Here is a 72,089-nt window from a genome sequence, read left to right as displayed (position 1 = left end):
TAACCTTCCAGTCTTCTTTTGCTTGAGACACAACTAAGTTCGCGTCCCTAATTACGTCCAACATTTTTGCCCCTAGTTCCAGGACGGCTTCCAAACTAGCGATACACGCCTTGTATTCTACTTCATTATTAGATACCTTGAACCGGAGTTTGAAGGCTTAGGGTATATGGGAATTGTCGGGTGCTATCAGCAATACCTCTATCCCATAACCGTACTGATTAGACGCTCCGTCAAAGTACATTGTCCAAATCTCTTCCTTAACTTGCAGAATTGTTTCATCTAGGAACATGTATTCTACCGCTTTATCCCTCTCCACTGGGTGATACACCAGGAACTCCGTTACTGCTCTCCCCTTGACCGACTTGCGAGTGACATACTTCGGATCAAATTCGAAAAGGAGGAACAACCAACGAGCTAGCCTACCCGTAAGCGCTGGTTTCTCAAAGAGATATTTGATGGGATCTAATCTTGAAACTAGGATTATGGAATGAGCTAACAAGTAGTGCCTCAACTTCCTGGTAGCCCATACCAAGGCTAGACAAGCTTTCTCCAGCAAGGTGTAACGTGTCTTATAATCCAGCATTTTCTTGCTTAGGTAATAGATGGCTCTCTCCACCCTATCCTCAGATTCCTGAGCAAGCATGCATCCCATCGTTGTGTCCATTACTAACAGATCCAAAATCAAAGCCTTTCCCAGCTCCGGCAGTAACAACACAGGCGAATTTTGAAGGTACCGCTTGATTTGCTCAAAAGTGAATTGGCGTTGATCATCCCATCAGAATATATTTCCTTTCTTCAGGAGACCAAATAGTGGTTCACAAGTCAAGGTTAATTTTGAAATAAATCGTCTTATGAATTGCACTTTACCCAGAAAGCCTCGCACTTCCTTCTCAGTCCTTGGTGGTGGCATTTCTAGGATGGCCTTGATTTTGGAAGGATCTATCTCGATGCCCCTCTGTGTGATCAAGAAACCCAGCATTTTCCCTGCTATTATGTCGAAAGTACACTTTTATGGATTCAGCCTCAATCTGTATTCTCTGATCCGTTGAAAGAATTTCTTCAAGGCAGTGTAATGGCCCTCTCTTTCCTTGGATTTGAAAATCATGTCGTCCACGTATACCTCGACCTCTTTTTGGATCATATCATGCAAAATTGTGGTTGCAGCCCGTTGATAAGTAGCCTCGGCATTCTTCAGCTCAAACAGTATCACATTATATCAGTCTATATTCTCTGATCTGTTGAAAGAATTTCTACAAGGCGGTGTAATAGCCCTCTCTTTCTTTAGATTTGACAATCATGTCGTCCACGTACACATCAACCTCTTTATGGATCATATCATGCAGAATTGTGGTTGCAGCCCGTTGATAAGTAGCCCCGACATTCTTCAGCCCAAACAGCATCACCCGATAGTAGTAGGTTCTCCACGGCATAGTGAAAGTAGTTTTCTCTCTGTTTTCGGGTGCCATCAGAATCTGGTTATACCCGAAAAATCCATCCATGAAGGAGAGCAGCGAATGTCCTGCGATGAAGTCCACCAATTCATTGATGTGCAGCAGAGGAAAGTCGTCATTCGGACTAGCTCTGTTTAGATCTCTGAAATCCACACACACCCGAATTTTGCCGCTTTTCTTCGTCACTGGAACAATATTGGCCAACTAAGTCGGATACCCATATAGTAGCAAGAATCCTGCGTCTATCTGCTTAGTGACCTTCTCTTTAATCTTCAAAGCCTAATCCGGGCGTATTCTCCGCAACTTCTATTTGATGGGTCAGGCCTTGGGGTCAAAAGGGATCCGATGTTATACAATCTCAAGATCGATTCCAAGCATGTCTTCATAGGACCACGCGAAAACATCTTTGAAATCTTTAATTAAGCGACTAAGCACTCGCGCTCCTCCAAAGACAACGTAGACCCAATCTGGACCAGACGCGTATCCTTCTCAATACCCACATTAACAGCAATGATTTCATCAGCGAGAGGTTTTGCAAATCTCTCATCCTCTCGATTAATCAAATTTTTCAAAACCAGAGGAATTCCTTCCTCATTATTTTCATCAAAGTTTTAAAAGTCATGATCAATGCAATAAATAAGCGGCATAGAGAAATACTCAGAATCTATAGTGGCATTTTCATTTACAAGGTCAAGCTAATCCAGTTCCTCAGTTACAACCGACTCAAAGGAAAAAGAGAATGATGACCTGGACAAAACCTCGGCATCTGAGTTATCAACCCCAGGAATACCGGACATAGACTTAGAAGAACCAGAATCTGATTCCGATTCCACAGACTCCATGGAATCAGATTCTGGTTCACTACCCGACTCAAAACTGCTAGACAGATAGCCCTCCTCCTATTTCCAAATGAGAGATGGTGCGTCAAATCCATCCAAGATACTGCTAGAAGGGTTCATACCCGGTTGGTTCCCGATCATGGAAACGGTCAGGTTATCTCCCAAGCTTTCTGAGTCGATCGGAGGATCCGAAAGGAGACATGCCAGTGCTACCCCTACTTTAAACTCATTGCTGTTGGAATCACTTTCTGTGCTCTTCACAGCTTCTGCAGTTAGTTCAGTTTGTGCCTCTGTATCACTATCTTGCAGTTGCAAGTCAAAGAAAATCTCAAAGCCAGGAACCCGCTGCCTCTTAGAGTTGAACCAGGGTTTGAAGAATCCATAGAATGGGAAGTCTTCACCCTCTCGAACAAAATGACCATTCAGGGTTCCCTGGATGGGTCGGCGCACAAGCTCATAGCGCTTCCCGGTCTGCTTAGCTTTGGCTCTTCCCGCCATCTCTTTTCCTTTCCTAACCCAATCCTCTTTGGTAGGCGTATAGCCAAAGCCCAAGGTATGCAGGTTATGTAGCACATCGGCCAATGCAGTAACACCCTTTTGGCCACTTCTTCCTAATCCCATTCTGGGCATGTGCTGTAGCTTGTTCATGAGGTATACAGATTGGGCGCTGACATACAAGCCCTCATTAACTGCCAGGATATTCTGCACTACCCGGGGCTCAGCCAAAGTAAACCCCGAAAGGAAGACATCCTCTTCGCCATACACAATCTCCAGCACAGGTGTAGTGATCTCTGGCGGAGGATGTATAGATGAATTCTCGAAGACTATGGCCACCCCTTTCCCATGGGGGTACTTTAGCGTCTGGTGGACGGTAGAAGAGACAGCCTTTACTTGGTGCAACCAAGGTCTCCCCAATAATAGATTGAAAGTGGCTGGCACATCGAGGACATGGAACTCAATATCTTGTTGAGCCGGACCCACTTGAACTCTGATCTGTACTATTTCAATCACCTCTCTGCTTGTATTGTCATACGCCCGGATCACCTAGGCTGTAGGTACAAAATCGGCCGATTTTAGGCCAATAGCATAAGCCGTACGACAAGGAAAGATGTTGATTGCTAACCTGGTGTCGACCTACACCACTAGTATCTACTTTTCTCAACACTCCACTAATATGTACAGAGGTTTGTTATGTGCAGAACCTTTTGGTGGCAGTTCCTTGTCCGAGAAGGTTAGAGTTGGCGCAACGCCTCCTGGGAAGACTAATCCCACTAGTTGTTCTGGGGTGGTGTCAATGGACAATTTGGTTTTATCCATCGCCGACAGTATAGCTTGCTTGTGCACTCGTAAAGCCATAAGCAGACCCAGATAGATATATCAGCTTGAATCTTCTTCAACTATTTCAACACAGCCTCTTCCTCTAACTGTTTTTCCTTCTATTTCTCAACTTCTTTATCTTTCCCGGATGCCTCGAGTTGGTCCAGATGCGGTGGTTTGAAATATCGGCCACTTCTTGTCATATGGTCGACTTCTTCTACATACCAAGTGTTGTTAGGAAGGTCCTCTCCCCAATCCTCATCGGTATGGGCCAAGTGTAGGTCGTCGTCATCCCACCAGACTCCTTCTGCAGCTGACAAGCACTTGTCCGGCTCCGTTCGGATTACCTTCTCATTACAAATCTCCCCCACAAGGTCTTGGGCTTTTCCAGCTTTCTGGTTGTTTTCACCCATTTCTTGCTCAAAATGCTTCAGTGCGTGTTCTTGCTCTGTATGTACAGTACTAACAATGCCCAGTTCCTAAGCCAATTGTTCTACATCGGTGTTTTTCGGCAGTTTACCCTTCCCATCTGCCATTCTGGCCATTACAGCAGTTCTCGATTTCTATTCTTCCAGCTTTAATTCAGTCCCCTCATCTCTATCGGGTTCATCACTTAGCCACCTAGAATTGTCTGTTGACCCGCTTAGATTAAACCAATCAATATGCACGTCCCCTTAATCTTGCTCATCAAAGAACTGCAAAGTGTCTATGTCCTCCTCCAGGTCAGCCAGATCATCTAATCCCTGACTTGGGCCATCCACTCAAACAACACTAACCTCCATCCCAGTTGGCAACACCAATTCATGCTTAGCTTGATCGATTGGCACAATATAGCAGTATGGGTTGTACATCCCTTTAGATAAGTCCTCAGAGCCCTTGGGCAACAAACTGACATTTTCCACCAAGGCCAACCTCCTTTTATCTTCCACTGTCACCACCACTGGTTCAGGTTGGAGTGAATACATGTTCATCATGCCCGAGTTCGTGCTCGTAGCGATGAACAACGCCAGCTTAGGTAGGTGGGAAGGGGTGATGTATATACTGGGGTCATAAGGGACAACCAGTGTGTGGATAAGGTTTATATGTCGGGGTGGAGGAACTTGGTTATGTGGTAGGAGAGGATTTGTAGTGATGCTTGGCTTTTGGGGAGACGCTATCACCTTATTGTCAATGAGATATTGAATCTCATGATGTAGCCTATAGCATTGATCAGTGTCATGACCGGCTACGGGTGAAAAGCACAATATTTGGCCGGGTTGTGTTTTGAAGGGAGAGGATCGAGTAGTGGGCGTTGTTCTAATGGGTTAAGATGTCCCTTTCTGATAAGAACCCCTAAGGCTTTGGACAAAGGCATATAGAGCAGGGTAAAGACCGTTTGAGATCAGGCCTGGCTGGTTAAGGTTTATGGAGTTGTGTTGGATGTGTACGCGAACGAGTTGACAGTTTTAGGTGTGGTGGTGACCATACTCACATCCGGCCGTGCATAGGTGCCACCACTCGTGGTTGCATTGGAGCTGTGTGTAAAGGGCCTCTTGGGCTGTTCTTTCTCATTGTCTATCAGCCCCTGTTTCATCGCATCCTCAATTTGAACCCTTATCTCAAGGAGCTTAGCAAATGTAAACAAAGGCAAGACTATCATCTTCCGTAATAATCTCCCTTGCAAGTTATGGACCACCATTTTGATTTGGTCTTTTTCAGACGGCCTAAGAGTCATCGTAGAGGCCTTGGCCCTCCATTGAGTCACAAAGTCCGAGAAGCCCTCCTTTGGCTCTTGACGGGTTGTTTCAAGATCACAGGTTATGACCTCGATCTGGGTGTTGTAGGTGTACTGCGTGATGAAGGCCTTAGCCATCTCCTCCTAGCTTTGTTTCACAGAGTCTTCCAACTTTGCATACCAGATGGCCGCTATACCCGACAGGGTCCGGTTAAAAAATGACAGCTTCTGAAGTCTAGTGAGACCCATTGGTCGTAGGATATCAGAGAATAAACGTAGGTGGACCGTAGGATCCCCGAAGCCGTCGAACCAGTCTACGTACGGCATCTTGAATCTATCCGGTAGAGCCATTACAGAGTCCGTGTATCCATCCTCAATGTCAGGGATTGAATTCACGCCCTGTGCCTGCTTGAAGAACTTTTCTAGCTTGTTGACCTTCAGTGCAGTGGGGTCAACCTTGAATTCAAATGGTGCCTCCATTTGGTACATTGGTGCCTTAGAGGTCTGAGGTGGGATTGGATCTGCTAGAATGCCCAAATTCTCTTGCACATTAACAGTGACTCCAAGTGCTGGAATACCCACTGGGGGCGCATAGGATGCAGAGGCTACTGCCGGTTGTGGTTGTTATTGCTGAAGCCTATTTATCACTTCTGCTTGGGGGGCTGTGAGCTCAGCTTGCCGAGCAACATCTAGCTGTATAGTCTTTATGGTCTGCTGGAGTTGACGAAGCATATCTTCTATGCTAATTGAGGGATGTTGAGCTATTAGAACTAGTGAATACTCTTTTTCTAGAGTAGAAGTAGACGATTGAGCCTAACTGGGGATAGGTGAAATAAAGTGTGACTGCTGGACTGGTGAATTATGCCTAATCCTTCTTTGTCTCGTAACTGATGGGAGTGAAACAAACACTGGCTGTCCCCTGACAAGATCCACAGATCTACAAATCCTTCTAACACGAGTCCAGAGTGCTTAGGGGGTAACAGAATCGTCCGAAGCAATTGTGCTAAACTACCTTCCAAAAAGAAATAAAGCAAAAAGAAAGCGAAAATAAAAAACCGCACAACAACTCAACTCAAATACTAACAACACACAATTGCAATCATAAGCTGTAGAACTGTACTCAACACTGAATTTCTGCCCCTCTCCAAACTAATACCCAAACTTGAAACTGATACATACATTCCTAAAGAGTTTCACTCTAAAAGCACATACCAGTTAAGTAAGAGCCAAAACACCCCTATGATGGGATAGGGTTCTAGTTTCGTCAGGAACTAAGGTTTGCTACTTAAGCAATGCAGTTTCAAGCAATCTTGCATTCAGGTAAGCAACCTGTCCTAGTTTAGAATAGTCTCTATGGCTTTCGATATGCAACTAGGCTGATTGGTCAAAAAGGGTACTTCAGTAAGACTACCCAATATACCTCTCACACCTAACACCGAGAAGTGAAAGGAGGATCAAACGGTACAACAGTAGTCCAGATCCAAGGGTTGTGTTCCCATCGTGGTAGAGCCCATAACCGGTTAGCCTTTTGACAAGCTTTTCCAAGCAGGCGTCTGGCAAACCATTCAGGAATAGTAGATGGGAAACACAGTGACTTAGGCACACCAATGCAAATGCAAATGTAAAGAAATACATAAGTGTAGATAAAAAGTCATATCATGAGTTCAAGTCAAGTTCTCTAAATCCCTAGCAGAGTAGCCAAAACTGTAGCTCGACTTTTTTGGCCCCCCTTTCGGAAGATTGAAAAAAAAGCCCTACAGTTCGGACTCCCGCAGTTCTAAATCTAATCTCACAAGTGCAATGTGAAATTGATAAACACCAAAGAGTCCAAATCCAAGCAAGTATAGACTAGTTTTCTCAAGTTGGAACAATTCAACTCATGTTTGTTTTTGCGAAAATGGTTTGAATTTGCCACCTCAAATGGGCTTAAAGTTTGCAGATTTGCCACCAAACGTAGTGGGCTTAAAATTGATTTTCCACTTAACAAAGTGGGCTTAAAAAAACATGCATTCGTTGAATCGTTCCAATTCAAGCAACAAGCCTTCATCCACAAGCTTTCAAGCAGTTTATCAAATAAGCATTTAGCCTCATGGCAAGCATGCCAGACATGGCAACATTCACAATCATGCAAATATGCTAAAGCGTTAAAAAGTCACCTAGTACTCCAAGCTAAGAAGATATGAGTTAGAAAACTATGCACGATTCCTAACTATACAAGATGCCTAATGCAACACATGCAATATGCAATTTAATAGGCTCGGCTACTAATATGGCATATGAAGCAATTTAAATAACATGTGATTAAACACGTATTCAAAGAATTATTGAAACGGCAACGCAGCTTGAATGATGCGCCGAGTCTCGGTGCATGCAATACGAATGAATGGATGCAAGCATAAGGTATGCTAATCGAAACGTGACCCTAATCTAACCATCAAAAGCGGGTAAATAAATGGAAGAAAGACGTGGGGTTGGAAGACGTGCACGTTATTACATCATTTGCTCTCATGAAAGAGAGTCCGAACGAAATAAGCTAACTAACTGACTAACTAACAAAACTAAGCTAATTAAACTAATTATTCCAACACAAATGAAATTAGCTAACTACTTAACTAATTATTACAACACCTGAAATGAATTAACTAACTATTCTAAGCTAATTAATTATTACAACACAAACTAATTAGCTACAACTAATTAATTCACAACAAATGAATGATTGATTGCTAATCAAACTAAGTAACTAGCTAACTAGTCCTGGGAAGCGAGGGAGGCCCATGCATGCTCGGTTTCTACCCGAAAAACATCCTTTGTTTGCCTTTGAAAGCCTCTGTTTGTACAACCGCTACTATGTTTCCTTCTCCAGATTAACTCTGCCATACTTCACAAGCACACTGCCCAAAAATCATTGGTGGTGGCCGACAGGCCACCACTGAGGAGTTGCCGTCCAACACTAGGGGGTTGCCGGCCAATAATAGTGGCCGACAGGCCACTGATAAGACACTATTTTTGCTGCAACAGAGAGAGCAAACAGGGCAAAGAGGGAGTATTCTCACAAGTTGTTTGTACTCTGTATCCCTCCTTATCATCAAGATAATCTCAAAGGAGTGATACATTTGGCCCTCAAACCATCAACCAAGCAATTTACATGCATGATGGCTAAGGGACCAATTTGTACAAGTTCAATGAATACAAAACAAGACTCAAATGCCATCACCCCATTATGCATGATCAAGGGCAACAGAAACCTAGGAAAATGGCACATTTCATCACTTTTGCGTATGGAATGTCTCATTTTCTTGTGTTCAAATTAACGTCCAATTTGAACACATGCAATGCAACACAAATGCCATTTTTACTTGACAATTTTGTTTACACATTTTAGTTACCAAATCATTCTTTAATCGATTTGCCCATTGGTGAGTGTCCTCTAAGATGAAAGAAGTGTCAACCGAGGGATAATGTAAGGCAAAAGAGAGATCATGTCGTTGATAATGAACCCTCAAAGAGGATTAAACCATTAAGCATGACCTCAGTCTCAAGCTTAATGGATCCCAAGCTTTAAACAACCCTCAAAAGCAAATGAAAGAGTGAAGCAAAGAGGGAGGTTGCAGAGTTTATAGTGCTGAAATGGAGTAAAAAAACAACACCAAAAGATGCTATCAACTCAAACAAGAGGTGTCTAAGACCCTAAAACACCAACTTGTGAAGACTATTACACTACAACCATGCAAAACAAGACTCAAATGATCTAACCAGCCCAAAACAAAGCTAAAGCAGGTTATTTCAGAGGCTAAAACATGATGGATTTTACCTAAGTTATGCTAGAAAAACATGCTAACACATAAACCTAACTAAGCATGCAACAAAGACACAAGGAGAGGAGGCTAACCCTTCCAAATTTGGACTTCAAAATCAGTTTTTTGCCTCTGAAAAACCTCTGAAATTCAGTGGTTGAAATGCCAAAAAAGTTGGTTTGAAAGTGGTGAACAAAGGTACAAAATCTTTATAAACAAATAAGTAAGAAGGGTGAACCACCCCCTAACTGAAAATGGCCTCAAACCACCACCTTTAGGCCACAAAAATAGAGTTTTTACAGTTCAAAATCAGCCCCAAAACAGCCCAAAAATAGTAGAAGAAAATGGCAAAGCAAGTATGTAAAACAAGCTAACAAAGTAAGTGTTATACCTCTTGAAGCCAAGGCACAAATTAGGCAACAAAGCAAGCCACAACCTTCTAAACCTCAAAGAGGGTCTCAAGTAACCTCAGCCCAAAGAGAAGCAACTTTGGTCAAGGGTTGACAGACAAAAGTGTAGAGACACTAAGCAACTAAGCACAAAATTTCAAGAGAGAGAGAATTTTTTTCCGAAATTTTCTAACTCTTACAATGGGAGAGAAGGTCCCATATTTATAAAAAAAAAACAAGCATTTAGCTAAGTTATATCCATCCATACACGTGTATGGAGATAGAGTGAGTAGTGGTAACAGCTTTCACCAAAATATCTGAAAATATGCACTGATGGCCGGCAGACCACACTAGTGGCCGGCAGGCCACTTAGATGGCCGACCAAGGAGCACTGGTGGCCGGCAGCCTCAAATGGTGGCCAGTTGGCCACCAGAGGTTGCAACCTTGAAGGCCAAGTGCTGGTGCAAAAGAAGGCTCAGAAAGGAAAAGGACTGAAGGCTCAAAGTTAGGGCGTTCTGCCAAGAACTTCTGGCACAAAACAAGCACACATGCATAATCATCGGGTGCATAAACGATGACATCCAAGTCTTGAGGGCGGTCAAAAATGGGGTGTCTACAATGGGCAAATCAGTATGTGGCTCTTGAACATTCCCATAACATCCCAGCTAGTGTTGTCATAAGCTCGGACAGCTTGGGTTGTGGGTGTGAAGTCAGCCGGCCTCAAACCTATGGCATAGGCAGTCCGTGCCGAAGATAAATTAATCGTTGTTCCAGTATCTACTAACACCACCAGAATCCACTTTTTTCGACTTTCCAGGGTCACATACAAGGGTCGGTTGTGGTTGGCACCTTTAGATGGCAACTCTTTATCCGTAAAGGATATCATTGGCGTAACGTCCCCGGATGTGACCAACGACACCAATTGGTCAATAGTTGTGTCGATGGGTAGCTTTGTTCTATTCATGGCCTCTAGCAGCGCCTGCCTTTGATCCCAAGAAGCCATCAGTAGCCCCCAGATTGATATGTCTACCTAAATCTTCTTAAGCTATTTCAAGACCAGGTCTTCTTCAACATCTTTCTCTTTTAATTTCTTAGCCTCTTTACTGGAGGATTCTGGCTGATCTAGAGTTAGAGGTTTGAAATACCCACCACTACGGGTCATGTGATTGATCTCGTCAGTATACCACGTATCATTAGGGGTATTAGCTTTCCACCCTTCGTCAATGTATACATGACTTAGGTTGCTTTCTTCCCACAACTCCCCTACAGTCATGGCTGGGCTTTTATCAGGTTCTATTTAGAGCATGTTCATATCATGCCCCCCGTCATCATACTACTCCTCCTCCACAACAGTTTTGGTTTCTGCATTCCAGTACTTCCTGAGCTTTCTTGCCATTTTCTTTCTGTCACTAGGCTCCCACTCGGGCTTTCCCATACTTTGAACATTTACTGATATTGGCTCGGTCTCTGCTTGTCCTTTCCCTTTTCCCTGCTCCAGGGTGTAGACCGCCTGAACTCGCTCCACGTGCGAGGGCGCAAATTATGTTCTTAGCTACTACAGTTCGAACTCTTGTCATGGTTCTGAATCTAATCTCACAAAGTTCAATGTAAGACTGATAAATCACCAAAGAGTCCAAATCCAACAAATCGTTTTGAAAAATCGATTTTAATCAAAAAGCGCCAAACATGGACTGCTTTGCCAGATTTCAGAGTCGCCACCTAAATATTTTATTTTGGAAAATTTAGGAAACCCTGACTCGTGCCTAAGGCCACGCGTCCGTCATCACCAAAGTTGCCTCGGCTCGGGAACTTGGGTACAAGAGGGGAAGGTCCTGAAATGAGCACCCCCGCTCGCCCGATCAAAGGATCAACCTCTACTAACATGATATGTTGTTTTTGAAAACACATGTGTTCTTTTTCCGGTTATTAGCTAGCTTACTATGTGATTCGCACAGCACACAAGTATAGACTCAATCACTCAATTTGGAACAAAACATCTCATGTTTGTTTTTCGACAAGTGGTTTGAAGTTGCTACCCTCAAGTAGGCTAAAGTGCGGATTTGCCACCCTCGAGTAGGCTTAAAACATGATTTGCCACAAACAAGTGGGCTTAAAACGCACATTTTGACGAATTGTTCCAATTCAAGCAGTGAAGCCTTCATCCATAGGCATTCATGCAGTTTAGCATTTAAGCAAATAGCCTCATGGCAAGCATACTATCAAGGCAATCATTTACACACATGCAAGGATGCTAAAGCATGAACACTTACAATGTATTTCGAGCCAAAACAGAAAACTAGTTAGAAATCAATGCATGATCCTAGTTATGTTAAGATGCCTAATGCAACACATGCAATAATGCAACTAAATAGGCTCGACTATCTAAGATGGCATATGAATGCAACTTGATAAAATGTATTCAAATAGGTATTGAAATACATTGCAGTTTGAATGATGCGCCGAGCCCGGTGCATGCAAGACAAATGGATGATACACGCATGCAAGCATAAGGATGCTAATCGAAATATGCCCTAAACTAACCATCGAAAGCTGATAAGTAAAAGGGAGAATGAAATGGGGTTGGAAGACATGTACACACACATGCACCCTTATTACAACATTTTCCCTCTCGACGGAGGGTCCGAATGTTAAGCTAACTAGCTACGTTAATTAAACTAATTATTACAAACCAAAACTAATTAACTATTCCTAGTTAACTAATTATTACAAAGAAAATCGATTAATTAAGCACATTAACTAATTAAGTACAAAATCGACGAATTAGCTAAGTAAAGCAGCTAAAGCAGTTAAAAAAGATCCTCGGGGCGAGGGGTGCATGCATGCCCGAGAGCCTTACCTCAAGATGCCTTTGTTTGGACACTTCTGTACTTTGAAAATTATGCCAACTTCTAGAATGCTTCTGACCCACCTTAGGAAGATGCTGAGCGATGGTCGGCCAAGAGGGATGGCCATCGGCCAAAGTTAGTGGCCATCGGCCACTTCTGATAGCCGATCAGCAGCATTGGTGGCCAGTCAACAGCTTTGATGGCCGGTCGGCCACTACTTCCTGCAATTTCTCCTTTTGCTGCAACAGAGCACAAATTGAGGCATGGCAGTGTATTTGCAAGGAAATGTGTGTGCAACTACACTCCTTTTCATGTCTCAAGCTCAAAGGAGTGTAATGCTCGGCTCTCAAGCCATCAATCACGTATCTCAATGTATGATGGCCAAAGAGTCAAGCTTGCACAATGTTGATGAATGCACAAATAACACATAGGACTCGATGAAGCTCCACCTTATCATACATGATCAAAGGTGCCGGTGACCTAAGGAATGAGGCACGTTTCATCATTTTGAGTATGAAACGTCCCTCGTTCCTCGTGTTTGGATTAACGTCTGATCCAAACACAATGCAATGCAACACACATGCAAACAACATGCTCATCTACCAACATGCTAATCTCGACATGTTAAGGTGGTATGCACAAGATTCTAATATGCAAACACTCATGCATAACATACTAGAACACTTAAGCATTAAACACTAGTGAAGGATATAACACTAGGATCATGCAACACAATGCTCAATGGACTAAACCAACACCAAACAGACCTCATGCATGCCAAAACAGTGGCCAAAATGATATGAAATGATAGCATGAATGGCAAGAGAATGATGCTCATGCATTAGCTCACAAACAAGGCATAAAGGTGCAACTCTGAAGAGCACCTAAAGAATGAAAAACATGGAAGTGTGGAAACACTATATGCTCTAAAATAACATGCCAAATGATGCCAAAACATGCAAATACCTCAAGCCAAGCATGCAAGACACCTCAAAACTCAAAGCTATTGAGCAAGATTGCACTACAAGCATGCATAACAAGCATCATACGACCAAGAAGCCTCAAAAAAAAGCTAAAGTATGTTAAAACATGAGTAAAAACTTGCTGGAGTGAAGCCAAAACATGCTAGAATAATGGGCCAAAACACCAAGTATACTAGGCTAGTGAGCAAGGTTTACACTACAAGTGTAAGAAGCATGCAAGAGGTGGCTCTACCAACCAAAATCAGAGTTACAACATGCCAAAATAACGCAAAAAACATGCTGAGATAGAACCAAAATAGGCTAGCATGATGGATCAAAGTATTGAGCACACAAGGCTAAATGGCAAGATTACACTACAAGTGTAAAAAGCATGCATGAGGTGACTCAACCAAGCCAAAATAGAGTTATACCATGCTAAAATAAGGCCAAGAATAGGCTGAGAACAAGCCAACACAAGCTAGAAACACATGCTCAATAATTAGGCCAACAAGGCAAACAAACAAGACAAGAGGAGAGGGGACCACCCCCTCTCATTTGGGACCTCAAAACAAGTTTTCTACCACTGAAATTCCTCTGGAATTCAGTGGTTTTAAGGCCAAAAAGAAGTTGTTTGGAAAGCTTGAAAGTTAGCTCAAAAGGCCTTACAAGCCAAGGAGCAAAATGGGAGAAACACCCCCTAGTCAAACAAGGCTTAAACCACCATTTTAGAACCTCAAAATCAGAGTTTTTTATGGTTCAAAACCAGCCCCAAAATAGTCCAAAACAATGGGAAAATGGGGATAAAGCAAGTGTGCAAAAACAAGCTTGAAATGGGGAAGTGCTTACCCTTGAAGCACAACAGCAAAATGGCCAAAATTCTGAGCTTAAACCAGCTTTGAGAGCTCAAAATAGGCTCCAAGGGACCTCAGCCCAAAGATATACAACTTTGATGAAGGATGCCTAGGCAAAGGAGAGGTGTATCTCCAAGTGTATCTCTTGTATGCACACAAGGGCAAGAAAGAGGGCAAACTAAAGAGAAAGGCTGAAATTTAGCTCTGAAATTTCTAGAGAGAGAGGCTCCCAAAATTGCTTCTTTTATTCCTCACCAAAATTATAGATATTGCCTTCATATATAGCAATTCAAGAGCTTTTGGTCGAAAATATCTGAATTGGGACAGCTGGAGCTTGTGTGGAACAGCTGGAGGGAAAAGATCTTCAAAAAATCTGAGTTTGGGTCATTTCTAGCCGACCAGCCATCTTTTTGGCCGACCTGCTACTTTGTTGGCCGATCGGCCACTTCCAGTGGCCGACTGTAAATTCTGCTCTGCAGGTCCGACTTCAAATGAGCAAAACTCCTTCGTATAGACTCCTTTACAGGTCATTCTTATGTCTAAAATGAAGCCCCGGAACTAAGATTTCCAATGGTGGCAGCCTCACCTCAAAATTCCAAGTGTTCTAAGAGATATCCCTCTTTTAGTGAAGACTGCTCAGTTTCGGTCCAACCGGATTGATGCCCAACTTCAACCAACCATATCTCCCTCATCCGGACTCGGCTTTAGGAGATTCTTGAGTGCAAAATGAAGCACCGGAAGTCTTATTTCCAACGGTGGTGGCCTCATAGCTGAAATCCAAGTGTACAAATGGATGGGCTTGATTTAGCAAGGACCATTCAACTCTCTCTTAGCGATTCATGCCCATCTTCTTCCTCAACTAGGTTTCTTCCCTCCACTCCTCTTTTCTTCAACTCCAAACCCCTAACCAAGATGTTTTGAAAGAATTTTCGAATATTTCACCTCTCTTTCATTCATTTCCACTTTGTCCTTGCCCGGTTTACCGAAAAGCGCAACATTTAACAAAATGCGAGCGTTGGAACATCGTAGGAACTTTATTTCAAAAATATTTTTGAAAGAGAGGGTTTTAAGGTCTAAAAACCATTCAAAATAGCTTTGGTCCAAAATGGGGTGTGAGGTTAGGATTTGACTCTCCTCTTGTCAAAGAAATCGAACCTTTACATTGCACACCTTTCATCACCAAGTACACAATCAGTAAAGCCCAAGTCTTAAGGGCGATAAAAAATAAGGTGTCTACACAGGGCTATCTTTCTTTGGATTTCTTCTATCCTTTCCCATTGGAATGCTCCAACGCTTGTTCCTTTTTATTCAAAGGTGTGGCCTCAGCCTTGTTGCTATCACCAACTTCTTCTTCTTTCACAGTCTCTTTTGCCTCATCCTCTACATTTGATTCTTCCTCACTCAACCACCCATTGCTGGTCTCGAGTTGACTTGGATCCCAACACCCAATTTGTACACTGCCCACATCTTTTTCTTCAAAAAAGTAAAGGTTTTCCAGATCTTCCTTCAGATCAGCTAGATCCTTTTCTAATTTTGCCCAGTCATTTAGGCCTTGTTCAGGCCAATCGTTCAAATTTTTCCCTAGTTCATCTTCCCCAATGGCGTTAATACTGAGGAAGTTCGGCAGTATAACTACTAGTTTTGGCTAATCAACGGCCACAATGTACAAGCTGGGGTCATACTCCTCTGCAAGGGAGGCCCCCTTCTCTATGACCTGGCGTCAGACAACCTCTTTCCAGTGCATTGTCCTTCTTCTCCGCCTTTGCCATCACAGACCTTGGTTGGGTTTGTGGTGTTATGTCCATCATGCACGGGAAGTGGGTCAGTGGTTACATTTGGTTTGGTGGGTGGAGCGATGATTTTATTGTCAATGAGATCCTAGATCTCATGACGCAAGTAGTAGCAACAGTCTGTGGGGTGATCATGCTGTTGGTGAAAGATGCAGTACTGGGTAGGGTCATGTCTAGGTGGCAGTGGGTTAGGGAGAGGGTGAGGATCGAGGGGCTTGAGATGTCCCTTTTCCATTAACAGTTTGAGGGCGCGGGCTGGGCTCATATGGAGAGGGGTAAAGGCTCTTTGGTTGTGACTTGGACTGGTGGGTTGTGAGGGTTGTAAGGTTGCTGCGGCAAAGGGATCGGCCATTTTGGCCACTGTGACGACAGTACTAACATCTGCTAGCCGTGGAATAGTGTTATTGCTAGCATTAGTATTCCGGGTGAATGGCCATCTTATAGGCTCACTAGTTCTCTGGATGATGCCTTTCTTAAATGCACTATTTATTTGGGCCCCCAACTCGTGTAGAGAAGCAAACATGGAGAGTGGTGCCACTATCATTCTCTACAGTATATCTAGCTCAAGATTCTGGACCACCAGCCAGACTTGCTCTCTTTCAGATGGCCTATTTGTCATTCTCGCTGCTTTCGCACTCCATCTGGTGACAAAGTTGATAAAAGGTTCTTTGGGGTTTTGGGTAGTTGCTTCCAGCTCACTGATGGTTACCTCTATCTGAGTGTTATATGAATACTGGTTGACAAACCTCTCAGACAGCCCCTCCCAGCTCTGCTTCATAGAATCTTCCAATTTTGCATACCAGATGGCCACCACATCGGACAAAGTTCTCCCAAACAATGATAATTTTTGAGCTCGAGACAAACCCGTCGGTCTTAGTACATCCAAAAATAAGACATGCACTATCAGATCCTTACTCCCATCGAATCTGTCGATGTAGGGCATCTTAAACTTCTCTAGTAATCTGATCGAAGCCTTAGTGTACCCGTCTTTAATATCCGAAATGGAGTTGAAGCCTTGGAACTTTTTTAGCGCTTTCTCTAACTTGGCAATCTTGATCAAGATCGAATTAATCTCATTGATGTCAAAATGAAGGATTCCCGTAGGGGGCTGTGCCAGAGGCCTGTAGGTTGGACCTGGTGGAAACATTTCTTGAGGATTTGGAATTTGGAGATTGTCCATTAGTGGAGGTGGATCAAGATTCGGCTGAGCAGCCGGAATTGGATGGCTAGTGAATGCAGATGCCCCAGATGGGCATCGCAGATCAGCGATGATTTCATCCTGTGCAGCCATCCTTTGATTCACGGTATCCATGGTTCTCTGAAAGGTTGCCATCATGGCAGCAACTTCTTCTACCTTTTGTGCCATTGCGGATCCAAGTGAGTTAGGTACTGGTGAACTGAGTGGGTGGGAACGAACAGGTGTTTGTTGAGTGCTTTGTACTAGTGCTTACTGACTATCTGCTCCTTCTTTGTCGAGTAACTGGTGGAAGTGAGACTAACACTGGCTGACCACCAACAAGGTCTTGAGTTTTGCAAAGCCTTCCAAAATGAGTCCACACAACTTAGGAGATATTGGGTCTTTCTGAAGCTATGATGGGAAACTATCTACCAAAAGAAAGAAAAGAAAAACAACAATCAAAATTAGACAGTGCTTCGGCCCAATCCACAACAGTCATGATCACAACTAAAGAACATTCACTAAACTCTGCCCCTAAAACTGATACTTGTACCACTGATATGAACATTCCTACACAGTTTCACTGTAAAAGCATATACCAGGTAAAAGAGAACCAAAACACCCCTATGAGGGGATAAGGTTACCCTGCCCTAGATTTTGACACGATCTAGGCTGCACTATCTCAAACAAAGAGTTTCACAACATCCTGTACATGGGTTGCATTTTGTCCTAATTGGAATAGTCATTATGGCTCTATTATATGCAGCTAGACTAAATGGTCAAAAGGGGTACCTTAGCAAGACTACCTAATATACCTCTCGTACTGACACCGATAAGTGAAAGGTGGGTCAAATGGTACAGCGGTAATCCAGATCTAAGGGTTGTGTTTCCAACATGGTAGAGCCCACGATTGGTTAGCCTTTTGGCAAGCTTTTCAGGCAAGCCTCCGAAAAACCGTTCAGGAATAACAGATGGAAAACACAGTGACTTAGAGTAACAATGCAAATACAATGCAAAGAACATATAAGTGTAAATAAAATTTCACATCACGAATTTCAAGTCAAGTTTTCTAAATCCCCAGCAGAGTCGCCAAAAACTATAACTTGCTTTTCATGCTCCTTTCGGATACGATTAGCGCTACTGTTCGGACTTCTGTGGTTCTAAATCTGATTTCACAAGTGCAATGTGAAATGGATAAACACAGAAGAGTCCAAATGCGACAAACCTTTGTAGAAAATCGACTTTGAAAAAATGCCAAAAATGGACTGCTTTGCCAGATTACAGACTCGCCACCTAAATATTTTTGAGAAATTTAGGAAACCTGAGACTCATGCCAAAGGCCACTTATCCGTCATCACCACCAGTGAGCCTTTTGGCAAGATTTTTGGGCAAGCCTCTGGCAAACCGTCCAGAAACAACAAATGGAAAACACAGTGACTTAAAGTAACAATGCAAATGCAATGCAAAGAACATATAAGTGCAAATAAAATTTCACATCATGAATTTCAAGCCAAGTTTTCTAAATCCCCAGCAAAGTCGCCAGAAACTATAGCTTGCTTTTCGTGCTCATTTCGGATACGATTAGCCCTACAGTTCGAACTCCCGTGGTTCTGAATCTAATTTCACAAGTGCAATGTAAAACAGATAAACACAGAAGAGTCCAAATGCGGCAAACCTTTGTAGAAAATTGAGTTTGAAAAAATGCCAAAAATGGACTGCTTTACCAGATTACAGAATCGCCACCTAAATGCCAAAGGCCACTTATCGATCATCACCAAAGTGTCTCGTCTAGGGAACTTAGGTATGAGAGGGGAAGGTCATGAATTGAGCACCCCACTCACCCAATCAAAGATCGGCCTCTACTAATCATGATGTGATTCTTATTTTACATTATATGATCTTGTTCCGATTATTAGGCTAATTTTTACTAGGTGATGCACACAAGTATAGACCAATTCAAAAAATTTATGTTTGTTTTGAAAAAAGGTTTTGAATACATGTCACTTGAAAAAACGAGCTTGTATTTACATTATCAAATTATTCCAACTTAAGTAAAAGGCCTTTATCCACCAGCATTCAAACAAGTATATTACTTAAGCACTTAGCCTCATGAAAAGCATGCTCAATATGGCAACACGAACACACAATGCAATATGCTAAAGTAAGAAATGCTCAACGAGTACTCCAAGGTAAGCAAAACAAAGAAAAAAAAATAATTAGAAAACATGCATGCTTCTAGACAATGCAATATGACTAATGCATTGCATACAATATGCAAGTAAGCTCGGCTAAAAAAAATTTAGGGGATGTTTGTCCACCCTGCCTCTTCTTATCATCAAATAGATCAAATGAGGGGTAGGCTTGATCCGCAACTATCAATCGACATGAATTCATTGTGTGATGATTTATGAATCAATGGATACAATCTCAATAAATGACAATGAAAAACCAATAAAACCCTCTCCTATCATGATATTGATCGAGGGAAGTGGTTGGCATTGAACCTTCAACCATTTTCATCACTAATAAGTATGAAATAACTCAAGATTCGAGGGGTTCAATTAACTTCCGATTGAACCCAAATTGATTTTAGCATCTTGGTCCATTTTAGTCCAATTTTACTGCCTCTTTTACTTACATTTCCATTCATTAGTCATTTTAGTCCAAAAATGATAGTTAAGTCCACTAAATGGAGAAGAGTGTCAGACAAGAAGTTGTTTTGGGCATGAGAAAGAGGTAATGTCCTGGTAATGAACCTCCGAAGAGATTAAACCATTTAGCATTGAAGGGTCTCTTTCTCAAGCTTAAACAACACTCGATTGAAACAACTCTCAAAAGCCAAGAGAGGAGGGAGAGTGCAGAGGTGATTAGAGGTGAACACAAGTATGAAAAGCATGAAATAAATTCTATCAACTCAAATAAGTTGGTGGCTAAGGCCTAAACCACCAAACCTATGAGGACTATTACACTACAAGCCTACTATACAAAGCATGAATGAAATAAACACATAAAAATAGTCATAAAATAAGCTAAAACAGTGTTAGAATTGAGTTGAAAAGGCTAAAAAAAGGTAAGCTAAAATAGGAGAGATATAAAGATAGTAAGCAAGCTAAAGGAGAAATGGCTAACCCCTCCATTTTTGGGACTTCAAAACCACATTTTAGCCTCTGAAAAACTCTAAAAAATAGTGGTAAGAAGTTGAAAAAAAATTGAGAAAGAAATGAGAAACACAAGGGAAAAAGCTTAGAGAACAAGGTTCAAGGAATGGTAGTTAACCCCTTCACCTTTAATAGCTTTAAGCCATAAGTTTCAGCCCATAAAAATAGTTCAAAAATAGCAAGAAAAGATAGGAGAGAAGTAGTGTAGAGATGCTTAAAATTATACCTCTTGAAGCAAAGTAACTCTTTTGTTAACAAACCCACAAGGTCTCACCACTACAACAAAAAGCATTTTTGGCGACACTTTTTAGCAACCAAACAAAAATTTAGTTGCCAAAGATACATAATTGGTGACAGAATATTTGTGGTCACTAAAAAATAAACATTTGGCGACGAATTTATAATTTTGGTCGCTATTGATTTTGGCGCCAAGTGAATTTCTTGAGCGGGAGCGCGAAAAACTTTTCAGCGACCAAATTAATTTATAGCGACTGAAATTTTAGTCGCCAATTATATTTGTTTGGCGACAGGCATTACTTGGTCGCTAAAAATCTGAATAACATTTATGGCAACCAAATTAATTTGGTTGCCAATAAATTATTTGGCTTTACCCTAATTTTTTATTGCCAAAAAATTGTTGACAAGTGAATAAACAAACAATTGACCTAACTTCTTCTCATTTTCTCATCCATCTGAAACGGCACAGCACAGAATGGCACATCACAGACCAGGTATGTTCTTCTTCTCTTCTTCTTCTCATCTTCTTCTCATCTTCTTCTCTCTCTCCCTCTCCCTCTTACTCTCTCGCGCCGCTGAATGCGAAAGGCACAGCAGTGCCCGGCGGTAGCAACACTGGCCGACAGCAGATCGCGACCCTCTTTTTGGGTCGCTGCTCTGTTCTCTTCTCTATCTCTGATATTCTGAATGTAGTCCCTCTCCCTCTCCCTCTTGCTTTCTTGCGCCAATTATGTATCTCATGTTTTATTATTATTTATTTGAATGTGGATATATTTAGCTAATGTGACCCTAATCCTCCATGGATCGTGTTTTGGCATAGTTTTAATCTCTATGGTTAGAACATGATTTTTTATTGAGGTTCAAATTACAAGTTTGAAATGAAAGGATTTGGGGGCTTCAAGTTTATAAATGTGTAACAAGACTGACTTTTTAAGCTATATTGGGGGAGATGAGAGCATAGGGATACAACTAATCAAAAGACATAATGGAAGTAGCCTCTTTAATACCACAAATATAAAATTCCTCCCTTTCAAGGCCTTAAATTCACCAAGAAAACACAAAAAGTTGGAATAGATTCAGTGCAACTAAATTCATTTGAATTAAATAAAAAAACATGGACTGAATAACTAAATTTGGTTTCGAAGGGTTGTGTTCCAAAAGCTATATGTATCTCCACTGTTCACTTTCTATTTGGGTTTATCTTGATTTTTAATTTTGTATTCCTGTTGCACTATGATTTGATCTCATTGAGCTTTTCTAGTTGGACTGGAAGGTTGTAAAGTGTGAATCTAAGGACATTGTGGGGGAAGTTTCTAAGACTCATCATGCTATACAGTAAGTTCTTCTTGTGCTTGTTTACATAAGTAGATTATGTGTGTATACTTCCATCTGATTTTTGGGTACCTTGGAGTGGACCTTATGATGTACTATATTGAATGTAGAACACTGGATAAAACCATTTCAAATTTAGAGACGGAATTAGCTATTGCAAGGGCCGCGCAGGAATCTATTCTCAGTGGCTCTCCTCTATCAGAAGACTCAAAGAAGACTGACTCATCTTCCAATAGAAAATATTTTATGGTTGTTGGAATTAATACTGCTTTTAGCAGCCGGAAAAGAAGAGATTTAATTCGGACTACATGGATGCTACAAGGTTGGTGGATTGATTCCTTTCTTTAGTTTCCTACTAACTTCCTTTTTGAACAAGGATTCCTCCTAACTTCTTGATTTTATTTTTTAATGCTATTTTGGTTGATTTTTTTTTTTTTTTTGGAGGTGATATGTGATGACTCTTATTTTGTAAAACTTGAAAATAGGTGAAAAAAGAAAGAAGCTGGAGGAAGAGAAGGGTGTCATTATTCGCTTTGTCATTGGTCATAGGTAGTGTATAAGTTTCGTTTTGATTTTATTGTTAACTAGACTCTCATTTTATGCCTGAAGATCTTTATCAATGCTTCTCCCAATACTAAACTATTTTTAAGAATGTAGCTTTTCCCCAGTCCTTGACAGTCTGGTCCCAGTTCATGGGCCCTACATTTTTGATGATCCTATCTGTTAAGATTTTAGGCTCCCATATGCGAATCATTAAAATAAAAATTAGAATGATCCGATATATGTAGCCACATGATTTAATCACATTTGCTTCAAAAATGAAAAAAGAAAAAAGAATGGTAGCCTACTGGCCATATTATAGTTATTTTGTAGGCAACCATATCAACAGCCAATGGGTTGCAATTAATAGACCATATCCCAATTTTATTACAGCTGAAAGGTTTGTGGGTTCTTTAGCATACTTCTGTAACTTATATTCATGAAGCAAAGCCGAACTCTTTCCCTACTTGGTCTGTGTTACTCAGTTGTAAATTGTATGTATAAAACAGTCCTTAATGTACCTTAGTGATCCATTTGGTGAAGATAAAAGGTTTTTATCTGCAATTTTTTTTCCTAGTTTAGTTTGAAATTGCAAATATAACTTGACAATCATGATACTGTAATCTTACTTTATTCACTGAACACTAGGGCTGTAAACGAGCCGAGTCAAGTCGAGTTCTGCGAAGATCGAGCTCGGCTCGATAGAATTTGATAATGTTCGGGCTCGGCTCGAGCTCGAGTCGAGTTATGAAAGTTGCGCTCAAGCTCGGCTCGCTAGATATTTATAAAGCTCGAGCTCGAGCTCGAGCTCGAACACACAAACAAATTAAACTATGAACAGAGCCAAAATCAAATCCGCCAATCTTGAAAATAAAATAAAACATCCTCACATGGTAGAATGGTGGGATCAGACTTGGGCTATTCCAGGTTCTATAGAAGGTCTGGTGCAGTGGTGGAATGGGGGACGACATAATCTCAAGTCTTGGGTACTCAAAGTTTGGAAGATTATTCCCTCTGTAGTTTTATGGTCAGTTTGGAGATTGAGAAACCAATGCTTATTTAAGGATGCTATTCCTGATATACAAGTTCTTTGCGAACAAGTGAAGGTGCAGGCAGCTTTGTGGTCCAAATGGCACTTGAAGGTGGAGTATTCAGTCCATGATTTAGTGTCCAGCCTCTACCAGATCAGATGGCAGTAAGGTTCAGAGCAGTAGAAGTTTGCTGTCTAGTTGCTGGTTGTATATCTGGTTGTAGAAGTTCACAGCAGTAAGGTTCAGATCAATAGTGGTTTGTGTGCAGCTGGGTGTAAATCTGGTGCGTGGTAGGTCTAAGTTGGTTTGGCTCTAGCCTGATGTATGCCTGGTTGTCTGCTGTATATGGAGGATGGGTGGGGCGCTGTTCTTAGTGTGTGAAGTTCTTAGATAATCTGCAGTTAGTGTTGCCCTTTACCCAGAGATCCCCTGTTGTGCTGTTTGATTGGAGGCTTGGGCTGTAGTCTGCTCTAGATCTATGCTGCCTTGGTTTCTCTCTTGCTGCAGTTTTTTGGTTTTGTTTTGCTGCAGATCTGTCTAGACCCAAGAAATTAAATATCCTCATAGTGCAGGTAGTAGAAGGGAGTTGTAATGCTATTGCTAGCAGTGTTATGGCTGGGGTAGTGGTGGCTGATGCATAGGTAGTGTTGGTCTGGTATAATTGTTGATGCATTGGTACTGTTTTGGCTGCTACATTGATAGTGTCTTGGCTGTTTGGACTATAGTTTTTATTCTGTTCTGGTAGAGTTGGTCTGGTAGTGTTTTGGCTGCTGAATTGGTTGGTTTACTGGAGATCTGCGTGGTTTTGTGGATGAAGCTGAACTGGTTGGAGTTTGATTCTGGTTTGTGTGGCTGAAGTTGAACTGGTTTAGATTTAGAGACTAATATAAAAATCCCAACAAACCATACATATATCAAGACTAGACTAAATGATACACAGTTGCATCGCTACATACCACCCTTGGTCATGCCAATACCACTGTCAATAATGGTCAATGTGTTGTTGGTCTTGTCAGGAATAAGAAGAGAATAACAATTGATACAAAATAAACAATTCAACATTATACACCAACTTAGCCAAACCACATACAAATTCACCAAATAAACAAGACAAGACAAGACAAAGAAGACCAATTTATCCAAACCACAATTGAATCTTTCAGACTTGTTCTTATTTAGGCATTGCAAATATTGGCATGGAGGTTCCCAAATTTACAACTAGATACGATAAGCAGGTCCATACCTGCTGTTGAACATGCCAGGGTGCAAGAGCAACAAATACAGCAGCTGACTCAATATTGATGTCACGATAAGTGCTTCCAATGTTTGCTGCAATTCGGGCATGTCATTAATTACCATCATTTATATATAGAAAGAGATTACAAAACATGCAGGTAATATGTTAATATCTCATTACCAATCTTTTTCAAAATGAGGATGCAGGTAATATGTTTATTTATGCAAAAAATAAATAAATAAATAAGTTATGAGTCTTACAACTTTGACAGTAGCAGGGGTGATGTTTCCAACCGAGATTGGCTGTCGGTTCATAATAGATCCATTTGATAGGTCCATTTACTGAGATTACAAAGGAAATGGTAAGAATTCCACCAAGAAAATTATTGACAAGTTTTCATCAGTGGCAATGTTGCTAGCTTACCACTAATTTTACCAATGCCTAAACAATATAACTTATAAGCAAAGCCTCTTATTTTTATGGCCTTTCTACAGATGTTCCATGGGGGTAGTATATATATATATCAGACTTTAAAGAATTTTCCAGGATACTCTTATTGGCAATAAAGGAAAATTAATTACAATAGAAGGAAAAGAGAGATATCACACACAGCTGTCCAATCTCTACTAATAAAAGAAAATTACATATCACACACAGCTATCCAAACTCTACTAATAAAAAATAAGAGTATGCCCTTGAAATTAGAAGACACTAACCTAGGAGCAAAGAAGCCCAAAGGGAAGTCAAATAACAGATTCTATCCTACAAAGCCTTGACATTATCTGATTTTCTCTCAAACATTGTAGAATTCCTTTCCAACCAAATCTCCATAGCACCAAACAAACTACACATTTTCAAAGAACCCAAGCCATCATATTAGAACCAAAGTGCCTAAAATCATTACAAAGCGAGAGAACACATGAAGAGGAATTCTATGAATGTTCTACCATTTATGAATGTTCTTTTCCATATTCCAAATAATTCTTTTCTTCTACTACCCATGTATAAAATAATAGCTTTGTGCCAAAAGATTACAAGATCAAGCACTAAAAAAAATCTGAGAGAAAGAAATTCAAAAAGTGGACATCAATAACAGAAAATAAATGTATGTACATACACACACACACAGAGAAAGAGAAAAGTCGATTCACAGTTTTTCGCTATATGCAGTGAAGACCAATAATTGCACCAGTATGAAGGCTTGTCAAGGGCAAAGGATGACTAAAAAAGACAGGTGAGGGAATGAGAGAACATCATGTTGTGTTGTGTGATTTAACAATAAGTGTGGGCCCTGATAAGAAACAGGATTTGTGCAGCCAACCTAACTAGCAGCATGCATCCCTTGTTAGCATATAATATAAGAAAGGGATTATCGATTTAAAAAAAGAAATGAGGCTAGTTAGTAAATGGTTAAAAATTTGAAGTTAAAGGGGTTATCTTTTTACACAGAATCTAGAAACCTAAAAGATGTTGATGTTGCAAATTATTAACCAACCCTGGACCTGGTTATCAATAAAAAAAAAAGGGTAAGTAGACCTCGTGTACAGTGATAGGATCAAATAGATATAGATGTAAACAAGTGAGTTCACAAACCTGGAGGAACTGAAGAAGCTATGTCCAGCTTTACAGGACTCTGACTGGGTGCTAAGTAGGGACACATTTCAACTGGGTAGTCAATTCAACAAAAAAATCAAACACAGAGTAATGATCTTAAAATTAATAATTAACTAGAAAAACATATTCACAGTGTACAGCTATCCATAAAAACAAGTTCAGCAATTTCAATCATGCGAAATCTAATCACTGCAACGCATTTTCAAAATTTCAACTACAAATAAATTCAACAAACAAATAAGCACCTAAAATAATTCAAAATTAATAATTACCTAGAAAAATATGTTCACACTATTATAGAAAGATATTCAGCAATTTCAATCTGCTTGTAATAAGTCAGTCCAAAGTCGGAAAAATACCCATTAAGTAAATTTAAAAAATAAAATATTTTCCTGCCACAAATCTCAGTCAGCAAACCTTGACACGAACTGTTTTTTGGGGAGTGATTGTAGATGCATGTGATAGATTAAAACTAACTTTATGAATAGTTTGATTCAAGAAATATGCATCAACAGTTAATCATAAAAAATGCGTCGGCCAATACTTAGTGTGCTTCCCTCAGTAACTTTATATAGGCTGAAGTGTGCTGCATGCACTGTGACAGAGCACGAGTATTGATCTTTAGGTTGAAAAAAAGAACTCGGAATATGTACAAATTTATAGAGATATTGCTTGTAATTAGTTCATATATGCCAAGTTTAACTAGTGAATCATGTGTTACTTTTTGATTTTGGTATATTGAAATTTTGTAATTCACCGTAGGAAAGTTTGCTCTCAATTTGTTCATCTATAATGTGAAACCAATGTTTTTAGAACCAAGACCTTTATTATTAACATTTTAACATTATAATTTTTTTTTTCCATATGTTTGACAGATTGGCAATGGATGGAATATAGTTCGGGGAGCATCAAAGGATTACATTTTGAATTTTTGGATATATTTTGTCATAGGTTTTTGTTATGAATTTGCAAGCTTGGAAGGTTTTTTGGAATTACATGTTTGAAGTTTTTTTCACATGTTTGACAGATTGGCAATGGATGAAATAAAGTTCGGGGAGCATCAAAGGATTACATTTTGAATTTTTGGATATATTTTGTCATAGGTTTTTGTTATGAATTTGCAAGCTTAGAAGGTTTTTGGGCATTACATGTTTCAAGTTTGGGATTGTAAGAGATTTGTACTTAAATTGGATGTTTTGGATTTGATATGTTGTTTATATTTAATATGGTACTACTTTTGAATTAAGTTTATAGTTTGATGCTTTGCACAAGTGTGTTAATTTGAATTATATTTTGCTTATGTTTATAGGTTTATGAATTATGTATTGAACAGGGAAATTGTTATAAAAAATTATAAATAATGAATTTTTGGTGATAGGTTTTTTTAGTTGTAAATTTACTTTTGGTGACATTTTATTTATGTTGTTGAAAGTATGTGTCAATTTTTTTAGCGACCCAAAACTTGATTGGTCACCAAAAGTTGTAACATTCAACAACCAATTCTTTTAGTCATTGAAAGATATTTTTAGCGACGCATTTATATGTCGCTGAAACTTAACATGTCATCAGCTGAAGGCTACTTTTAGTGACCAAATGTTAATTTATGGCGACGAAATTTTAGTCTTTTGGCGACAGAAATATTTGGTCGCCAATTTATTTATAAAGGCAACCAAAATTGATTTGGTCGCCGAAGCACTTAGTGACAGGGCTTCAGCAACCAATTTTGTCCATGTCGCGGATACTTTCAGCAACCAAAATTACACTTTTGGTGACTAAAAAACAGGTCGCTAAAAGTGTTTTTTGTTGTAGTGCACTCTCAAGGGCTAAGATTTGAGCTCAAGAACCTCAGCAAGAAGAGCTAAATTTTTGGTTTGGGAAGTATAGAAAGAGAGTGTGTAAGTTGCAACATAGAGAGAGAGAGAGTGTGTGTGTTCTACAAGTTTTTGGCCTTTTGGAATTTTTCTAACCTATTTTTCAAGAGATGTGGTCATGTATATACAGAAAAACATGAGCCTCTGTCGAACATAGCTGTATAGAGACAGTTGGTGTAGTGCATGCACCTGGAGGGATAGTTGGCAGCAAAATATCTACCAGCAGAAAAACATGGTCGGCCGATCATAAAGTGGACGGCCAACCACTAAATTCTGGCCTGCTAGCCACTTGTTGGCCTGCAGGCCTCTGGGTGGTCAAGTATGAAACAAACAGGTTTTTGGAAACCAAGACAGGTTTGGTGCAAAGATGACGCACAATTATAGGCTCTGGAGTTGGAAAACTGAAGCTCTTGTTGAAAAACTTGAGTGTACACACAGCGTAACATTTTATCATTGAGTAATCAACCTGAGGCGCCCAAGTCTTAAAGGCGGTCAAAAATGAGATGTCTACAGTTGGTATCCACTAGGCATTCTAAGAATGTCTATTCTATTTGTGTTAGGCTTGGAATACATGAAAGCATTTTACAGGGGCCCAATGTATTGTGCTCGGATGATATTTGCAATTATGTCTTGGAGTTGTTGAACAGACAAAGAAGCAGTGGATGTTGGTTCACTACTTTTGCCAATTGTTTGCCTCGCAGTAGATGTATAGCAATTTCCTCACCAACAACTTGCTTGGACTTAGATGTAGGGTTCACCTTCTAAACAAACGTGTCTTGTGGTGTAAAGCCAGGTGGATGAGAATGGCCTTGACTTGTTATGGACTCGTCTTTTTCCGCGCCCCCGCCTTTCGAGAAGGGTTTGAAAAGAATGCCTCACAATTCGGACTCCCGCGGTTCTGAATCTAGTTTCACAAGTGTAATGTGAAATTGATAAACACCAAAGAGTCCAAATCCAGCAAATCATTTTGGAAAATCGATTTTCAATCAAATAATGTCAAAATTGGACTGTTTTTCCAGACACAGAGTCACCACCTAAATATATTTTTTTTTGTGGAAATTTAAGAAACCCTGACTCGTGCCGAAGGCCACGTGTCCGTCATCACTAAAGTTGCATCGGCTCGGGAACTTGGGTACGAGAGGGAAAGATCCTGAAATGAGCACCCCCACTCGCCCGATCAAAAGATCGGCCTCTACTAACCTTGATATGTGTTTTTATAAACATTATGTGTTCTTGTTCCAGTTATTAGCTAGCTTTACTATGTGACGCACACAAGCAAGTATAGACTAGGTCGCAAGACTTAGAACAATTCAACTAATGTTTTTTTTAGGAAATGGTTTGAATTTGCCACCTTTAAGTGGGCTTTAAGAGATGCGGATTTGCCACCAAACATAGTGGGCTTAAAACATGATTTGCCACTCAACAAAGTGAGCTTAAAATGCACATTTGTTGAATTGTTCCAATTTAAACAACGAGCCTTCATCCACAAGCATTCATGCTGTTTAGCATTTAAGCACATAGCCTCATGGCAAGCATGTGAAACATGGCAATGTGGCAATCACACTCATGCAAGTATGCTAAAGCATAAAACTCATCGAGTACTCCGAGCCAAAACAAAAACTAGTTAGAACGATGCATGATCCCTAACTATGTTAAATGACTAATGCAACACATGCAATGATGTAACTAAATAGGCTCGGCTACTTAATCATGATATTTGCAATACTTTGATAGCATGCTTTGAAACACATATTTAAAGAAGTATTGAAATGATAATGCAGTTTGAATGATGCGCCGAGCCTTGGTGCATGCAAGACAAATGAATGAATGCAAGCATGCGAGCATAAGGTATGCTAATTGAAAATGCCCCTAATCTAACCATCGAAAGCGATTAAATAGAAAGGAGAAAGACGTGGGGTTGGAAGACATGCGCACATGCACGCACACTTATTACAACATCATGCCCTCACGAAGGAGGGTCCGAATGAATAAGCTAACTAGCTATGCTAATTAAGCTAACTAATTACAAAACAAAACTACTTAGCTAACTTATTCTTAGCTAATTAAATATTACAAAACGAATTAATTAGCTAAACACTTTAACTAACTAATTACAAAGTGAGTAAATTAATATCACTAATTAACTAAACAAAGCAGTTAAATGGCCTCGAGGGGCGAGGGATGCATGCATGCTCGACTTCTTTGCCTGAAAATGCCACTGCCTTGCCATTGCAGCCTCTGTTTGCACATGCTTGAACACCAACAGTGTTGTCGACTTCCAGAATGCCTATGATCCTCTTCAGGAGCACACTTGTGCAATTTTTCATTGATGGTCAGTCGGCTACCATTGGTGGCCTGTCGGCTGATATTGGTGGCCGTCGGCCACTACTGGTGGCCGGTCGGCCACCCTGCTCCAAACTTCCCTTTTTGCTACAACAAAGAGCAAACAGAGGCAAAGCCGTGTATTCTCAAGGTTTGTGTGTACTGTTACTCTTCTTATCATCACACAAGCTCAAAGGAGTGCAACTCTTGGCCCTCAAACCATCAACCAAGGATTTCTATGCATGATGGCGAAGGAACCAAGTTTGTACAAGCTTAATGAGTGCAAAACAAGACTCAACAAAACCACCACCCTATCATACATGATCAAGGGTGATGGTGACTAAGGAAAGTGGCACGTTTCATCACTTTATATATGAAACGTCCCATTTGCCTCGTGTTTGAATTAATGTCCGATCCGAACGCATGCAATGCAACACAAAAGATGCTTTATCTTGCCTCTTTGACTTGTCCAATTTTATTTACTCATTTTACATTATCGATTAATTTTTTAATCGATTAAGTCCAAGGTGAGTGTCCTCTAATGAGAGAGGTGTCAACCAAGGGATAACTTAAGGCAAGAGAGAGGTCATGCCTTTGGTTAGTAGAAACCTCCAAAAGCGGATTAAAACCATTAAGCACGAACCTCGATCTCAAGCTTAAACACAACCCGAAGGTTAACCAACCCTCAAAGCAAATAAAAAAGTGTAGAAATGAAGGAGGTTGTAGAGATTTAGGTGCTGGAACTAGGCATGAAAAAGCATTAAAACATGTAACCAAGACACACAAATGATGCTCAAAGCCTAGAAACATTAAGCTACTGAAGGAAATTACACCACAACCATACAATACAAAGCTTAAATGACATAACCAGCTCAGAACAAAGCTAAAATCAGGCAAAACAGTGGCAAAAACATGCTGAGACTAAGCTAGAAAATGCTAGAAAAACATGCTCACATGTAAGGCAGTTGGCATGCAATCAAGACAACAAGGAAGGGAGGCTAACCCCTCCAATTTTGGACTTCAAAAAAAATTTATTGTCACTGAAATAACTCTGATTTTTAGTGGTTAAAAGGCCCAAAAAGTTTGATTTGAATGTGAGAAAAGATGTGACAATAAGCTTCACAAGCTAAGGAACAAAAAAGATGGACAACCCCCTAACTCACAAAGACTCAAACTACCATTCTTATGCCTCAAAAATAGAGTTTTTTATACCTCAAAAATAGCCTTAAAATAGTTGAAAAGGATGGCAAATCAAGTATGCACAACAAGCTTAAATGAGGTAAGTTCAGTACCTTTAAAGCACAATGCAATTCAACCACAAATTTAAGCTCAAATCCCCTTTCAAGGCTCAAACATAGCTCTAAGAGACCTCAGCTCAAAGGTGAGAGTGTTTGGTTAAGAGTTGATGTGCAAAAGTGTGGAGAAAACTAACTACAAGGCACAAAATAAGAAGAGAGAGAAAGAGAGAAAATTTTAGAGAGAGAGAGATAAAATTTTGTTCTTGTGGAGAAGTGGTTTGGAAATACTCTTCTGATCCTGGAGAACGCTTGTAATCCTCTTCTGGTCACCTGAAAAGGAATAAACACTCCGGTTGCGGGTGCCGGAATTAGCACTCCGACGGACAAGTCAGAACGCACACTCAAGAATGCTTGTATTTTAAGTTAAGCACCATAATTCTCACATACCTCTTTCTGGCTGATGTTCTTCTGTTTATATCTTTCCTTCCATGGGCCTCGGGATTCGGTCCATTTCCAACTCCTATTCGGCGCATTTTATATAGATCGACCTTCACTCGGCCCTTGCCTAATCGGTCATTTGGCCGAATAGGGTTGGATTTGAGCTTGCGAGCCAATTGCCGAGTGCTTCGAATCTCGACTCTCCGAGATTCAGCTATCTAGTATCTCTACGACTCCCTCTTCTCAGCCCCCACAATTGCCCCCTAAGCACTTCACTAACGACAGTTGGTTAGAATGTTTGGCTTCGAACTCGAAGAGTCAAAGCCGAAATTCGGTAGCTGACTGTATTCCAACACAAATGTCTGTACACGTTTCCCAGTTGTCACTTCAACTTCCCGCCTCTTCATACATTTCTATTTATTGTGATTTCAAATTTTGACGTCTTTTCAAATGCATACATGCTTTTAGACGCCCGTCACTGGATTGCCTTCCGAACTACCTCTGCAATTTCCTACTCTTCTCTATCTCCCTCACCTCTTGTAAGTTATCTCTTTCTCTGCTTTGTTTTTTGGCTTAGCATAATCCTATTGGCTGGGGGAATGGCGAAACATTTAAAAGATCTCCTCTCACCGGATCGAATGTCTGGCTTCCAACGCCATTTTTCCATTCCTGATGATGTCCGTCTGTCATTTGTGGCAGACGGTACCCTCAATATGGAGAGGGTTGATGAAACCATGATCGTCTTCCCTCTTCTGTCAATCGCAGAGGGTGGGGTCCGCTTTCCCCTTCACCCATTCCTTAGGGCCGTGCTTTGCATTGGGGGTTAATCCCTTCCCAACCCAACGTCAACTTCTATAGGATCGTGATTGTAATTATCGCACTAAACCGCCACTTTAGGCTTAACCTTGGCATTCCCATTATTCGGCATTGCTGCGCCTTGGTGAAGTCTTCTGGTCGGCACGGGCGTTATTTCCTTAGGGCCAAAGACACCAACCATCAACTAGTGACTACGCTTTCCAGCTCTAGGAAGCGAGTCGATGATGTTATGGTCATCGTCCAGGGAAACTGGGAATTCGGCGAAGGCGAGGATCGCCTTGATCATATTCCTAGACGAAGGGGCGAACCAGGTGGCTGAGCATCTTCTTTTAATTATTTACTTGTTATATTTATAAAACTTTATTTTTCGGGACCTCATGGTTTTTCTTTTGCAGGAAACGATTTGAAAAAAGTCTTAATCTCGACCGATGAGGCCGTCCTTTCAGAAATCAGGACTGCGCTCAAGTATTTCGGCCGACCGAGTCTTCAGAAGCAGGGGAGGGCGGCCCACGTTCTGCTCTGCTACGAGCTGACTTATATGACTTTTTCGGCGGTGGAAAACAACCCAATTCCAAAGAGTGAGGAGTCTCTTATCGCCCTTATCTTGACTGATTTCTGAAATTTGAGGCAAGTCAATTGCGAGGGATCAGATTCGGAGCGACCGGAAGTAGCTGAGGCCGCCGAGTCAGGCCAACCGAAACTGAGGTTGACGAGGCTTTGACATTAGCATTTGAAGAAGCCGGCCTCAATTCGGTTGTTCCTCCGTCCACTTCGAGTCGAGAGGATCATCCGCTCGATGATATTTTTCACGGTCTGGAGGACCTTCTCGGCGCGTTCCCAAAAGATATGGCTGGGTTGAGCCTCACTAACCTTGCCAAGAAGGCAAACGCGGAAAGGATGGCCGCGCGGCGAAGGGCAGAGGAGATTCGGGCTGCCGAATCTCAATCCCAGACCTCCTTGCCTGTTATTGAAGGGACGGCAAAGAATGAAAGTTTTGAGGCAGAACCTTTTGTGCAGGCAAGTGTAGAAGTTGAGCAAAGGGCGGAGAAACGCCCAGCCGACGTTGAGGCCGGCTCAGAAGAAGACCGTGCCAACAAACGACCTCGTGTGGAGGAGTCAGATGTGATTGTACCTTTTGTTATTCAGCCCAAGATAAAAAATATGTCGATCTCCTCCGATGCTTCGATAATCAAAGATCTAGCGGTTGCACTCAGCTTAGCGACATCCGTTTCACTACCTGCTGACAAGGCAGCTTTTCGAGCAGAGCCTGATCTGGTTACAATTGGGTTAGCCGCGCAATCGGCTCTTTGGTATATATCTGGACTCTGTCTTTTCTCTTTACACAAATATTATTTTGTTCTTGACTTCCTGTTTTGCAGGCTGTCGAGAGGATAGCCGACATGGGCCGTCGCTATCACGATGTCGTCGAGCTAATTGACAGTTTACAAGCCGAGGTTGAGGGCCAAAGGACTGGGGCACAAACGGAGGGTGCCCGTGCCGAGGCCGAGATGGAGAGAGCCCGCAGTGCTGAAGAATTGAGATCAATCGCCGAGAAGAGGGCGAATGCGAGCGACGACGCGCTTAAGTTGACCCAGGAGGCAATCTCTAAATTGGAGGCTGGGTTGGAAGAAATGAAGGCGGCGAACGAAACAGCCGACCTGAAGGCTGCTAGTGCATTCGATGCGGGGAAGAAGTCTGCTTTTGATGAATATGTAGACGAAGTCCCCAAATTTGAAAATCTGGGATTTAAACACGGCTAGCTCAAAGCCTTTGCTGCTGCTGATGTGACATTGGCTACACCAATTCCATACAAGCAAGTGGATGTTGAGCCGCTGGAGTCTGACTCCGAGGGCTAATTTGGGCGGCTCTTGTTTTTGTTTTAGGATTTGCATGTAATTTTCAGCTTTGTACATCTTTTTGTCTAGCAATTTTCATATGTAAAATGGTTACAATTTGTGCCCAATTTATTTAATGAAAATTCATTTTGAACTTTGCTGTTACTAATGAATGGAATTGTTTGGTTGTCGTTTTCGATAAAACGTTTTGTATACTTGCCGACTAGATGATTAGGCCGTTTAGATAGTTAGGCCGTTTAAAAAGCCAAAAATCAGTACATGAAATGGCTGTGGGACATATCAATCGGCATGTGGCTAAGATGCTCGGCCGGTTAGATTAATAAATCTGCTCTTGCCCCAGCCAGTGCATGCACTTCAAGGCATTCTGTCGTAATTGCCGTTTAGAAAATTAGGTCGTTTTAACAAGCCAAAAATCAGTACATGAAGTGGCTATGGCACATATCAATCGGCATGTGGCCAAGATGCTCGGCCAGTTAGATTAATAAATCTGCCCTTGCCCCAGCCAGTGCATACACTTCAAGGCATTCTCTCGTAATTGCCGTTTAGAAAATTAGGCTGTTATAACAAGCCAAAAATCAGTACATGAAGTGGCAGTGGCACATATCAATCGACATGTGGCCAAGATGCTCGGCCGGTTAGATTAATAAATCTGCCCTTGCCCCAGCCAGTGCATGGACTTCAAGGCATTCTCTCATAATTTCCGTTTAGATAATTAGGCCGTTTTAACAAGCCAAAAATCAGTACATGAAGTGGCTGGGGCACATATCAATTGGCATGTGGCCAAGATGCTCGGCCGGTTAGATTAATAAATCTGCCTTTGCCTCAACCAGTGCATGGACTTCAAGGCATTCTCCCATAATTACCGTTTAGAAAATTAGGCCGTTTTAACAAGCCAAAAATCAGTACATGAAGTGGCTGTGGCACATATCAATCAGCATGTGGCCAAGATGCTCGGCCAGTTAGATTAATAAATCTGCCCTTGCCACAGCCAGTGCATGGACTTCAAGGCATTTTCCCATAATTGCCGTTTAGATAATTAGACCGTTTTAACAAGCCAAAAATTAGTACGTGAAGTGGTTGTGGCACATATTAATCAGCATTCGTTGTTTGGAGACTGCCAAAAGCGTTAATGAAATTGCCTCGGGGTCATTGCATGCCTACGAATAAATGGGGTGAGTTCGCGCCAGTGGGTCCACTTATTCTTATTCAGACTTGATTTGAACTACTAGCTTGGGGCGAGGGCGAATGTCAAACAGACTATTTTTCAACAGCAGAGGAGAGGGACGAACGCTGGCTGAGCTAGATACTGTGATGAATCGCAGCAATGAGCCTGCGCATACGAGAGGAAGGATGTCCAAGACAAGCGAAAAATGTCAACCTTCAAGCCGTCGAAGCAAGTCACCCTGAAGAGAGAAGCATCAACAGGGAAACTCCCTGCGACCACGACTGAGGAATGAGTCAGACGCAACGCCGCGACCATTGAGTTTTGCGGTGTTCGTGGGGAATAAACCGATGACTGAGGCAGATTCCATCGTCAATGATCCGGGTGTAGTGGTGGAGTTCGCTCGACAGATCTTTCCACCGGAAGTCCAACAATCGATGGTTGAACGACAAGATTTCGAAGTGTTTCGAGAAGGTATTCATGGGGCGGTGAAGGGGCTGTACACCGCCTACGAAGTCGGCATGCGTCTGTGCACCGCACGGCGGGAGATGGAGAAAATGGGCGAACGGGTCCGCAGTTTGGAGGTTCGTGTGGAAAAGACAGAGGGCGAGCTTAGAGAGCTTAGGAAGGTTAAAGTCGCCGATCCGCATACGGCGGGTCAGTCTAACCCAATTGTGGATGAAAGGGTGACCCAATGGCTATTGAGTCATGCCATCGCCGACCGAGATACGACAGGCGTGTTTGCCGTAGCAAATGCGAGGGCCAAGGGTTATGAGTAGGGTTTCCATGATGGCTGGAAGGTTGGGATCGATAAAACGAAAGAGAGACTTGCTGAAGAGGTCTATCGATGCGAGAATCGCGGTTTTAAGCATGGTTGGATAGCGGCTCTTCAGGCCGCGGAGGCTCTCTGAGCGAAGGGTGTCGATTTCAACTTATGTGGCCTGGATCATCGTGATCATTTGCCCATTTCCGCCTTTGAAGTTGAAAAGAGCGATGATGAGGGAGTCACCGAATAAAAATACTCGTTATAAATGTTCGAACGCGGATTGCGTCTAAGATTATGTAATTATTGGTTGGTCAAATGAAAAGCATCTTATTTTCAATGTTTTGTTATAAGTTGTGTTCGGCACACACATGATTTCATGTGTTTTATTATATAAATGTTTGAATAAACGTATTTCAGACGATTGTATGGACATTGTCCGGCCTAATATAATCGACTTACGCATGACCCGAAGGGTTCACCGGCCCAAAGACGTCGATCGTGATACCCAAAGACGTCATTCGCCGATGAGGCTCCGAAACCAAAGATTTTAATTGGCCAATCGTGATATCCACAAAGGGCGCTCCGAATCCGGAGGCTTGATCGGCCCAAAGACGTCATTCGCCGATAGGGCTCCGAATTCGGAGACTTTAATTGGCCAATCATGATATCCACGAAGGGCGCTCCGAATCTGGAGGCTTGATCGGCCCAAAGACGTCATTCGCCGATGGGGCTCCGAATCCGGAGACTTTAAATTGGCCAATCGTGATATCCACGAAGGGCGCTCCGAATCCGGAGGCTTTAAATTGGCTAATCGTGATATCCACGAAGGGCACTCTGAATTCGGAGACTTTAAATTGGCCAATCGTGATATCCACGAAGGGCGCTCTGAATCCGGAGGCTTGATCGGCGCAAAGACGTCATTTGCCGATGGGGCTCCGAATCCGGAGACTTTAATTGGAACATCTTTGAACTAGATTCTGTAGTAGGTGAATGGGAATCTTTGTATTACAGAAAAAGAGATGTACATAACGAACAGGTCAGAGCAAGCATCATGTCCCACAAGTCGGGTTAATGATAAAATTTACATAAATGCATGGAATTCTAGGGCCGTGGCAGACTCCTTCCTGACATGTCTTTGAGCCGATATGCCCCTACTCCGACGATCGAATCAATCTGGTATGGGCTGTCCTAGTTAGGACCCAATTTTTCATCGATCGGTTTCCTGTCAGCTGGAAGCACCTTCTTCAGGACCAATTCTCCTGGTGTGTAGCGGCGTAGCTGAACCCGTTGATTATACGACTTTGCCAGCTGCTGCTGGTATCGCGCCATTGACGCAAGGGCTCGGTCTCTTCGTTCTTCGATTAGGATCAGATCCAAAGCCAACATCATGTCGTTTCGGCCCGTATCAAAGACTTGCGACTTGAGTGTCGGGTGGCCAATCTCCAGGGGTAAGATTGCCTAGGTTCCAAAGCATAGGACAAATGGCGTTTCTCTGGTCGATTTTCTCGGTGTAGTTCGATAAGCCCATAGTACACTCGGCAATTCCTCGACCCATCTGCCTTTGGCTTTCTCTAGCCTCTTCTTGATGCCGTCCAAGATGGATTTATTAGAGGCTTCGGCTTGGCCATTGCTTTGGGGATAAGCCGACGTAGAAAAGTAAGGCTGAATACCGTATTTGCTACACAGCTCTCGGTACACGCCAAAATCGAACTGGGTGCCGTTGTCTGAGATTAAAGCTCTAGGAATGCCGAATCATGTTATGATGTTCCTCCACACAAAGCGCTTAATGTCAGCATCTCGGATGTGTGTTAATGCCTCGGCTTCGACCCATTTCGTGAAGTAATCTGTTGCGACGATCAGGTATCACTTGTTCCTTGGGGCCCTCGGCAGTGGTCCTACGATATCAAGCCCCCACTGGGCGAACGGCCAAGGGCTGGTGATTGAGTTCAACTCTTCAGCAGGCAGATGGTTTAACGGGGAGAATTTTTGGCATTGTTTACACTTTTTTGCATAACATTCGGCATCCACTCTCATTGTCGGCCAATAATACCCCTGCGTTGTAGCTCGATGGGCCAAAGAGTGTCCGCCAGAATGGGCTCCGCAACTGCCTTCGTGTATCTCAGCCAGAAGCTCCCCGACTTTATTCGGGTGCACACATTCCAAATATGGGCTAGAGAGTGACTTTTTATAAAGTCTTCTTTGCGGGTCCAAGTAGTATCTCATGGCTTTGTTTCGCAGCTTATGTGCTTCTTTCTTGTTTTCTGGGAGTTGTTCGGAAGATAGGAATGCAACAATGCGATCCATCCAACTTGGTGCAGATTCTATAACGTTGATTTGGACTTCCTTCGAAGGGCCAATGCTTGGCTCTGGGATGAATCCTACTTCAATGGTTCGTTTAATCTCTGAGTTGATTGCGGAGGCTAGGCAAGCCAAGGCATCTACATGGGTGTTCTGATCACGTGTTATCTGGTTCAACTCATGATGGTCAAATTTTGCCAACAGGGAGTTAGCCGTTTTCATGTAGGTCGCCATACGGTCGTTTCTTGCCGCGTACTCCCCCTTTAGCTGATTGATCACCAGCTTTGAGTCACAAAACATAAGCAGACGTCGGGCACCCAAAATATGCGTATTCTGCAAACCGGCTAAAAGGGCTTTGTATTCGGCGTCGTTATTCGATGCTTCGAAGCTGAGCTTGACAGCTTGCTCAATTATTGCGCTGTTGGGGGTCATGATTACAACTCCAGCTCCACTGCCCCGCTGATTGGACAATCCATCATAATACAACTGCCAGATGTCCCTAACATAAATCCTCCAATTCGGCTTCGGTCAAACTTCATCTGACTTGAAGTCGGCGACATCAGGTTTGAAGTAGGAAAGGCCCCTTGTGAATTCGGTGATAAAGTCGGCAAGCACCTGTTCCTTGATTGAGGTTTTGGGTAGAAATTGAATATCGTATTGGCCAAGTTCCAGGGCCCACTTTGAAACATGTCCAGATGCTTTCGTACTGCGTAGTACTGATCGGAGTGGATAATCTATTAGCACCCAAATGCTATGCCCCTGGAAGTAATGCATGAGCTTCCTTGCCGCCATAACTAGGGCTAGGATGAGCTTTTCCAGCGGAAGGTAGCGTGTTTCGGCGTCAACCATCACCTTGCTCACATAATACACTGGCTGCTACTCCCCCATCTCTTTCTTTATCAATACGGTGCTAACGGCTCAGTCAGAAACTGCCAGGTACAAAATGAGCGGGTCGCCAGTAGAGGGTGTTGTCAGGAGTGGTACTGAGCGGAGGTAGGTCTTCAGGCAGTTGAAAGCGGCTTCGCACTCGGCGGACCATTGAAAGGCCTTGCCCTGCCGTATCGTATAAAAGAATTGTCGGCAGCGATCTGTGGACAGGCTGATAAACCTGTTGAGTGCGGCAGCCATCCCCATCAACTTTTGAACCTCCTTTACTGAACGAGGGGATCCGAGCTCCAGGATTGCTGTGATTTGCCTTGGGTTGACTTCGATTCCTCTGTGGTTGACAATGTAGCCCAAGAATTTTCCAGAGCCGATACCAAACGCACATTTGGAAGCGTTCAACTTCATTCCATATTTGCGTAGGATGCCGAATGTCTCTTCAAGATCGGCTATATGATTCTGCTCTTCTTTGGATTTAACCACCATATCAGCAATGTACACTTCCATAGTTTTGCCGAGTTTCTCTTTGAACATGGTTGTGACCAGTCTCTGGTAGGTTGCCCCTGCATTCTTCAACCCAAAAGGCATTACCTTATAGTAATAGGTTCCTCTTGGGGTGACAAATGTAGTTTTCTCTTGATCCTCCGGATGCATAGTGATTTGATGATAACCTCTATAGGCATCAAGGAAGCTCATACGCTGATGGCGCGCCGTAGCATCTACAAGCTGGTCTATTCTGGGAAGAGGAAAACAATCCTTTGGGCAGGCTTTGTTTAGGTCCGTGAAGTCAACGCGCACTCGCCAAGTCCCATTTTTCTTCTTCACAACCACTATATTAGAGAGCCATGTAGGGTAGGTCACCTCCCTAATTGCCCCGACGTCAAGCAGCCTATCAACCTCCTCAACAACGGTGGCAGTGTGCTCTGCGGCTGACCGCCAGCTTTTCTAGATGATCGGCTTGCACTGAGGATCAACATTCAAATGGTGCTGTGAAATTGACGGATCTATACCCGGCATCTCGTGCGGAGTCCATGCAAAGACATCGAGGTTACTGAGTAGGAAAGATTCTAACTGCTGTCTGTCAGCCTGATTCAAGGAGGCGCCGACCATGAAGAACTTGTCTGGGTTTCCATCGATTTGAACTCGTTCCAAGTCTTTCGTTGCCTTTTCATTTAGGAGCCGCCCGACATCGTCGAGGCTTTCTCGATCCGACGACTCAATGGAATTCACCTTTAGTTCCTTTGGCATTTTCTTAGCGAGGAGATAACATGCTTGTGCCGATTTCTGGGAGCCACGGATTTGCTCAATACCGCATTCTGTAGGGAAGCGGAGGAACTGATGATAGGTGCTGGGCACGGCTTGCATAGTATGCAACCAGGATCGCCCCATGATGAGATTATACGGCGACGGTAGCTTGACGACCAAGAATTCCACATCCACTATTCGGGACCTGCTCGAACGGGAAGTCTGATTTTTCCCAACGGGTACTCTGGATTGGCATTGAAGCCGAATAGTGGATAAAGGGCCGGAGAGAGATCCGATTCGGAGAAGCCAAGTTTGATGAATGTCTTGTAGTACATAATCTCTGATGTGCTCCCCGAATTAATGAGTACGCGCTGAACTGTGAATCGGTTAACGCGTAACTCAATTACCAAGGGATCAATGTAGGGCAGTGTTACTCTGGCCAAATCCGAATCATCAAAAGTGACAACCTCGGCTTCATGGGGCCGTTTAGTCAGAGTAAGTTGCTCTTGAGGGTTAGACCTCGACTGAATCGCGTGCACCGCCGATGACATTGGGAGGCTGTATATCATGTGGATCACGCGGGGCACATGTGAATCCTATGTCAAGGCTATTGCTTTGTTTGGGTTGTCTTTGCGGTCATACCATTGTAGCCGGCCATCTTGTGCCAATTTACCGTCGTACAAGGTGAATGACGGTGCTTTGAATTTCTTGGGTAGCACTGCCTTTGCAATCTGTCATACAAAAGGATCGTGTTGATCATCATCCGAGCTGTTCCTTCTTCGCTTATGCCTTGTACGGGGACTCTCTTCAGAAGAACTAGAAATTTCAAATTGTCCCTTTTTCTTAGGCTCCGAGGATAATGAGTCGGAGTTGCTATCAGTATCTTGTTGTCGGGCTTGAGAACGTCGAGCAGCTGCCCTCACGGGTCATCCCGGGCCTTGGTATGCAGATTGTTTGGACTTCGCCACTGCCAAGGCCAAATCCTGTCGGAGATGTTCATTCTTTGCGATCATGTTCGCCAATCTTCCGTCACGCTCGCCATGGATGTGCTTGAGTCTTCTCACAGACGGCGCCAATTGTGGAGAAGTGGTTTGGAAATACTCTTCTGATCCTGGAGAACGCTCGTGATCCTCTTCTGGTCATCTGAAAAGGAATAAACACTCCGGTTGGGGGTATCGGAATTAGCACTCTGACGGACAAGTCAAAATGCACACTCAAGAATGCTTGTATTCTAAGTTAAGCACCCTAATTCTCACATACCTCTTTCTAGCTGATGTTCTTCTATTTATATCTTTTCTTCCATGGGCCTCGGGATTCGGTCCATTTCCAACTCATATTCGGCGCATTTTATAATAGATCGACCTTCACGCGGCCCCTTGCCTAATCGGTCATTTGGCCGAATAGGGTTGGATTTGAGTTTGCGAGCCAATTGCCAAGTGCTTCGAATCTCGACTCCCCGAGATTCAGCTATCCGGTATCTCTATGACTCCCTCTTCTCAACCCTCACAGTTCTAAAATGTCTAACCCCTCCAAATGGGGGAGGACACCCCCTATATATAGAAAATCAAGGTTTGAGCTTGTATTCATCCCTCCATACACGTGTATGTAGATGCACTTCAATGAGCAACAGTTGACACAGCTGGCAAACAAATATCTGAAAAAATGGACAAATGGTCGTCGGCCACCAATGTAGCTAACCTACCACCAACATCGCCGACCGGCCACCACTGATGCCCGACAGGCACAAGTCATGGCCGATAGGCTGTGGGGCTGGCCAACAGGCCACCCTCTCCTCCAGACTTGAAACAACAAGCTCTTGGTCCACAACCAAGCACAAAGCAAATAAGGTTCAAAGGCTCGAAAGACAAGGTGCTCGACCAAGAACTTCGGACACTCAAGACAAACACGAGCATAAAAAATCATCGAGTGTTCAAATGATGATGTCCAAGTCTTGAGGACAGTCAAAAATGGGGTGTCTACACTTGCCTCATCAGCATTTCATGCTTCTAACTTGTTCATCAATGTGGCGATCTGAAGATCCTTCTCTTCTACAATTTTGGTGAGCTTGTCAATGGCACAAACCATGGTCGCCAATTGTTCTTCCACTGAACTGGTGCCAGTGGTCATGACTTGTACAGCCACCGAGCGAGACAAATCTAAGTGATTTGATGAAATTGAACGTTGAGGACTACTAGGAGATGATCCTGAGTGTGAGACTGTACTTGAGTTTGTATCAAAAGTTACGGGTGTTAGGTGTGGGGAGAAACCTTTTGGCAGAGAATCCTTTGAGAGAGAAATGGACTTCTTCCATTCCCTCACTTCCTTTTGCTTAGCCCCAGGTGTGGATACCGTGATAGATTTGTAAGACTCGCCTTGCACTTGCTTTGTTGCATTGGCGGTTGGCATGACCCCGTGAGTGGCGAGAGCAATGGTAGCCTTGGTCTGGCTACGGGTGATTGGACTAGTAGAAGTGTTGTTGTTACTGGTCATGACAGTGGCATTCTTGCAGGCATTCTTATTGATCAGAGCAATTTTAACTTTCTTTGAAGCCATTATGCTTGATCAAACAAGGCTCCGGGAAGATGCTATAGAAGAAAGAGATGAGAGGTCCCACTAGGCATGCCAAATTTGTAAACACAAATTTTGTATCCTGCAATTAAGACACGGAATAAATGCACAAATAATTAATTTTTTTCATCACAATAAATGGGTACAATTCTCTGTGGTTTGCTCTATTGCAAAAGAGCAAATCCTCTGATTTGATCTCCGAAATTGGCACAATTCAACAGCTATAAAAGCTTGTTGTTGAACTAGACAAGTTACTGAATTTCTTCAAGTCTTCGAATGGATGAACTTGGAGAAGAAAGGCTTGATTGAGGGCTTGAACGGCTTAATCTCGAATAAGTTTTGAAATGATCTCTTGAATAAAGAGACCAAATTTGTATTTGTAACTTAAAAGGATTGGCATAAGTTTGGAGTGCTTGATAATTCTTTCTTCTAAGTTTGAGGAACTTTAGAGAGAATTTTATGAAGAGAATTTGGCAGGGTCTCGAGATTGCTTAGGAGCATGCAAAACCATTACCCAAAGAATGTGTCCTTTTTCCCCCTAATGAGAGCCGCTTATTTACAGGCTTAGGAGGGGAAGGTTAATTTTGGAAAGTCCAAAATTGACTCTAATTTCCAAGAAACAAGAAATGTACTTCTTCTCTTATGGACATGATTTGCATTCAAATTTAAATTTAAATTTAAATTATTCTACTAAATTTTGATAAAATATTTTCATGGGCCCCACACATTTGGGTTGACTCAATTGTCAAATATTTATTTTGATGTGACCCATAATTTAAAATGAGTTAAGATCTATAATTTTAGTAGGACCCACATCTATTTGAAAAATTTTACCATATTAAATTTGATTAATCAAGAAAATTTATTCATCTTGATTAATTAGACGGTGATCAAGACATACAAAAATTTAAGTGTCTACAGACCTCATCTGCAAGCATTAGAAAATCCCATAAGAATCTTAGAATGGTCCATTATGCAAAAAAATATTTTCTTTAATATATTTTTTGCACTCGACATCATTTTTAGGAAAATTTGTGCACCCCGTTAGGGGTGCATGTATACCATATGCACCCTACTATAAATTGACGTAATTTTATTATAAAATTTCATAACACTAATTACAAAATGCGTAATCTCGACACAAATTAAGATAACAAAAAATGTCGTAATCAAGCCATAAATTTTTGTAACATGAACTACAAAATTTTAAACATTTTGTTACACTAATTTATGGCGAGATTAGGCATTTTATAATTGATATTACGTAATTTTATTATAAAATTACACCAATTTATAATAAAATACATATAGTATGCACCTCTTAGGGGTGCACATCATAGGCTTTCCTTTGTTTTAGTTATTGGTAGAAAATAATATATGCATGAAAGAGAATATAGAATTTCATGTCCTTATCCAAATTAGAGTAATGTTATACAAATAAAATTAAGGAAAATGACTTGGACCCCCACAAGGGGCACCCCCTTGACCCCCTCTCTCTATCTGATTGGCCAATTTTTCTTTTTTATCTTTTTTTTTCCTCTCCTCCAATCACCAACCGCCACGTGTGTGTGAGGGGTGGTAGGAGTGATGATTGGAGGGGGTCTCAATTACTTCCCTAAAATTAATTTTTTTATCATATTTTTTGTAACTATATAGGGATTCACACTTATAAACAATTTTTTGATTTATTTATTTATTTATTTTTGTAATTTTCCCTTATAGTTAATATTATTTCAAATGAAAAAGAAGAAAAGATAAATAAAATAAAATAAAATAAAAAGATTAAAAATACCAGAGATGAAGCTAGTGCACAGGAAATTTGCACAATCAAATGTACAATCAAGGAGTGCGCAAAGGATGAGATTATTCAAACAATTGATGAGATTTTATTTTATTATTTTTATGGAGACAACATTAATAAATTTGGCATTGATACATGTCAATCATTCCCTCTCCTAATCCAGCAATTGATTACTTAGTAGCTCATACATTACAAACACTTGAGAACTACTGCTACTACTTGTTATTGCATTTCTTGCAACAGCCACTTGCACAGTTTTTCAGTTTAGGCGAACCTGCAACATTTAAAATATCATATTGGGAATTTCATATGCATATTTATAGAAACATCATTTTCAGTTTTTTTTTTTTTTTTTTTTTTTATGGGATACAAAATATGCACCAAAGCTTGTAAATGTATAGATCTAGATTTGTGGGCATAAACTCAACCTTAAGATACCATTTCGTACTTCTCATTAGCAATTGTAAAACAAAAACATCTTAGGTAATAGAAATTGTGATATATAAATGACATAGGCGGTGTTTGGCAACCCGTTGGTCACGTTTACGAAAAAAGTCATGTAACCTAATTGTAGCTAAGGTGCCAAGCTTTTGTCCAGTTGGCTGTCATTATGTGGGTAAAAAGACATTTTTGCCCTGTGTAGCTCATATCCAAAAAACAAAAAGTGACAACTGATGAAGGGACTTTCATCTCTCTCATCTCCATCATCCATCATTTGGGGAATAGTAACAATTTTCATGCAGTCGGTCTGAAAATAATAGTACATTTTGAGAAATTTAACTTTTTCTGATAGCACAATTAGTTCATTTTAAAAATATTAATTTCTCAAATTCACCATTTCCCCTTCATTATTATTATTATTTTTTTGAAAATATTAATTGTCATAATTGTATTTTTTGTATTAGTATTGAATTTGCAAGAAGGGAAAAATAGAAAATTCATACTATTTTTTTTATTAATTTTTAAAAAGAGACTAATATTTTGGGATAATAAAAAATCGAATAAGAAACTAATATTTTGGAACAGAAGGAATAACAAGTTTTGTGTATTTATAATTTCTATAATGAGATTTGTTGGTATGTTAATTAATATTTCTTTGTATACTAATTAATAGACAATTTTTTTTATAAATATGTGCATTGTTTTTGTCAAACTAACATCAACTGAATTCATTTATTCAAAAAATAAATTTGTGAACCCAAGTCAACAAAGGCTGACGGTGGCAGTGTCGTCACTGTCACTGTCACGTGTAATGCTACCTTTTGTATTTTATTGTTTTTTCTATGGATGATTTGGTCATTTTACATTTCACCATCATTTCAAACACATTTTTTAATATAATAACTCAAATAAAAATACTTTTCATCTTATCAAATACAAAAATTAAAATAACTTATTAAAATAATTAAATAGTCAAAAAAAACTTAAAAAATGGTTACTTTCCAAACCATATAGAAAACAACTACTAGGATGGGCAATGCACACATCTAGTCCTGTGAAACTGTGTTTAGCTTAAAGATTTGAAAAAAGAATTTGCGAAGGAAAAACAAGTGAAAGAAAAATTCATTCAATAAAAATTAATTGATGATGCAGTTCATCCTGGGCGGATGGGTCAGGTTGGTCCAAACTCCTCAAGTTCCGATCCAGGCTGATGATTCCGCCAGATGACCTGCAAGCAAGTCCAAAGGGGAACGGGGTAGTCCCCCAGTGAACCCTCCGGCGAGCAAATCAGTAAAGGAAGAAGGAAATATATAGAGAGAGAGAGAGATAGAAAAGCTTAACCTTCCTCTTGTCTTCGATTCTTGCTTATATCCTTTGGTAATCATTTCACTGTCCCTTGCGACGTGTCCCCTTCCGCCGAAAGCCTGCGCCGTAGCTTACCTTGTTCAGGGTGAGGGGGCTCTGTTCCGACGGGGAGGTGTTGTCGTAATAAATGCTGTGATGGGCTGCATTAATGGTGATGTGTTGTGGCAATAACTCTGCAGATCTTTATCTGCTGATATGGCCTGTGTTTCACCTGCCATGTGCCCGAATGTCATTGGCCCTCCATGCCCAGATGGCCTCCAACTGTCCTGGGCTTTGCCAACCGGGTTATGCTATGGGTCCCAAGCGATGGGTTTGGGGTTGTTTGCTGTGGGCTGTAAGCCTTATGGGCCTATCCATGTCAGTAGTCCCCCATTTTCGAGTGCAGCTTTAGTCCAACGAAGGGAATAGTAATAAGGAAGAGAAGCTTGAACCGAGTGGAGAGGCTGACCGTTAGGCGTGCCGATCGCGAGGCGTGCCGATCGCAAGGGTAGCCGAGTGGGAGGGGTCGACCGTTAGACGTGCCGACCGCAAGGGTGGCCGAGCGGGGGGAGCTGACCGTGAGGGTGGCCGAGCGGGAGGGGTCGACCGTTAAGTGTGCTGACCGCAAGGGTGGCCGAGCGGGAGGGGTCGACCGTTAGGTGTGCCGACCGCAAGGGTGGCCGAGCGGGAGGGGTCGACCGTGAGGCGTGCCGACCAGGACGGCGCGGGGCTAAAAAAAAAAGGGGGGTGTGCCATGTGATGATGTGAAATGGAAAGGACAGGGTAAGGGGAGGGGACAGTGCATCGTGGCCATACACGTGGCAATATCGTGGGGGAAGTGAAGCCTTGGAGCAGAAATGAAACGATAGGTCACGAGGGGGGGTTTTGAAAAGGCGGTTTTGGCGGTTGATTCGAAAGGTTTTGAAACGGGCGAAAATTATTTTGGATCCATGGAATACGGGTAAACCGTGGGTTTTTGGTATAATTCGTTTCATCTACCTTTTTACAAAAACTCAAAATACCCAAGTGTTAATTCCTTCATTGCGCACGACACACCTTTGCAACATTTTCTCAACTTCCTTGCTCCTGCGTCAGAAGTGATTCGTAAGCAAACCCTAGAAATGGCACGAGAAGAAGTGGGGAATGTGAGGGTGGATCCTCTGGGAGACGATGATGCAGAGGAGCTAACAGCGCGATATATGACGGAGACACGAATGGTGGGGGTGGGGGAATCGATGGGACAATCGCAGGCGTCGGCCCTGATAGTGGCTCCAAAGCCAATAAGCCAGGTAGAGTCGGATCATTGGCACACTAAGGCTGACAAATCCACAATTATTGCGGCGGATTTGGAGGCTATCAGGGAAAAATACCAGATTCCGGCAGAGGTGGAGTTATTGCTGCCAATGTCAAGGGAAAGGCTGTCTGATGCCAGGCCAGGGGAGTTTTCCCTTTACGAGGAGACGCTAAAAGGTGGGATGAGGTTGCCACTGCCCCAAGTGGTGGTTGACATACTGAACCGTCTTGAAGTAGCACCGGGGCAATTGATGCCCAATGCATGGAAGATTCTGCTGGTCTGTGCTAGCGCGTGGCCCAAGGCGAACGGAGGGGAAGCCATGGCGGTAGACGAGTTCTTTTCCTGTTATAAGGCTTCGGGGCAGCAAGAGACGTGGGTCACCCTACAGGCAGTGATGGGGAGGGGATTGGTGGCGGGGCTGCCGACATTGATCAAGGGGTGGCGGCCACGGTGGTTCTACGTGTCTGGCAATGGGGGACGGGGAGTACGCACCATCTGGAAGGTGCCCATTAGGTCGATGGAGCCAAGACTGGGGGCAGCAGCGGAAAAGAGGGTGAAGAGGGTCAAGGAGTGGAGGGAGAGAGAGAAGGCCAAACGGGACGAGCTTGTTCAGCTGTCTGCATTGTTTGAGGCAGGGTTGGGACCGCAGCCGAGGGGTGGAGACCTCGACCGAGCAGAATTGGAGGCGAGAAGAGAAGTTCAGGAAGTAGAGGATTAGGCCATACTTGCCAAAGCCACGAAGTTGAAGGAAGCGCGAGGAGACCGACCGCTTCAACCGATCGCGCGGGAGAGGATCCGACCGCGCCCAAGGCCGCTGGAGAGGAAGGACTTAAGCAGTTTTGAGCCACGACCGCCCCCAGTAGATCCTGTAAAAGAACAGGCCAGAAAGGAGGGGGAGGCTCTGAAAAAGAAGAAGAGGAAGAGGAGTGCCCCAGAGGGAGCCGTAGATGAGCCTGGGGCCAAGAGGGCTAAGGTGGCCCCAGCTGAGGTGGAGGTCCCTGTGGCCAAGGATACCCCAGAGGTGGTGGAGGTCACCCCAACATTGGAGGTTGTGGAGACTGCCCCAACAGTGCAAGTAGGAGTTGGGTTGACTGAGGTTGCGCCGAGCGGGAGGGAGCAGACCCAAAAGGGCCCTGCCCCCCAGGAAGGAGGGGTCCGTCTGGCCACGGCAATCTATCACGCTCGCGCGGTAGCTGGAAGGTTGGAGGGAGAAGAAGGCCCAGCCAGGGCGGGGGCAGACCACTTGGTGAAGATTGTGGAGGAGACAGCCCTGTGCTCGGCATCAGGATTCAATGAGGCTGACCTGCTGAGGGGGTTATGCTCCACCCAAATGGAGGTAACCACCTTGGCAGGGGCCCTTCTAAGGAAAGCAGGGGCTGCCAAGCTAAAGTCTGAAGAGGCCAAAGCCCAGTTGGCCAAGTTGAAAAAGGAGAGTGCCGACTGGAAGACTGCCCATGCTGAGCTGCAAGCAGTCAAGTTGGAGCTGGAGGACACACGCTGTAAGGTCGTGTTGCTCGAGTTCCAACTCGCTGGCGAACAGAAAAAGTTGGAGGAGTCTGAAAGAGCCTGCGCCGTTGCGATCGAGCGGCATGAAGAGGCCATGAGCAGCAATGAAGAGCTGGTCAGGCAAAAAGATGAGGCAGATGCCAGAATTGGAGATCTGTTGAAGGAGTTGGAGGATGAGCGCGTCAAAGCAGAGGAGAAGAAAGGGAGGCTCGTGAGGGAGTTGGAAACAGAGAAGGCGAAGGCGATGGCGATGGCGATGGCGATGGCGGAAATGGAGAGCCTAAGGAAGGGAATGGATGAGGAAAGGGCGACGGCGGCTGCTGAAAGGGGGGCCCTGCAAAGAGAGCTGGACGAAGAGAGGGCGAAGATGGCTTCTGAGAGGGCGGCCTACCCTGATCTGTGCGTTGCAGCAGTGGAGCAATACAAAGGGTCTCCTGAATTTCAGATGGCGGTAGATGCCGCAGTCGCCAGGAATCTGGCTAGGCAAGAATCTGGGGGGGTGGGCCCATCAAGGACGACTGCTGGAGGTAGGACAGAGACAGAAGTTATTGAGAGCTTCCAGCAGTCAGACTTCTATAAGCACGAAATGGCTGAGTTCTGGGACAGCGGTTGGAAGATGTTCAAACGCAGAGCTGAAGAGCTGTTCCCAGACTTGGACCTGAGTAGTGTAACGATTGGTGAAAATAATGTGGCCCAGACCCCCCTGGACGAGGGCATTGAAGAAGAAGAGCTTGTATCCAACGAGGAGGAATAACCAAGGGAGATGAAGAGCCCCCTCTCTGTGTTTGCTTTTTTTTTATTATTGTAATGAACTTGTGTACACATTGTAAATGAATAAAATTTCGTTTATGTTGTCAGTTGATTGTGTTGGCCTGTATTGTCTAAAATGAATGAAGTCTTGTCACAAAAACTGGTCATAAAAATTGTGCAATAAAAATTTCGTGCAAAGTTAAGTTAAAAGTGCCTCCCTGCAGAGTGAGATTGAATTTGTATGAAAATTGAAAGGATGATAGTGGTTGATTGAAAAATTGGATTATGAAATTGTAGAACATAATATTCGAAGGGGGTTAGTACTTCCAGTTTAATAAGTACGGATGAAGAATCCATGGATGAGGACAGAAAAGTAGGTTGCAAATCGTAACTAAACGGTTAATTGTAAACTTGTAGAGAAGAGATTGGAGAAACAAACTGGATGGGGTGGGAGATAATCTGATTAGTAAATGAAATACGTGAGAACATCTTTGGAATCTAACTAAGTAAAAACGTGGTCTGGGAATTGTGAATAAGCTTCAAAATGTGACTAAGTGTTAAAAATGTGGTCCTGCTTGGCTTTGAAGTGCTCAGTCTGGCTGATGCTTTGAAGTGCTCAGTCTGGCTGAGGCATCGAGTGCTCGGTCTGGCCGAGGCTTTGAAGTGCTCAGTCTGGCTAAGGCTTCGAGTGCTCGGTCTGGCCGAGGCTTTGAAGTGCTCAGTCTGGCTGAGGCTTTGAAGTGTTCAGTCTGGCTGAGGCTTTGAGTGCTCGGTCTAGCCGAGGCTTTGAAGTGCTCAGTCTGGCTAAGGCTTTGAGTGCTCGGTCTGGCTGAGGCTTCGAGTGCTCGGTCTGGCCGAGGCTTTGAAGTGCTCAGTCTGGCTGAGGCTTTGAAGTGCTTAGTCTGGCTGAGGCTTTGAGTGCTCGGTCTGGCCAAGGCTTTGAGTGCTCGGTCTGGCCGAGGCTTTGAGTGCTCGGTTTGGCCGAGGGTTTGAGTGCTTGGTCTGGCTGAGGCTTTGAAGTGCTCAGTCTGGCGGAGGCTTTGAGTGGTCGGTCTGGCCGAGGCTTTGAAGTGCTCAGTCTGGCCAAGGCTTTGAAGTGCTCAGTCTGGCTGAGGCTTCTAGTGCTCGGTCTGGCCGAGGCTTTGAAGTGCTCAGTCTGGCTGAGGTTTTGAAGTGCTCAGTCTGGCTGAGGCTTTGAGTGCTCGGTCTGGCCGAGGCTTTGAAGTGCTCAGTCTGGCCGAGGCTTTGAGTGCTTGGTCTGGCCGAGGCTTTGAGTGCTCGGTCTGGCTGAGGCTTGGAAGTGCTGCAAGTGAAAGTGTCATGGGAGCGACATACAGACAGTTGAATTATAAAAGCTGAGAACTTCAGTCGGAATTTGCATTATGTATCAAAGGGGGAAATACAATAATGTTGACAATACAAAAGTGTGAACTCATTGATAGTAACGCTTCAAATGTTCCGCATTCCAGGGATGGGGAAGGTCTCAGCCTTCCATGTCTTAAAGTCGGTAAGTGCCTGGTCGTGGTCGGGCTCTCACAACGTAGGGTCCCTCCCATTTGGCTGCCAGTTTGCCCTTAGTTGGATTCTTTGTGGCAAGAGTCGCTTCTCTCAAGACAAGGTCGCCTATAGAGAACTCTCGTGGTCGAACTCTGCGGTTGTAGTGTGTTCTCATTTTCTGCTAGTACGAAGCCAATCTGACGGCAGCAGTCTCTCTGAGCTCTTCGATGAGGTCCAGGTCTGTTCGATGGAGCTCTTCGGTTGAGGCGAGATCCGGATGTAAAACCCTGGGGGTGGGCAGACCGACTTCTACCGGAATAACCGCCTCAGCGCCATATGTTAAGCGAAAAGGGGCTTCCCCAGTGGGAGTGCGAGCAGTGGTTCGGTAAGCCCAGAGTACACTTGGTAGTTCCTCAGCCCAAAGGCCTTTAGCAGCTTCGAGCTTAGTTTTGATGATTTTCAGAAGAGAACGGTTGGTGACCTCAACTTGGCCATTTGCTTAGGGATGACCGGGGAAAGAGAAGCATGGTTGAATCTGGAGATCTGCACAAAATTTTCTGTACTTCGCGTTGTCGAATTGTTTGCCGTTGTCGGAGATGATGGCTTGGGGGATGCCAAATCGGCAAACGATCGATTGCCAGATAAACCTGGTGGTGTTCCACTCGGTGATTGTGGCAAGGGGTTCGATGCTGAGGCTATGGGTTATGAAGGAGGGGTCAATGCCTGGCATGTCTGAATGGGTCCAGGCGAAAACATCTCTGTGCTCGGTCAGGAGGACGGTAAGGTCGGCCTTGGCTTGGGAAGGTAGTTGGCTGCCGATTTTGGCAGTTTTGATGGGGTTGGTGGGATCAATGTTAACTTCAACAAGTTCCTCCACAGGTTCTCCTCTGACCAGCTCGTCCTCGTCTCGGACGTCAAGCCCTTCGATGATCATGGCCTCTTTTAGCTTGACTTCTTTGAGGGAGGCGACATAACACTCCCTGGCCACGGTCTGTTCTCCTCTGACAGTTCCGACACCGAGATCGGTAGGGAATTTGATGGCAAGGTGATATGTGGATGTGATGGCTTAGAAGGCGTTTAGGGCTGTGCGGCCAAGGATGATGTTGTAAGCAGAGGGGCAGTCGACCACAAGGAAGGTGAACAACTTAGTGGTTTGCCTCGGGTATTCGCCAATGGTTATAGGTGGATCGATGGAGCCGATGGAGGTCACACGATCGCCGGTGAAACCGACCAGAGGGGTTTGGAGAGGAGACAAGCTTTCTTCTCCAATCTTGAGCTGGCGGAAGCAATTGAGGAAGATGATGTCTGAAGAGCTGCCGTTGTCTATGAGAACTCGTCTGACCTTGTAGTTGGAGAGGATGGCGGAAATGACAAGGGGGTCATCTTGTGGGAAACGGACTCTTGCACAGTCGGTGTCCGTGAAGGTGATGGGTTCGATCCACTGTTTTGACTGTTTGGAAGGTCGGTCCACCGTCGCCACTGCTTTGTCTGAGCCCTGCCTTATTTTTCTGAGCTCTGCCTTCTGAGCAGAGCAGGATGGTCCCCCGCAAGCAAGGCCACCTGAAATGACTCTGATTTCTCCGACTGATGGAGGGGGATTGCCTAGAGGTCGAGGCTGTGGTGGTGGGCGATCATGGCCTTGGTTAGGTGGGCTTGGTTCCGGGGTGGTGTATGTCGGCGATTGTTCCTGGGAAGGTCGGTTCTTTGCCTCTGCTGAGGGCGGGTGTCTGTGAATCGGCTGAGGCGGCCCTGACGTATGAAGGTCTCGATCTGATCTTTGAGGTTAATACACTCGTCGGTGGTATGGCCATGGTCGTGGTGGAAACGGCAATATTTGGACTGATCTTTGCGATTGGAAGGGTTTCGTGAAGGCAAGGGCCACTTGAGGGGGTAGTCCCGCTGGATCTGATTGAGGACGTGTTCCATGGGAGAGTTGAGTGGTGTGTACCGCTCGAACCGACCGGGCGGTCGGGTCAGAGCCGACCGGTCGGCTCGGTGGGGTCGGTCATTATAGTGGGGTGTTTGGCTATTATACTGGGCGGTCCTGGGTTCTGAGTCTTTCCTCTTGTCTCTGGGGGTCAGATTTTTAATGGCTAGGGAATCTTCAGCATTCATGTATTTCTGGGCTTTGGATAGTAGGGCTGCCATGGTGGTTGGAGGGTTTTTGGAGAGGGAGAAAAGAAAATCGGACGACCGCAGGCCGACCATGAAAGCCGTGAGGATGACCTTGTCGTTGTTCTACGCTACTTAAAGGGCTTCGGTGTTGAAGCAGGTGACGAAGCTGCGGAGCGACTCCCCCTCGGTCTGACGAATGTTAAGGAGTTGGGTGGCTGGGCGTCTCTGACGCTGGGCTCCGATAAAATGGCTCAGGAAGGAGTCACTGAGGTGTTGAAAGGTGGAGACGGAGTCCGTCGGTAACTGGCTAAACCACAACCGAGCTGATCCCTTCAGTGTCACGGGGAAAGCTCGGCACATGATCTCGTCAGGGAAAGCATAGAGGATCATGAGGGTGCGGTAGGTTTCCAGATGGTCGACTGGGTCCGTTGTGCCATCGAAAGAGTTAATGGTGGGCATTTTGAACTTGGCGGGCAATGGTTTGTCCCGGATGGAGGCAACAAAAGGCGAGTTGGCGGTGACTGAGGGCTTGTGCTGAATGTTCTACATGACCCCTTGTAGTTGGAGCTTCATAGCTCGGAGTTCAGCGTCCTAGAGGGGAATGTTTTCGTCATGGTCGGTCAATGGAGGCTGGACGCTGCTGGCTTCCCCCTCAGGGGCTAGTGCCACGACTGACGGGCGTGGGAGTGGAAGTGGTAGGCTCATATGTGGAGGAGGAAGAGGTTGTAAACCTTTTGGGTTGAGCGGAGGGGGTTGTGGAGCAGTGTGGACCGGGGTTCTTTCTTGGTTGGGTGGAATATCTGGAGGTGGAGCGGGGGAGTTTCTTTGAAGTAAAGCACTGATCAAGGCCTGGTTTTGCTCGGCCATGCGGTTAATGCTGTTGGTAAGTTCGATGATGTACTGTGGTGGGTTGTTTGGATAGAGAGGGTTTGTTTGATGATCGGCGGTAATATGATGAGAAGCCATGGATCTAGTCGTGACCATACACCTGGACGGGTGAGAGGAAAAGGTAACGGGGAGAAAGAGGGGCTCCGGTGATAGTGAACACAACTAGCACACGAATAAATCACAGTTTCCCACAGACGGCGCCAACTGATGATGCAGTTCGTCCTGGGCGGATGGGTCGGGCTGGTCCAAGCTCTTCAAGTTCCGATCCAGGCGGATGATTCCGCCAGATGACCTGCAAGCAAGTCCAAAGGGGAACGGGGTAGTCCCCCAGTGAACCCTCCGGCGAGCAAATCAGTAAAGGAAGAAGGAAATATAGAGAGAGAGAGATAGAAAAGCTTAACATTCCTCTTGTCTTCGATTCTTACTTATATCCTTTGGTAATCATTTCACTGTCCCTTGCGACGTGCCCCCTTCCGCCGAAAGCCTGTGCCGTAGCTTACCTTGCTCAGGGTGAGGGGGCTCTGTTCTGACGGGGAGGTGTTGTCGTAATAAATGCTGTGATGGGCTGCATTAATGGTGATGTGCTGTGGCAATAACTCTGCAGATCTTTGTCTGCTGATGTGGCTTTGTGTTTCACCTGCCATGTGCCCGAATGTCATTGGCCCTCCATGCCCAGATGGCCTCCAACTGTCCTGGGCTTTGCCAACTGGGTTATGCTATGGGTCCCAAGCGATGGGTTTGGGGTTGTTTTGCTGTGGGCTGTAAGCCTTATGGGCCTATCCATGTCATTAACTATTTTTACTTTTTCCTTCCTTTTATAAATTTCTTTGAAATCCTTTTTCAAACACAGCTTGAGTGTTATGCCTTTTTATGGCATAATTTTTTTTAGGGTAATTTACTAATAGGCCCTAATAATTTGAATTAATTCCCATCAAATCCTATTGAAAGTAAATCTTAGTAAAATTGTCGCTGAAAATAATTTTTTGTGACGATTTTTTGCACATGTCGCTAAAAATTGACAGTTAGTAACTTTTTTTGTTAAGATTTTATAAATTGTTGCTAAAATTTACAATTAATAATGTTTTTCTAAGACGAATTTTTGAAATTATCGCTAAAAATTAAAAATTAATAACTTTTTTTGTAACGATATTTTTAAACTGTAGCTAAAACTTATAATTAGTGATTTTTTTGTGACAATTTTCAAACTGTCACTGAAAATTAACAATTAGTGACTTTTTTTAATAGTGTTTGATGAAAAATCTATATGACCTATTAGACAATAAGTCCATCTATTAAGATTTATATGTAAGTGTCCATTTTTTTAAGAGACTTCCCGCTAGTCCAGTAATTGGATTGAAGGGTCCAATGAGGGAATTTTGAGCCTACTGCACGTCTAGTTTAGTTATCTAAATCATCTATTTTGTAATATCCATCAACAAATTGTCAATGAAAAAATATCAAATTAATCGAATATAGATAATTCGATCATTTGTTTTAATAGTCTATTCACAAAATTATACTTAGCATCTAATTTTTGAAAGACAATTATTCCAATCATAACCAATGATGTCCAATAAATTTAATTTTTTAAATAACTAATTATTAAATAAATAATTTACCCGAAATGTACTAAAGTTAGATAGTTCATCGGACCCACAACCGCTTAATTGAAATTGATGAGAAGCTTGGTCCAATTTTCTTTTGGGTCCTAATCCAAGCCCAATATAAATAGCTTTTTAAGGGCAAGGAAGAACAGGTGCTGTTCGCAAAAATTACGAAACTCATCTCATTTTATTTTATTTTTTTTGTTTGGTGCACAATTTAATACCTTATTTTTGGGCTATGTAAAAAATAACTGCAAAAGGAAATATAATCACGTATATATAATAGTGATAGAGGTATATGCTTTCCTTTTTTTTTAAACATACGTGAATTAAATAAAATTGAGATATGATTTGGGGATTTGTAACATATCAAAATCTAACTTTTCATAATTTTGTTTAGTACAACCATAAAAGCAAATTATTTCCTACTTAATAAGCGAGTACACAACTTATATCTACTTATAAAACGTGTTACACTAAGCACCTTATGTAACACCTTATAAGACATAGATCTTGTGCCCCTACAACATTTGTTGCTATCAATGATAATGTCATTATCATTGCCACAACTCTCAAACTATTTTGAGCTATTTTTCTTTCTTTATCTCTCTATTTAAAAGTAACTTATTTCAATTTTGAAAATATGGACTTAGGCCTGTCAACGGATCGGGTATAACCCGAATCCGATCCGAATCCGATCCGATTAATCCGGTCCATTTATGCAAATCCGAATCCGAATATCTGTTTAACCCGTATCTGTGTAGCCCGATTTTAAACGGGTCGGACTCGGATAAATCCGATCCAATCCGTTTGTTTGCCTAATCCGATTCCATTGAAATCAGATCTCTCATAAACAGATCTCTCTCATCGTCTGAAAAGTGCGTTCTATTGTTGAAGTTCATCGTCTGAAGATCAAATCTCTCTCTCATCGTCTGAAAATGCTCCGATTGATGACGATGAACCTAGCCAAATCGAGCTCTCTGCTCCGATTGGATTCATAACGCTCAATTTCAAAGAACGAAGTCCAAATCTTGTCAGATCGGAGCTACGAACTGTAAGAGATCATCTCTCTGCTCCTTTTTATTTTTTATTTTTTTTGTTGGGTCTCTGTCACGTATCAGATCTGTTTTTGTTGCCGATCTGATTCTTACCCGTATCAGATCTGATTCTTGGTTTAAAGTTGTATGTATCAGATCTGATCCTATTGCTCTGTCAATGAGAGTTGGGTTTTGTTAATGAGAGCTGGGTTTTGTTACAATATTGAACAAGATCAAAGGAGACCGTGAATTTATTGTTTCTTTTTATTGATTTGAGAGTTGGGTTTTGTTAATGAGAGTTGGGTTTTGTTAATGTGGAAGTTTTTTTTTTAATTTTTTTAATTTTATAGTTTTTGATAACTATGGGCATTTTTTTTTTAATTTTAATTTTAATTTTTAAATTTGGGGCGTGTGAAAAGAATTTAGTTTGTAGAGGGTTTTGAATCTGGAAAGAAAGAACTTTGAAGGTCAAGTTTGAAAAAAGAGCAAATGAATATTTTTGATTGGAGGGTTTTTCAAATCTTACTATTTTTTTTTTTTGTTAAGTAGATGTGTAGAATACTTATGTGGGTTTTCATCAGTATGATATAAAGATTCATACAAGTAGTTTTTTTTTTTTTTCCCTAGATTTGCTTATACAAGTACTTATGTGGGTTTTCCCTAGATTTGCTTATACTTTTCTTTTTTGACAGTAAAGTTTGACACAAATCACTTATCACTCTTACTTGATCACTATGTATAATTTTCTGTTCTTGAATCATAGATTATTTGGATTGGCAAGTTCTTTCTCTATACGGGTCTTTATTTTTTTTCAATTAAATTAATATTTCTATTTTATATTTATTATTCAGGAGTGACTAGATGTGAAAATGGACTCTTTTGAGGCTTCTAATATTGTGTTTAGTAGAATCTGGAAGTTTGAACCAGAGAATGTTACAAAGAAGATAATAGGGTATCTTCTTTTACAAGACCGCGGTCATGAAATGATTCGTTTGGCTTTTGGACCGGACACTTTAATCCACAATTTGATATACAAAACCAAAATTCAACTTGGTTTAGTGTCGAAACCAGTTGTTTCGCCTCCGATTTCACCTTTGATGAACTTGGCTAATCCAGGAATTTCAGCTTTTTCGAGTGATTATTATTACCCGGAAGCTACGTGTGCGAGAAGCCCATGGTCTCCAACCCTATCCGAGTTCCCAACGAAAGCTTGTCACTATTTTAATAAGGGGTTTTGTAAGCATGGAAGTAACTGTAGGTACTTTCATGGACAACCTTTCCCAGAGAGCCTCACTCAGATGTTTAGTCCTAGTACAAATGATGTTGTTAATGAAGATCTGATTTTTTCACCTAGGTCACTTGAAAAGTTAGAATTCGAAATTATATAAATGTGTTACAAACAACTGCTTTCCTTTTTCTCTATTTGACTCTTTGTTTTTGGGTTGTTGTGTAAATTTAGTTACTTTTTAATTGTGTGACTATTTTTATGAACCGATGATATGTAAATCAGGATTTATTCAGGAGGGCCATACTGGAGTCAGGGCCACCAGAAAATTTTGCTCTCAAGACTGTCCAAGAAATTATTAAACCTCAGGTAGTTGCTGAACACCCCCACTTCTTCCTCATTGTTGCTCATTGCAACATAAATTAGCTCCTGCCCTTTATATTGCTAAATACAGTGATGGCTATGCTTTTGTATATTATAATTAGAATTAGAATGTCTTAATTTGAGGATAAACTGTGAAACCTTTATATATATATAAGAAGATCTTTGTTTGTTTTTTGAAAATTCCAAAAGTTGTGTATTTAGTTATAACTTACGACACATTCTCTTACTCCTATTTCCCAACATTTTATATGTGGGTGAATGATTTGGGGATGGTTATCCTTGTTGTCTATACTGAATTACAATCTCTTTGTTTCCTTGAAAGATTGAATAGTACGTGAAAGAGTTTACCCAATTTGCTATGGCAATAAGCCTGTTTACTCTCTTTTCTTGGTGGTAACCTGTGTTTACTCTGGATTAAGAACCATAGTTTACTTCTTCATAATGACCACCCAAAAAAAGAAAAACAAGAAAAAAACAGAGAAGTAAATAAAGGGGGACTTACGTGTATGTCCTACTAGGTGGACTTATTGTCCAATATGTCCTATAATTAATGCCATTTTTCACTAAACACTATAAAAAAACGTCACTATTTGTTAATTTTCGGCGACAATATAAAAATTGTCACAAAAAATGTCACTAACTATAAGTTTTAGTGACAGTTTAAAAAAACATCACAAAAAAATCACTAAGTCACAAATCTATATAATTTCCAAATTGGTGCACACTATTTTTAAATGAACTCCTGCTCCTTTATGTTTGATTTCTTGTGTAGTGCATATTTGAGTTTTAGAGCTAAAGATGTCTTCGGATTATAGCGAACCTATTACTGCTGATGATGCCGAGTTGGATGACGATGTATCTCAAGGACCCACAAAGAGGATTCGAAAACTAACTTCAAAGGTATGGGATGACTTTGTCAAATTTAAAGGACCTAATGGAAATGACATAGCTAGATGTAAGCATTGCAATAGGGAATTTGTTGGAGAGAGTAGGAAAGGGACTAGTCATTTAAAAAATCATTTGTCGAAGACATGTCCAGTACTTAAAGGGCCAAATGCCCCTAGGATTGCTAGTAAGGCTGCTTCTGAATCTACTCCTAAGGCTGCGAATTTTAAATTCGATCAAGAGAGAAGTCGTATGGATTTTTCTAGGATGGTAATCAAGCACAATTATCCTTTTAACATGGTTGAGCATGAATTTTTTGAAATATTTTGTAATAATCTTCAACCAATGTTCAAACTTGTTTCTCGTAACACTGTTAGGGCGGATGTCCTTGATGTTTATGAAATAGAAAAGGCCAAGTTATATCAATTTTTGGATGAACTCTCTTCTAAGATCACCTTGACAACTGATATATGGACTTCAGACCATCAGAATTTTGCCTATACATGTTTGAATGCTCATTATGTGACTAATGATTGGGAGTTAAAGAAGAAAATCCTTGCTTATAGACGCATTGATTACCCGCATGATGGAGACCATTTGTTTAGTTTTATCAAAGATCTAATTTTAGAGTGGAACATAGATAAGAAGTTATTTTCAATGGTAGTCGATAATGCAACGAGTAATGATGTCATGGTGAGACTCTTAAAGCGATGGCTACATGACCAAGGATTACTACATTTGGGTGGACAATTGTTTCATGTGCGTTGTAGCGCACACATATTGAATTTAGTTGTTCAGGATGGTTTGAAGGTGATTGGGAGTCTTATTTCAAAAATCCGAGAAAGTGTGAGATATTTAGGGAGGTCTCCTTATGGAAAACAAAAATTTGATGTTGCAGTGAATCATGTTAAGTTACATCATAAAAAGAAAGTCCCCATGGATGTTCCTACCAGATGGAACTCCACTTATTCAATGCTTGAAGCTGCATTAGATTTGAAAAGTGCATTCCACCGCTTAGGGCAAATTGACAAACAATATAAGCACAATCCTTCTGAGGATGAGTGGAATGTAGCAAATGTGATTTGTGGGTGCTTGAAGATTTTTTTTGATGCTACATCTCACTTTAGTGGTACCACTTTTCCGACTTCAAATGTGTTTTTTCCCGATATTTGTCTTATTCAACTTGAAATGAAAAAATGGGAGCAAAGTGAGTATGATTGCATTCGATTGATGGCCGGTCCAATGAGAGTGAAATTTCAAAAATATTGGGAAGAATGTTCTTTGGTGTTAGCAATTGCAGTGGTTCTTGATCCGAGATTTAAAATGGACTTGGTGGAATACTACTTTGGGCTTATTTATGGTGTTGATGCTAATAAGCATATTCAGAGGGTCCGTAATGGTTTTGTTGATCTTTTCTATGAGTATAGGAGTGATTCTTCTGATTCTATGAGTAGCATTGCACTTGTTTCTGAAAATAGTAGCTCAAGTGGTAGTCAGTTGCTTGTCGGTTCTTCGAAACAAGAAAGTTTGGCTGCTTTTCATGCGTGGTATGCCCAAGAACGTGCTTCTAACATTCATGCCTATCAAAAATCAGAGGTGGAGCAATACTTGGAGGAGTTGGTGTTTCCAAGTAATGAGAGCTTCAATATTCTACATTGGTGGAAAGTGAATAAAGCAAAATTTCCTACTTTGGCAAGGATAGCTCGTGATGTTTTAAGTGTTCCTGCTACTACGGTTGCATCAGAGGCGGCGTTTAGTGTAGGAGGTAGGGTGATTGATGAGACACGTGCTTCATTACTTCCAGATATTGTGGAGGCCTTGATCACTTGCCATGATTGGATTGAATCAACCAAAAATAGAAGTAAGTGAAATATTGAAATTTTTAAATAATTAGATGTTATTTAGTTTAGTTCTATGAATATCTTAATGTCACATTATTTTCAAATTGCAGATGTAGAAGAATGCAGACATGAGTAGATGGATTGAATTGAATCGAATCACTTGAAGTAGATGGGTAAATATGGTTCAGATTATGGGGCTTGTCCCATGCCTTTATAGTGATCAATGAAATTCGTATTTGACATAATTTGATAATCTGTTTGCATATTAAGGTAATAGCTTTCTTGATTTGCAGGTTTGATAATGAGCTTAACAAAGCGGTTGCTATTAAAGTTATTGACTTGGAAGAATCGTGAGTATATAGCTTTAATTATCTCTTACTAGAACTGCTTGTTGTGAAATGTGGTTACATAACTTTTCTTCTTGGAGCTTGGTTTAAATATTAATAGTGCTTATGTGAACTGCTCTGGTTATTGGTACTTTTTACAATTACCATATACATGTGTTGGATCGTCTGAATATATTTTGTTAAGATGGTAGACGGTTGTGCTGATTTTGCCTACTTCCAAATCTGTTGTCTCTTTCTATCTATAGTTGCACTTTCAGATAATTGACAGCAAGATAGTGGTTCTTCCAAATCAGTGCTTCACTAAACATTCACTCATTATCCCCAGAATTGAGCAATAGAGATGCAACATACTGAGCACGCCTCTCCTCTAGTTCTTTCAATCTTTTCTTTGCTGCCTTTAATCTTATAGTTAGCCACTCTACCTCATCTAGTTCAGTGAGAGAAGATTGTTCAGTAGTTCTCGCCCCTTCCGTTTCATCGTCTGTAGCAACATCTGAAAAAACCTCTCTATATGGTCCACGAAAACGCTTTTCACTCTCCATCTCATCACGCTCGTTCCCCAAGATCTCTTGTATCATCAAATCCTTGCAAGCCCCTATACCAGTAACCATCTTCACACACACTTGCTGGCATCTCCAATTTTGTCTCACCAAGTTTGCAAGGCAAGAAATGCTCCTCTAGTATGGGAAATATCTACGGAACAACCAAAACAAAAATTAACAGTATAAGATATTAGCAAACAAAAAAGAAAAAGAAAAAGAAAGGACAATGAGAGAGAATTGGAACTAAAATGCCAAGCTGCTTTCAATTGTCAAACATGGAAGTATCTGCACAGTCTCTTCTCTTTCCTGTGCCAAGCTGCTTCCAAGCCCTCAAAGGCCAAGCTGTTCTCTATCTCCTCACCTCTACTCTAAACCATGTTCTCATCATTCTATATCTGTCCCCTTTCTGGGCTTTAATAAGAACATACCCACAAAGCTACCATGTACTAGACTCAAAACAAGGCAACAGAGGAACCTAGTTGTCCCCATAAGTGCTTCTGGGGCTGAAACCACTGCAACAGATGCATATCATATTTATTTTTATTTTTATTTTTATTCTATAACTACAGTGAAGTCCCATAATTGCAAAAGCAAAAGGGATTATAGAGACAAGTTGCAGCTACTTCATGATATAACCAATTCATTCTCTAATCATTATCAGCTGAACCAAAATAAGTGGTCTACATCTATGTGGCACAATGTTAATTGCCTTATAAAGTGGAACTAAAGGGTCATACCACATGATGCAGTTGCCTTATAAATATATATATATATATATAACAAAATAAATAAATATATATATATATATATAACAAAATAAGTCTCCTCCCTGATCGGTAACTTTACTTGGGTCCACTGCTCTTTATCAACAAAATTGTTTTCATTATTGTTTTTATCTTCTCTTACACTTGCTGATACATTGATAAAATTACTTCTGCAGATGTTTTGGTGGCTGATGTTATCGTAGTAGAAGCAAAGAACAAGAGAAGATACTGAAGAACTAATAGAGAAGACCAAAAGAGACACAAACATGTTTGGGAAACTATTGTTAGCTCTCAGATAGTATAGCATAGCTTGTTCTTCATAGGAGTCTTTCATGAGTTTTTTCTGGTTTTACTTTTGTGCCAAAAGTGTGTCATAAAATTCTGACCTCTTGTAAGTTAGAGAATGCAGTGGCAATGTTTTGGTGGCTGATGTTACTTTTTTTTTTTTTTTTTGTCAATGATGGAATTATTCTTTTTGAGTTGGATATGATTGGTGATAGTGAAACTGAATCACATCACCGTTTAATTTGCAACCAAGTGATTGGTTTGTTGCTTTGTAATGATGCTCCATTGTCTCTCAAAACCTGGTGACATCTTTTGAGTTGTTTTTACACCATGAATGCAACAGTGACTTTTGTACTCTATCTGGGATATGATCAGGTTGAGTTATTGAGCTGGGTTAGGCTTGTAAGCTTTGAATTAGACTGCTCAGCTTAGTATTGTTTGATTTGATTTGTATGTTCAAAATCCGAGAACATATGTTTAGCATGTGTAATGAAATAGACTTGTTTCCAATTTTGATGTTGCTAGTCAAACATGCTAGATATTTTTCAGTTTCACTTTTAGTTTGCTGGAATTGAATATTTTTTTTAAAAAGTTTTTCTTTGTTGTTACTTCATGCTACATTGTGAAAGCCCTCATTTATGTATTTTTGATTGTATCACAAGGGGAGAAATTATGATGTTTTGTTTTGGAAAGATGCTTTGAAATGATGTTATGTTTTGCATTAGGAAAGTCAGAACATCAAGATGAACTTTTCATTATAAAAAGCTGCTATGTTTTTTTTATAATTGGTATTTTCTTGACTTTATGGCTGGCTTGAAAAAAAAAAAAAAAAAAACGGATCGGATCGGATTATTCGGATCGGATATCCGTGTAAAACGGATTGGATCGGATCACGTATAATCGGATTTTCAATAATCGGATTCGGATTCGGATTCAGATTAATAGTTAATCGGATCGGATCGGATTTTGGCAGATCCGACCCGGATCCGACCCATTGACAGGCCTATATGGACTATACTACACTCTATTTATAGGCCCCAAAAACAAAGCAAGAGTGAGAATTAATTTTATTGCGTGCTCTAAGCCATGGAACAAATCCTCAATCTCATTCTATATTTATTATTATTGTTGTTGTTGTTAGTATTATTGTTTTTCTTATTAGAGTAAGATTTTCCGAGCACCATTTTTCAATATTAGACTATTTAGTTTAGACATATGGACCCATCATGGGACACACTTCAATGAGTCAATTTATTGATTATTTTGTCAATGTGTATAGATCGTTCATATAAAAGTTATAATTAGTTCAACAATTATAGTGACATAAATTTAACATTTTTTTTAAGAAAAAATAGACGTGGAGGATTAAAATTAAAATTAAAATTTGTTGATAGGAAATGAAGGATGAAGAAATGATTTGAGAATAATAAATAATTCAAAGAATTTGTTATTTTTACACTTAAAATTAAAATTAATCTTTACATGACTGAAAAATTATTTGAGAATAATTAAATAATAAATTACTTTATTATGTATGACACTTAAAATATATTCCTCCATCTTTAGTTATCTCATTTAGACTATTTTCATTAAATTAAATCTTAATTTAATTCATCACCTTCATTAATGGCTGAATTTTTATTTTATTTTTTGTTTACAAAATTTCAAAAACTTGTTCTGGAAAAAAAAAAATAGAGTCAAGAAATCACATTTATATTTGAAAAATTTATGAAAAATAAACAACAATTTCATATATAGGGTAAACTAAATTTAGTACATTTAAGGTTAAGATTAATACTGATAATGAATGTGTTTGGTTTAATATTGTCAGAAACCGTAAGGTTTTTTTTTTTTTTTTTTACTTCTATATTTGTTTTTTTAATTTTTTTTAATCATGTAAGAAATATTAACCTGCATTTTTTTAAATACATATTGATTAGAAGTTTAATGACTTAAAGATAAAAATTAAAATTTCATAATATTATATAATTGAGAAAAGATAAAATAATAATTTTATTACATATGAATAAATAAGTAATGTAAATTACCAGGAAAGAAATAAATCCATTTATTTCAACTTTAAGAAGAAAAAAAATTCAAATAATAAATACATTACTTAAAATGTTAAATTTTATATTGTTTATGTAGTGTGGAATTAGTCTTATATTAAATTATTAGGATGCTATCTAACATTAATTTTAGAGAGATTGTTTATTTTTGTTTATTTTTAAGTATTTCATTAATGAAAATTAAGTTTTTTCATTAAATGTATTAATAATGTCTTAATAATTTAAGAATTTTATTAAATAATGCTAAAATATGTATGGATCTTTGATAATATACCTGCAAAACCTTAGGGGAGGTAAGCATAATTTGCCCATGTTGATAATGAATAAGACATCTTGGTTTATAGGTTTTTTGTCTTTTTCACGTAAAAATCAAAGGATAATATGATCATTTCTACACCCAAGTAACACCATTTGTATGGAAAATTTTTGATATTATCAATAAAAATAGAGAAAATTTATGTAATTATTAAAATCACATGAAATGTCTCTATATTTGTTAAAAGTTTCAGGAGAGGTAAGTTTAATTTACCCTTCTTATTTTTTTTGTATTACATTTTATTTATTGTCTAATCCAATACATCTCCAACTCTCAATGCCATAGGTCCCATGTAGGAGTGTAAAAATAGCCCGCAGCCTATGGGCGGCTCGAAACCCGCCCATGGCCCCGAGGTAGGCCCTGCCTGGGACCCTAGGCCTAGGCCGTCATTTGGAGGCCCAACCCATTGGCCCGCTCAATGTCCACTCAAAACCCAATCTGAAGCCCACCTCGCCTGAGACTCAGTGTCATTTTTTGTGGAAAAGAATAAAATTTTGGAAAAAAAATTGAAAAAAAAATTTAAAAAAAATGTTCAGGCCTACCTAAGCCTGGGCTGCCCAAGGCTTGAATACCCCTAGGACTAATTTTCTGGCTCGTGGGCCAGCCCGACCAGGCCCAAATTTAGCAGTAACCCGCGAGGCTCGATATGGGCCGGCCTGAGCTCGGGCCCAGGTGGGCCGGGCCAAATTTACACTCCTAGTCCCATGTAAGCCCCCACTAATATTTAATCATTTTAGAGGAGTTGGCTCCTCTCCGATTTGTTATTAGACTAAAGGGTACTGTTACGCCATTTTGGGCCTTAATCTGAGCCCATCTCGATAATTCAAACCGTTTAATGTGTATAACTCATCAATTACATCATCTTTGTAAAAAATCACGGTAATTGGATATCGATAGCCACTTGGTTAGATCATATTTCTATCACAATTTATTTGAAAATTATGCATGCCATTGACGGAAATGTGATCTAATAAAATGTCTATCGATATCCGATCAACATGATTTTTTAAGAGATAATGTACTCGATGAACTCTATAGTTTGAGTGGTTTAGATCATTGAGATGGGTCCAGATCAAAACCCACAATAACCAAACAACACCCTCTAATCCGATAACAAATTGGAGAAAAGCTAATTCGGATGAGCCACTAATTTTGTTATTATGATTCCAACCTCCATTTGTGTCTACAATTGATATCATACGTAAGGCATTTTTTAAGTGATGTCTTATTCAAAATGTAATTGATTTATATATAACAAGAATTATTTTGATATTTTATTTAATAATATGGGAGAAACAATTAGTGATGAGTGTAATGTTGAGATCAAATTAACACATTTAAAATATCGAGGATCAAAATGATGAAAGATGGATACTTTGGAGATCATTTACATATTTAATCCAAATCAAGATTTAACTGCATTTTTGTTTACAAATTTTAGTTAATTTCAGTTTTATTCCTTAAACTATTATTAATTTATTTATTTCACTCCTTAAAATTTTTAATTTTAGTTTATATGGTCCAATTAGAGACAATCAGTCCAAATCAACAACCGTTAAACCTTAATTTGATAAGCAAAAATGTTATTTCAAAATGTGAACTATTTATATCATACAATCAAACATTCATTTTTTTTTATTAACTATATTAAAACAAGGAATGAAGAAAAACATGAATATGCATATTTAGTTGTAGGATGTAGATTGTCTAATATAGTATTCATAAGAAGGTGGAAGTTTGGTTATATGATTTAAGTTGTTTAGATTGCAAAATTATCTTTTTGCCCATTAGGTTAGGTTTTAATGGTTACTAATTTGGATAAATTGTCTTCAATTAAACCATATGAACTGAAATTAAAAAATTTAGAAACTAAAAAGACAAATTTATAGTTTAGAAATGAAATTGAAAATAACAATAATTCAATAGATAAAAGTGAAATTAACCTGTACAATTTTTTTCAGGTTTTGATTCTCTCAAATTGACCGTTCAACTTGAGATAGCACTTGTACTTGGTGGGTCCATTTTGGAGTCAGTAATCTGAACCGTTACTTTTTAGAACTTTTTGAGCAGAATATTCACAAAAAAATTCAACATGGTCGAATATTTGTAACTATATGTCTGAATTATATTTATTTCGAAAAAATGAACAACAAATATAATTTCAAGAATAACTCTCTATTTTGTTGTAATACAAATATAATTCAAACATAAAGCTACTGATGTTTGATTATTTTGATTTTTTTACATAAGTATTCTACTTAATAAGTACTAAAAAGTGAACAATTTGGATTACCAAAATGGGTCCCAAAATTGACTTATTAAGCACAAATTGTTCTATCAAGTTGGATGGCCAACTTGAGAGAATTCAAATCCAATTTTTATTTGCATATCTATAAATTATAAACTATCCACATCCTCTTTAGAGTTGGATTTTCACCTGCACCAAATCCGTACATTGGAAAATTGTCAAGATGAACATTAAATAAGAACCACTCAATGAATTCTAAAAAATGAATGGTTTGAATTATCAAAATAAGCCCCAAAATGGACCCACTAAGCTCAGGCTGTTCTCTCAAGTTGGATGGCTAACTTGAGAGAATTCAAATCCATTTTTTATTTGCATATGAATAAATTATCAACTATCGATATCCTCTTTAAAGATGGATTTTCACCTACACCAAATCTATACAATGGAAAATTGCCGAGATGAACACTGAACAACCACTATTCACTTATAAATTGTGGTGATGAGTGGTGTTACCATTAGAGAGAGAGAGGTGAGGCTGGGAGATGGAGGAGAAAAGAGGAGTTGGGTCAGTTGGTGTGGTGGTGTTAATGATATTAGTTGTGTTTGCAGCAAGGGATGCAAGAGCAACATTACGGAGTTGCTTTGGACCATGTATTTTTGGTTGCATTGTTGAAGAAGAGAGCATAATTCGATGCGCAGTGAAATGTTTGGAAAATTGTGTCATTGGTAATGGAAAATACTCTTCTTCTGCTAAACTCCAACATTGTAACTTCACGTGTTCACTGCAGCAATGTGCCAAGTTTGGCAATGGTACATTACACCCCTCTTTACTGTGTCTACCTGTTTTTTTTTTTTTTTTTTTTTTTTTTTTAAGGAATATCAAAAAAATGAGACAAAAATTACAAATCAATGGAAATTCTCATTTGCACCCACTTCATTGATTTGTAATTATTTTATCACCAAGGATGGTAGACTAGCAGATGAGAGCTCACTTTTATTGGGTTTGGAAGAAGTGGCTTTAGTTTCGACTTCCTATGGGGGACGACGTTATTATTCACCTCTATTTTTTATTTTTGCACTTAGGTATGCTAGCCTGTCTAGGCCCCTCCAGTTTGGCTCTTTAATAGGCTTATGGTTGTGTGAGGCTTTCGGTTAAATATCAAAATGAGACCTTATCAAGTAAATATTAGATGTAACGATAATACAACGTGGTGGTATGACCATCTGATGAGCAATATTAATTTGCGATAGGAACCAACAACAATGTTAGGAGACAAAACTTGTCCACTTAATTCTTTTGTGACTTTTTATTGACCAATGACATTACATAAGATAGTGTTATCATTACACACAATATTTTTTCACCTAATGGTAGGAGCTCTATTGTGTTCAGAGCCCTAAAACAAACACAAAATAAGCAACCAAACAAGAAACACACAAGTTTAGGTGGTTCAGTAAATCACCTACATCCACGGGAGCAAATTTTCACTAAACTTGAGGAAGAAAATTAAAAAACAAAACAAGATTACAATTAGAGAAAGAGGATAAGGCAACACCCTCAAACTTAACTCACTCTCTCACACTTGAATACTCACTTTCTTCCTCTTCACTTGCTTGCCTTTTCCATTCTACCAACACCCCTAGTTATATACCAATTCTTGAAGACAAAAGGGTACTTTTCCATAGCATCAACTTGCCAACTTGCTTGCAAGTTACACCTGCAAAACAACAGTGCAATGTATCTAGCAAGATTCTAGAAGTGCAATTTGCCCACTTGCAAGCCTTCTAGAATTTGAGCCAACCCATTGAATACTCAATGAGATAACCCAATTGAATTAACTCAATATAACAAATCTCCACCTTGGCGAAGGTTCTCCAACTTTTACACCAAAACAATCAAGTCACGCAAACTTGAACAAAACTCCACCTTGGCGAGATACCAATCTAAACAAGTGCTTCAAAGTGAACACGAAACAACTGCCAAATGAACTAAGCGATAAGGCCTGAGATGCATCGAGCCAATCCAAGACAAATTGTAGAATGAATTGAACCAGTTCTTCTAATTATTCTGCGATAAGGAAACAAATTCCAAACGCCATCATTGTGCCAAGTTCCAAACGCCAAACAAGTCGTCATGGACAACTTCAAACAAAACCATGATGAACAACCTGCTTGATCTAATGCTGAGGAGACCAATCCAGAATCAATGAGAGGCTTCAAAAAAAACTAAATGGTGAGCTTCAAGTTCAATTTAACACCGAACACAAAACTACTCCAACCAATCCCAAAATACAAGTTCTCTCACTAAACCCAAAACCTCTCAAAAACAAGTTAAGAAACAAATCTCATAAAGAGACACTAATGGATCTAGTTAAACATAGGCAAAGATCCCAAAATACAAGAGAAAGAGAGACAGAATCGAAACTCTCTAACTCACTAAGATAAACAAACTTGCCAAAAATCAAGACTTCAAATAAGTCGCCAAGGATCTAGGGAAGACCGCCAAAACAATGCCTCCAAGAGGCTGCAAAAGGATGCCAAAGCTCCATCAAGATTTGAAGTAGATTGCCACAAGATCTTCTCCAAATCAACAAATGCGAATCTTCTAAGATCAAGTGGCCGACGGCCACCTAAAATTCAAAATGATCATAATCACCTTGTGCTACATTGGAATCAGACTCATCATTTTCTTTCTTCTTCAAAGCTGGACAATCCTTCTTCTAATGCCCCTTTTTGTGACAATAGGCACACTGATCCTTCGCGGCATCAAATCTATCAGTTGGCGCTCTCGCCGATTTCGAACGAGGTCTACCTCTAACTGTCAAATTTTCACTAGAAGTATCGCTGCAGGTCCATTTAGATGTACACACCTTCTAATATATATATATATATATATGGGCCAAAACCACATATATATATATATATATATATAATATCACTTTGTCCCATAATCAAAACTACCTAGTATATATATCGGTTTCTCGAATTGGCTAAGTTTAGGCAAGGCCTAAACTAAGAACCAACTCAATCTTACCTTGTTGATGATTTGAATATCCGAAATCAAACCAATGTTCTTAAAAACTGAACCAACCCCACCTAGAAAAAGGTCGGGTTGGTCCAGTTCTTCAATTTAGTGGGTATTTTGTACACCCCTAATTATAC

The 72,089-nt window shown here is 41.1% G+C and overlaps 2 protein-coding genes and 1 non-coding gene across 3 annotated transcripts; 2 read left to right on the top strand and 1 right to left on the bottom strand.

Annotated features, from left to right (window-relative positions):
• The first annotated feature begins 17,290 nt into the window (after positions 1-17,290).
• Positions 17,291-27,528, top strand: LOC145793204 (putative beta-1,3-galactosyltransferase 4). The gene is made up of 6 exons (XM_082875962.1): positions 17,291-17,375; positions 20,937-21,022; positions 21,790-21,863; positions 21,971-22,182; positions 22,346-22,409; positions 27,158-27,528. The coding sequence occupies exons 1-6, from the start codon at positions 17,291-17,293 to the stop codon at positions 27,177-27,179; spliced, it is 543 nt and encodes a 180-aa protein (XP_082732088.1). The 3' UTR covers positions 27,180-27,528.
• Positions 25,198-26,336, bottom strand: LOC114270599 (uncharacterized). The gene is made up of 2 exons (XR_014332004.1): positions 26,262-26,336; positions 25,198-25,512 (listed from the first exon to the last, which is right to left on the bottom strand). It is a non-coding gene; the product is annotated as an uncharacterized LOC114270599 (transcript).
• A 30,123-nt stretch (positions 27,529-57,651) lies between the features above and the next one.
• Positions 57,652-64,651, top strand: LOC114299777 (zinc finger BED domain-containing protein RICESLEEPER 2-like). The gene is made up of 5 exons (XM_082873400.1): positions 57,652-58,038; positions 59,532-62,376; positions 62,467-62,529; positions 62,650-62,706; positions 64,186-64,651. Exons 2-3 carry the CDS (start codon positions 60,429-60,431, stop codon positions 62,490-62,492), a joined length of 1,974 nt encoding a protein of 657 aa, XP_082729526.1. The 5' UTR covers positions 57,652-58,038; positions 59,532-60,428; the 3' UTR covers positions 62,493-62,529; positions 62,650-62,706; positions 64,186-64,651.
• The last annotated feature ends 7,438 nt before the right edge of the window (positions 64,652-72,089 follow it).

This window comes from Camellia sinensis, chromosome 6 (assembly GCF_055761805.1).
Source record: "Camellia sinensis isolate YWXY chromosome 6, ASM5576180v1, whole genome shotgun sequence".
NCBI lineage: Eukaryota > Viridiplantae > Streptophyta > Magnoliopsida > Ericales > Theaceae > Camellia > Camellia sinensis.
Note: the sequence above shows the minus strand (reverse complement) of the source record. Positions and strands in the feature narration are given on the sequence as shown.

Coding starts and splice junctions, on each gene's coding strand:
- LOC145793204 (XM_082875962.1), top strand. CDS start 17,291: ATGGCAGCAACTTCTTCTACCTTTTGTGCCATTGCGGATCCAAGTGAG. Junction 21,864..21,970: donor AAGACTCATCATGCTATACA/GTAAGTTCTTCT, acceptor TATTGAATGTAG/AACACTGGATAAAACCATTT. Junction 22,183..22,345: donor GACTACATGGATGCTACAAG/GTTGGTGGATTG, acceptor ACTTGAAAATAG/GTGAAAAAAGAAAGAAGCTG.
- LOC114299777 (XM_082873400.1), top strand. CDS start 60,429: ATGTCTTCGGATTATAGCGAACCTATTACTGCTGATGATGCCGAGTTG. Junction 62,377..62,466: donor TGAATCAACCAAAAATAGAA/GTAAGTGAAATA, acceptor TTCAAATTGCAG/ATGTAGAAGAATGCAGACAT.